Source organism: Ahaetulla prasina, chromosome 7, assembly GCF_028640845.1.
Source record: "Ahaetulla prasina isolate Xishuangbanna chromosome 7, ASM2864084v1, whole genome shotgun sequence".
NCBI classification, from domain to species: domain Eukaryota; kingdom Metazoa; phylum Chordata; class Lepidosauria; order Squamata; family Colubridae; genus Ahaetulla; species Ahaetulla prasina.
Window position 1 is genome coordinate 102,017,098 of NC_080545.1, and position 60,948 is coordinate 102,078,045.

General features: G+C 44.5%; 5 protein-coding genes across 5 annotated transcripts in view; 1 reads left to right on the top strand and 4 right to left on the bottom strand.

The window, feature by feature from the left end:
* Nucleotides 1-61, bottom strand: part of LOC131202386 (C-type lectin lectoxin-Thr1-like) — an 11,461-nt gene extending 11,400 nt beyond the window's left edge. The window contains exon 1 of the mRNA XM_058191318.1: nucleotides 1-61. This exon is cut by the window's left edge and continues 5 nt beyond it. The gene's annotated coding sequence lies outside the window, so the exon portion shown is untranslated.
* A 2,840-nt stretch (nucleotides 62-2,901) lies between these two features.
* Nucleotides 2,902-11,236, bottom strand: LOC131202383 (C-type lectin lectoxin-Thr1-like). The gene is given in 5 exon segments (XM_058191316.1): nucleotides 2,902-3,113; nucleotides 4,112-4,226; nucleotides 5,063-5,203; nucleotides 6,424-6,518; nucleotides 11,179-11,236. Coding segments are annotated over 5 exon segments (477 nt in total). The 3' UTR covers nucleotides 2,902-3,045.
* Nucleotides 11,237-26,216: 14,980 nt separating this feature from the next.
* Nucleotides 26,217-35,065, top strand: LOC131202622 (C-type lectin lectoxin-Phi1-like). Its single transcript, XM_058191727.1, has 5 exons — nucleotides 26,217-26,271; nucleotides 28,282-28,394; nucleotides 29,562-29,708; nucleotides 32,593-32,707; nucleotides 34,995-35,065. The coding sequence occupies exons 1-5, from the start codon at nucleotides 26,217-26,219 to the stop codon at nucleotides 35,063-35,065; spliced, it is 501 nt and encodes a 166-aa protein (XP_058047710.1).
* A 3,931-nt stretch (nucleotides 35,066-38,996) lies between these two features.
* LOC131202382 (C-type lectin mannose-binding isoform-like) lies at nucleotides 38,997-46,213 on the bottom strand. Its single transcript, XM_058191315.1, has 5 exons — nucleotides 46,156-46,213; nucleotides 45,056-45,150; nucleotides 43,915-44,055; nucleotides 40,562-40,676; nucleotides 38,997-39,126 (listed from the first exon to the last, which is right to left on the bottom strand). Exons 1-5 carry the CDS (start codon nucleotides 46,211-46,213, stop codon nucleotides 39,059-39,061), a joined length of 477 nt encoding a protein of 158 aa, XP_058047298.1. The 3' UTR covers nucleotides 38,997-39,058.
* Nucleotides 46,214-54,991: 8,778 nt separating this feature from the next.
* LOC131202385 (C-type lectin mannose-binding isoform-like) lies at nucleotides 54,992-59,838 on the bottom strand. The gene is made up of 5 exons (XM_058191317.1): nucleotides 59,766-59,838; nucleotides 58,846-58,940; nucleotides 57,714-57,854; nucleotides 56,751-56,865; nucleotides 54,992-55,059 (listed from the first exon to the last, which is right to left on the bottom strand). Exons 1-5 carry the CDS (start codon nucleotides 59,836-59,838, stop codon nucleotides 54,992-54,994), a joined length of 492 nt encoding a protein of 163 aa, XP_058047300.1.
* Between the last annotated feature and the right edge of the window lie 1,110 nt (nucleotides 59,839-60,948).

Genomic DNA, 60,948 nt, shown 5'->3' on the forward strand with positions numbered 1-60,948 from the left:
CCTTTGCCTCCACAGGAAACAAGTCTGCTCAGTGGCAACTCCAGGCTTTTCCTCCAGCAACAGGAAGGGAGGCATTTATATACAAGACAAGATGTGGGGTTGGTCTTTTTATGAGGTTCAAAGGGGAAAAGAAATTTCTTTGCTTCAGAAGGGACTTTTTCCCCAGGAAGTTCCTTGTTTGCACTAAAGATTTAGCAACAGGTAAAAACATTGACTTCAATGAATGAATTGGCAATGAATTGGACTTAAATATTTGTTTATTTTCTTTAAAGCTTTTATAAAGCTGCCCACCTCACATTACATCCTTTAACACAATAAACATTGAAAACAGGGCATCAAAGTGAACTTCCTCATGCAGCCCCTCCTTAAATCCTCTTGCCCACCCTATCCTAGCCCATCACTGGGGGAAGGAAATAGGTTTAAGGGCTTTTCTGATGGTTAGGAGGGCAGAGGCCTATAGCATCCCAAGGGGAAGGATGTTTGCAGAAGTTAGATTTCTATGACACAGTAAATGGACTGAGATTGGTCTACAGATTAACAGAGTTGGAAGGGATCTTGTAGGTCGTCTAGTCTAACTCCCCGCCCAAGCAGGAGACCCTACATAAGGGGTGAAATACTCTGGATTTGGACTGGATTGCCTGATCCGGTAGCGATGGCGGCAGGTGGTTTGGAGAACTGGTAGCAAAAATCCCTGGCCTCCCCCTCTGCCCCAGCTGAGCCGCGCAATCATCAGAGGTTGTTTTTTTTTTTTTTTACTTTTAAAAGCATTTTTTCGGCCAAAGAAAAAAATGCTTTTAAAAGTTAAAAAAAAGCCTTGATGATTGCACGGCTCAGCTGGGATCGTCAGAACCCTTTAAAAGCATTTTTTCTACAACCACTTTGGCTGAAGAGGTTGTAAAAAAAAAAGAAGCTTTTAAAAGGCTCCTCTGGCGATCCCAGCTGAGTTGCCTGATCACCAGTACCTTTTAAAAGCATTTTTTTAGTTGCCAGAAGACAATGTTTGCTAGGACAACCTCTCTGAACTGGCCATCTTGGGGTCCAACTAAGATCCTTGGAGTGAAGAGAGACAACCGAGATGCTATTTTTTCAGGATTCTGGGGCTCCTAACGAGGACCCCCAAAATTCCCAGAGCAGCAATTTAGTTGGCTTGTTGGCAAGCTCAGCATTAACAATTGATGGAGACAGCACCACAAAGGACTGACACAAGCCAAAAATGGCCTTCTTCCCTTGGAAGGAAAACAAGGAAGAAGAAGAAGAGAAGGAACAAGGAAGTGAATCCTTCTGTCAATAGGCCACAATGGCTCCCTCTTTCACAATCATGGAGGGGGAGGATTTATTAAAGATTCATCTGACATTAAGCAGCAACAGGGTGAAATCCGGGTCCTTCAAGTCCTGATGACTAGGCAGTAGGAATGAGTGCAGGGACTGGAAGGTGGCACCAGCCAACTCCCTGACCTGGACTTTATTACTGATTTACCTCCAGTCCAAGTCCAAATCTCCAAACTGTTAGTAGTGGACCTTTTTACCCAAAACGATAAATGTCGTCTCTTGAACAGTCTGCCCACTGCCAAAGAGGCAGCTCAATTCTTTTGTGGCCATGATTTGGCATCACAGAGGCCTGGTTGCAAGACTTTGGTCTGACAGGGGCAGTTCATCTGCTTTCAGGTTCTAGAAGGCACAGTTCCATCTGTTGTGACTCTGGCCCCCGAGCCTGTCCTCATGGAGGAGGATGACTCTGAGAGTGATGGGGAGGAGCCGACAAGGCCTTCCTCTCCAGGATCCTCCTCATCCCTGGCACCACCCCAGGTTCCAGCTGCAGGCCCGGAGGAGGAGCTGACAAGGCCCCCCTCTCCCGGACCCTCCTCCTCCCCGGCAACGCCTCAGGTGCCAGCTACAGAAGATTAATCTTGGATTGACCCGAGGCAGCGACGAAAAGATAAGCGTGCGCAGCAAAGGAAGAGGTGTGGCAGGCCGAGAGATTGCTGAGTCACTGATCCCCACCCCACAGGGGATAAAAGTGGGTGGAGTTGCCATCTGGCCCTTGTGATGGACATAAAGCTACCAAGTGCGAACTGCAGATCAGTCGTTTGGGAGTTAAAGGCCTGGACTGTGCAAAGGCTTTCTTTCTGTGAGCTCTTGGCAACGGATCTTGGACACGTGGGCTTCTGTCTCCGTAAGAGATAAAGAACTCAGAACTTGGCAGGCCTTTGCACTGTAGCTGCCAAGTCTTTCCTTCACTACCAAAAATCAGGTCTGTTGCAAATATAAAGGATTGTGGGACGCATATCTCTGCGTCTTCTCTGTGAAGTGGGGAGGGGGAGAGAACATCATCTTTTAAAGGTCCTGTTCAGTCCCACAACTCTATCAAACATGGTCAGGCTGAGAAAGACAACTAGATGCTGCAGCAGAATATGAGATGTTACTGCACCTGCTTTCTTAGGTCCTCTGAGAAGCTTCATGCAAACTTTGTGGGAGCTTCTAAGGTCAAAATGTGTTGAATACCAAATTTGACGAGTTTCTAAGCAGTCAAGTACCAAGATACCACTATATCTCGCAAGAGACCTGCAGACCTCCGTAGATAGCAAGGGCCACCAATTGCTGAAGGGGACAAAGTGTGATTGTCTACCAATTTCCTGGTTTCTACTAGACTCTCTAAGAAGCTTGATGCAAAGTTTGTGGGGCCTTTTAGGGTCCTGGAGCAGATTAATGGTGTGGCCTTTGCGTTGCAATTGCCACCATCCCTGATGGTTCTTCGTGGATCATTACTGGTCCAAGAAGCCCCTTCCAGCCCTTTATGCTCACAAAACCCACAAGACATCAAACAACCCCTTTGGCTCTGCCAAAAATGAACGGAGCTAGTCATGCCAAGACTGAATTTATTTGAACTTTATTTGACCCATCAGGATGAGCAAAATCAGATCCAAGCTACAGAAATGAACCATTAAGCGAAAGGACGCAGAGCAGAGATTCCGGGAAGGCTTCCTTGATTCTCCAGGCTTCACCAGGCGCTTCTGCCACTCCAGAGCAGGAGAAGGAGGAGCTGCACTAGAATCTGCACTTGCAGAGATATGCACGTGTGGACGCACAATTCTCGTCGTTCCAGTTCTTATAACCTGGGCAGAAAAAGGAGACATTTTACAGGGATTCCCTCAGAGTCCCAGGAGAGGCTTTCCATGGCTCCTCCCCCCTTTGCAGGGGGACCTGAAGGTACCACAGGGGAAGAACCTCCCTGGCTAAAATGGGCTTGTGGTTTGGCCGATTGTGGTAACCCAGATAGCCAAGAAATCAGGATAAAGTGCTTGAAAGAGATCTATACTAGTCTCCCTTTATCCCTCTGTCAGTAAATATAAACACAACACAATTTCTGGAGCGTGCGCACTCAGCCATCCAGTTGTTAAACTGGTAGGATCCCATCCATCCCTGGAGAGAAGAAGTGGAAGGAGTGGGCTCCGTTTCAATTTGGGAAATGGACGGGGTGGGCCTCAACATTGTGTTTCTGTGACAGAGATTCCACAAACAGGCATTACGGCCATTATGTGAGAGTAGCCACAATGGGCCACCTTAGTTTCAAAAATATCTCCTGAGTGAAAGGTTGGATCAAGTCCACTGGCATCCAGTAGAAATCGTTGTGATGAAAAAAACCCAGTGAAAGAAATTTGATGCAAAGGTCTGCCTTTCTCCTGGCCTCCTGACATCAAGAGTTGATAAATATTTCATATGATTCGAGATGTTGTTGGCTTTACACCATGTTAACAAGGGCTGGGTAAGACTCAATGTGCTAAAGGGTCCCTACTTGCATGAAGTTGTGGGGGGTGGAGTTTGAGGTCAGTGGGAGTCAGTTCTTCCTTAGGTCCCCCATGTTTTCTCCAGAGGTCAGACCAGCTTTCAGGAAAATATTTATTCTGTATTTGAATAATGATCCCTTGTGTATTAAGTTTTAGGGTTGTGATTGTGATTGATTTTTGATTAACTTAGGCAGCTGTTAATTTTTCCCTTGTATACAGTTTCCAAAGTGTGAGTGTTCCAAGAAGGCTCAAATGGACCCGACTCTTTGAAGTACATCCTCACCTCCCTTCCCTCCATTATTCCTAATTCCCTCCATGAGGTTTACCTGATGGGCTCCAAAGTTCAACACAATTTTCATTGTTCCCTAGGTTGTTGGGCTCTCCTGGTTGCCACATTAGGTAGCTGTTTCTGGATCTGTCTGTCCACTGCCAGCTGCGTTTCTGTAATGACAGGGAAGCCACATTAATCAAGTGAGGAAGGGACTCTGGCGCTGCAGGATCCAGGTAGAGAGAAGAAGGGTTGGCAAGGATCAGACTGACTCTCCCTCTCTCTCCCCTCTATCCCTCCCCTCCCTCCCTCTCTCTCTCTCCCTTTCCTTCCCCTCTCTCTCCCTCCATCTCCCTCTCTCTCTCCCTCTCTCTCTCCCTCCCTTTTCTTCCCCCTCCCCCTCTTTCTCTCTTTCTCCACTGGTGATGATCCAAGCAAAAACTTCTCAGAAGAAATTAATGAATAAAAATTAATGAGATTTTGGGTGGGATACCACCAGCAAAACTGATGATGTAAATAAATTGATGATGACGATAATGATGAGACAAAAACATTTGAAGAACGGTTGCAGGAACTGGGTCTGGCTTGCCTAGAGAAAAAAAGGACTGGGGGGGCATGATAGCAGCATTCCAGTATTTGAGGGCCTGCCACAAAGGGGAGGGGATCAATTTACTTTCCAAAGCACCAGAAGGAAAGACAAGAAGCAATGTATGGAAACTAATCAAGGAGAGAAGCAACCTGGAACTCAGGAGGAATTTCCTAACATTGAGGACAATCAACCAGCGGAACAGAAGTTGTGGGTCCTCCTTCACTGGAGGTTTTTAAGAAGAGACTGGGCAGCCGCTTATCTGAAAAAGTATACGGTATGCTTGAGAAAGGGGTTGGACTAGAAGATCTCCAAGGTCCCTTCCAGCTCTATCCTACTCGGATTCCTGTTGGAGGATCCTTCAAAAAAAAAATCAAACAGTACAAATGAATTGACGAACGTTAGCAGTAGGAAGGGACCTACTTTCTGTGGGTCATTCAGTCCAATCCAGACATTTCCACCACTTCTGAGATAGTCGGAGACGTATTCGGCCAATTCAGTTGACTCTTCACTGCCATGGATGGAGGCGAGGTGGCAGCCTGGCTTGTGTTTCCTGCAGAAGGTCTGGGAGGGAGCAACAAGGGAGAAAGGCACTTGTGAAGGAGACAAGCGTGTGTGTGTGTGTGTGTGTGTGTGTGTGTGTGTGTGTTAGTTTGTGAAAGTGAGAAAAGAGCCAGGGAATCTGATTGCATGGTCCTAGCCACTGTCTTGACTGTGTTGACTCCCCACAGATGCCTTTTCTAGATTCTGCAGCTCTTGAAGAATTCTAGATTCAGGAGATAAATTCTCTGATCCCATCATTCCAGAGGCAAGGAGGTCTGAAGATGCCACCAGGGTTGCCAGTGAAACATCAGGAAATCTGTTGTCTGGATCAGGATCACTGAACCCTGAAGTTCAGCACTGCCCAAAGGATACAGACTATGAAAGCCTACACCAGTATATAATCTAGAGAATACATTTCAGAATATCCTAAGATAATCATCCTTGCTACCCAGTTTTCCTGAAAATAAGACCTAGTGTGATTTTTATGTGTGCACCTAATATAACCCCCACCCCAAAATAAGCCCTACTTAAGAGCCTGCACAGCTGGCCGCTTGCCCCTTCTGTCTGGCTGCTCACGGTGCCTCGGTGGTGGTGGTGGAGCTGCCCCATGCGCCCCACACCAGCTTACCTCAGGACTCCTGCATCCAGGCCATCCACACCCTCATACCTACCTTGTGGTGGCAGCACCAGCAGCCATGTGCAGCAGGAGCCCATGTGTCCGCCAGTCCACTTCTTCTGCTTGCTCAAGGCTTCAATGAAGACCGAGCAGTGAGCTGGTGCCAAAGCCATAAAATGAGGCAGGTGTGGAGACATGGTTGGCCTGACTGCAGAGGCCCTGAGGTAAGCCAGAGCAGGGCATGTGGGGCAGCTCCATCCCCCTGACCTCGTGGTGATGGCACTAGCACACAATGTGGCCTCCTGCCCCACCACGAACAAACAGAAAAAGTGGGGGGGAAATAGGACACCCCCTGAAAATAAGACAAATTCCTTGTATGTCCAATCACACTTGGCCAATAAAAAATTCTATTCTGTTCTATAAGCCCTAGTGCCTATTTTGGAACCTACAAGAAAATAAGAAAATGAGATCTTATTTTCAGGGAAACAGGGTAACTTTTAATGCACACAGCCTAGTGGGCCTGCACTTAGGCCCAGCCAGAGCGTCTTGGGGACCGTTCAAGGCTCTGCCTAGACTTCTCCTCTGCCTAAAATAGGATGTTCACAAGCACACAAGCACTTCTAACCTCGGCATCATTCCAGTTCTTGTGGTCATCGAAGACCTTGTAGCAAAACCCATTCAAGGTGAGCCAATCACGGGGACAACAACAGCCTTTGGCTCCTGTGTGGGAAGAGAAGAAACTCAGTGAGAAGATGGCAAAGAGAAGAGGAGGAGGAGGAGGAGGAGGAGGAGGAGGAGACCCAGCTGAGTCTGCAGAACATTCTGAATCTGCTGAGTTGCAAACATCTTTGAGGGCAATAAATTGAAACTGACTTTCAGCTGCATTTGCAGAATGTCCAAAACTTGGTTAGCGTTAGCCTTGGTCATCTTTCTGGAAGCTGCATGCCTGGTGTGAATCAATCCACTTGAGTTGGTTTATTATTCAGCAAACCACGCAAAACCAGAAAATGGGATCCTTCAAGAACCAAATTAACCCTGTTTAACTTTTGCACACTTGGAACTCTGGTGCCAAATGTGAACCTCCCTGAGCTGGTTGGATTTAGCAACAATCATCCTTACTTTGGTTAAAATCCATCCTGACCACTGCAACGTGCTTTATTTGGGGCTACCCTTGAAAGTCTCCTGAGATTGCAATTCCTGCAGAAAGCAGCAGCCAGGCTGGTCCAAAGCCGGGGGATCATGTGGTTTTGTCCTAAAGGATCTCAACTGGCCCCTGGATGCCCCAAAAGTGCTGAACCCTAAACAGCATAATAGCTGGCTATTTTGGGGTCTGTCCCCCTTCCACCCACTGCCCAGGAGAGGCCCTTCTGAAGATGCCCTTGCTAGATGCTCAGCTCCATGGGAATGGGTCCAAGGCCTTCATTAGGTTCACAAGTCTGAATTTTGATTGTGTTAGTTTTGCTTTATTTACTATTAGTTTGTTGAGATTCTCAGTCATGGTTGTCCCAAGGGTGCTTTTTCAGGAGGCAACTGGACTTCAAAAAAAAAAAAAAAGGACGTTTGGGACCACCATGATCTGGATGACTGAGAATCTCTACTTTGGAAAAGGGAAAGTGTGAATCAGGTATTAGACATCAAGAAGAGCAAGGTATCCGAAAAGAGAAGCCACCTTCTGGTTGGTGATTCAATTGTAAGGGATGTAAATTTAGGAAAGGATATGGACGTTTTGAAAGAGGTTAGGTGTGTGCCAGGTATTACTGCCAGCAGAGACAAGAGACGTAATCTTAAGAATTTATTTATTTATTTATTTATTTATTTATTTATTTATTTATTTATTTATTTATTTATTTATTTATTTATTCGATTTGTATACCGCCCTTCTCCCGAAGGACTCAGGGCGGTTCACAGCCAATAAAATACATATAAAAGACATATCAAACAAGTTAAGAACAATATAAAAAACTGATTCAATTTATGGCCAATAAAAACTAGAATAAAAATAAAACCCCATTTAAAACTTTAAACATTTAAAAATCCCATTTAAACATTTAAAACCCCATTTAAAACCCCATTTAAAACTGCATTTAAGCTCGCCCTGCGCGATGAAACAAAAGCGTCTTCAGCTTGTGGCGAAAAGTCCAGAGGTTGGGGAGTTGATGAATCCCCAGAGGCAGCTCATTCCAGAGGGCAGGAGCCCCACAGAGAAGGCCCTCCCCCTGGGGGTCACCAGCCAACATTGTTTGACCGACGGCACCCGGAGGAGGCCCTCCCTGTGGGAGCGCACAGGTCGATGGGAGGCTACTGGTAGCAGTAGGCGGTCCTGTAAGTAACCCGGTCCTATGCCATGGAGCGCTTTAAAGGTGGTAACCAGCACCTTGAATTGCATCCGAAAGACCACCGGGAGCCAGTGTAGACCGCGCAGGAGAGGTGTCACATGGGAGCCACGAGGTGCTCCCTCTATCACCCATGCAGCCACATTCTGGACCAGTTGGAGCTTCCGGGTGCCCTTCAAGGGGAGCCCCATGTAGAGAGCATTGCAGTAGTCCAGGCGGGATGTGACGAGAGCATGAGTGACTGTGCAAAGGGAAGCCCAGTCTAGAAAGGGACGCAACTGGCATATCAGGCGAACCTGATAGAAAGCTCCTCTGGTGACGGCTGTCATATGCTCTTCTAAAGACAGCCGTGCATCCAGGAGGACGCCGAGATTGCGGACCCTCTTCGTGGGGGCCAACGACTCGCCCCCAACAGTCAGCGATGGAATCAGCTGGCTGTACCGGGCTGCCGGCATCCACAGCCACTTGGTCTTGGAGGGGATGAGTTGGAGCCTGTTTCTCCCCATCCAGACCCGTACGGCCTCCAGACACTGGGACATCACTTCGACAGCCTCGTTGGGGTGGTTAGGGGTGGAAATGTACAGTTGAGTGTCGTCAGCGTACAGATGACATCTCACCCCAGAATGCCAGTAAGGACTGTGATGTTGATGCTATTATACATCTTGGCACAAATGATCCGTCCCAAAAATATGTACTTTCTGTGCAGAATAATTTCCAGAGCTTGGGGTATGAACTTAGTAGTATAGGTTGTAGGCTTATCTTTTTAGAGGTTTTATCAGTATATAAGGAACAAAAAGGGGAAGGCCAGCAGGTAGTTGAGTTTAATGTGTGGCTAAGGGAGTGTGTAAAAGGGAAGGATCTGGTTTTATTAGTCATGATGTCTGCAGCTGGTCCAATGAAAAACTGTACAAAAGAGATGGTTTGCATCCATCAAAGAAAGTGACTGAGCTACTTGGCATTAAATTCACAGATTTTTCTGGATAAACATTTAAACTGGACAGTGGGGACAGAGAATTAATTGATACAGAACATTTCTGTCCCCAGCAATCTAAAATTAATAGGGATATCAATACAGGTAACATAGATGTTTGTGTGGGTAAGATTATCAACCTTCCTGTCAAGCTAAACCAAACATTTAATAGTGAGTGGCATACCACGTGCACTAATCAAACAGGTGGCAAGAAAGTAGGGGCAGTCAGGCACAACACAGGTTATGTAGACAGTAAACACAGGGTCAATCCAAATGGACTCAAATGGCTATACACCAATGCACAGAGTATGAGGAATAAACAGGGTGAATTAGAAATTCAAGTAAATGAGGGCAGATATGATATTGTTGCCATTACAGAAACTTGGTGGGATGAAACCCACAAATGGAACATACAACTAGAGGGATTTAAATTATTTAAAAGAAATAGACCAAATAAAAGAGGAGGTGGAGTTGCACTATATATATAAGAAATAACTACTGTACATCTCTACAGAAATAGAGCACAACAATGATGAAAATTATCTTGAATGTATTTGGGTCAATATCAAAGGGGGAAGAAATGACATTGCCATAGGTCTATACTATAGGCCACCCAACCAACCAGAGGAAATAGATGAACTTTTTGCTAGTCAGCTAACTAAGGTATGTAGGAAGCACATCACAATGTGGCTCTGTGGCTCAGACTGCTAATGCAGTCTGTTATTAACAGCAGCTGCTTGCAATTACTTCAGGTTCAAGTCCACCAGGCCCAAGGTTGACTCAGCCTTCCATCCTTTATAAGGTAGGTAAAATGAGGACCCAGATTGTTGGGGGCAATAAGTTGACTTTGTATATAAATATACAAATAGGATGAAGACTATTGCTAACATAGTGTAAGCCGCCCTGAGTCTTCGGAGAAGGGCGGGATATAAATGCAAATAAAAAAAAATACTAATGGAGGATTTTAACGACCCTGACATCAACTGGGAGACAAACTCTGCACCAATTGGAAGTTCCAGCAGGTTCCTAACGAACCTAGCAGACAACTTTGTTTCCCAAAAAGTAGAGAAGGGAACAAGGGAATCAGTCATATTGGACTTAATTCTCAGTAACAGAGATGAAATGATAGAAGCTGTTGAAGCTACAGGAACATTGGGGGCAAGTGATCATGCAATATTGGAATTCAACATTATGCAAGCATGAGTAGTAGAACAAAGTAAAAAAGATGTTGAGACCCTAGAAAGAGTTCAGAGAAGAGCAACAAAGATGATTAGGGGACTGGAGGCTAAAACATATGAAGAACGGTTGCAGGAACTGGGTATGTCTAGTTTAATGAAAAGAAGGACTAGGGGAGACATGATAGCAGTCTTCCAATATCTCAGGGGCTGCCCCAAAGAAGAGGGAATCGGGCTGTTCTCCAAAGCACCTGAGGGTAGAACAAGAAGCAATGGGTGGAAACTAATCAAGGAGAGAAGCAATCTAGAACTAAGAGAAATTTCCTGACAATTAGAACAATTAATCAGTGGAACAACTTGCCACCCAAGCTGTGGGTGTTCTATCACTGAAAGTTTTTAAGAAAAGATCAGATAACCATTTGCCTGAAGTAGTGTAGGGTTTCCTGCCTAAGCAGGGAGTTGGACTAGAAGACCTCCAAGGTCCCTTCCAACTCTGTTATTCTATATTCTACAGAATAGCTATACAATTTGGGATGGACAACCTTTGAATGGTGTGGGAGAAGGAACGGATTTCCAGAGGAAAAACTGAAGACTACGGGAACCATTAGCACTACTCAGGTGAGGACACAGAGAAACCTCCAAGGGCTTCAACGACCCTCTAAGAGGATGCAAATGACCATCTGTCTGCAAGGAATATAAATTCATTTTCTATGATTGCAAAAGTCCCGAGTCTTGGAGCAGAGAGAGAAGGGGTTGGGGGTCTTAATTGCACAATAAGCCAAAGAGGGATAAAAGCAACTTCAGGGAGAGGGAGGGAGGGTGGGGGGAGAGTGAAATCAGGAAGGGGTTCAGAGGGAAGAGGATTGGCCCCTCCGGACACGAGAGACCCTGTTCAAACTCACCATTTAGGGAGAAGGCCACCACCAGCAAGCCCAGGCTGACAAAGACGAATCACCCCATGGTCTCCCTTCCTTCCCTGCGGAGAGGATCAGGGAGGAAAGGAGGGTGAGATGGGTGGGAAGGCCAGCCTGTGACCAAGCTGGGAGGTCCCACACTTTGCACGCTTTCCCTTCTCCCTCCTTGGTCATCCAGCAGCCGTGGCCTGGAAAGGATCTCCTGTGCATCTCTTTCTCTTCCCCAGAGACCCCCTGCTCCCTGCCTCCTGCAGACCCCCTGCTGCAACCTGGACGTTGCCAGCAGCCCCTGCAAGAGGTCCCTTCAGATGGAGAGAGAGAGAGAGAGAAACACCAGAGGGATCTGATGTAGGGGCCTCACCTGTCAGGTGTCCCCAGGTGGGAGAGCCCCACTCACCTGTCCCTTTGCCTCCACAGGTAGCAAGTCTTCCCTCCAGTAAAGGGAAAGGAGGCATTTATAGGCAAAACAAGACGTGGGGTTGGTCTTTTTATGGGGTTCAAACTAAGGGGAAGGAAAATTTCTTTGCTTCAGAAGGGACTTTTTCCCCAGGAAGTACCTTGTTTGCACTAAAAATTTAGCAACAAATAAAAACACAAAAATTGACTTCCTGGCAATGAATTGGATTTAAATATTTGTTTATTTTATGTAAAACTTTTATATAGCTCCCCACCTCGTGTTGAATTCTCAGTCAAAAGTTAAAGCCTGAATGACCAAACCCAGGTATTTGAAAGTGGTTACCTGCTCTATTGTGTGGCCATTTAGATACCATGAATGAAGTTTTGGCCTTTTTGCAAAGACCATGATCTTTGTTTTCTGACCATTTATGTCCAGTTTATTGTAATTACAATACTGGGCGAGGGCTCGCAAAGCTCCTCTAAGGCCTCTGGTGTCCTGGAGTGGATGACAGCATCATCTGCATAGAGCAGAAGGGGGATGCTTCCGTCACCTATTTTGGGGTTGTGTGATTTGGTTTGTTTAGCTGTTCGACCATGTTGTTTATATAGAAGTTGAAAAGAAAGGGGGCTAAATGCACCCCTCTTTAAGCCTCTTGTGAGTTTTGACTGACTTTGGGAGGGACCCTTGCGTATTACACCTCCCCTTGAAGGATGCTTTAGTATGTAGGGCACGTAATAGATGAAGAAGCCTCTGGTCAATTGAGGCAGCTTCTAGAATCTCCCATAGCTTAGTCCTGCTAACCAGTGGTGGGTTTCACATTTTGTTGCTACCGGTTCGTGTGTGCACGCCCGCACATGTGCTTTGCTCACGTGTGTGCCTTCCGCACATGCACCTGGCCTCAAAACCATGTTTAAATAGGACGGCATAGAGCTGGGGCAGGTGGGCTGGCCCAACCACAATCTCCGCTACTGGTTCACCCGAACTGGTACGAACTGGCTGAATACCATCTGTGCTGGTAACCGTATCAAAGGCTGCCTTGAGATCTATAAAACCGGCGTATAATGATACAGCTCTATTTGATGCATATTTTTCAACCAGATGATGAAAAACTAAGCACTGATCTGTGGTGCCTCTCCCCTCTCTAAACCCGGCTTGCTCTTCAATGATCAAGTTCTCGAGATCCAGCCACTCCTTTAATTTATCTTGGCGGTGTTTGGCGTAGAGTTTGCTAGTTATATTTAGGAAATGTATTGATCTGTAATTGGCAGGGTCATCTCTCTTTCCCTTTTTAAAAATTGGGACAACAATTTCCAAGCCCCATCCTTGTGGGACATAACCTGGTGGAGTCGATTTAAGCGAATAGCACCACCAAAGCTGGAATCCACCCCTCCAAATTGTTCTTTAATAATTCAGCAGGAATGAAGTCCTGAAGCTCCTGCAGCCTTTCCATTCCTGAGTTGGCCAATGAGGGATTTGATTTCAGACTCTGAAACTGGAGGCTATTCAGGTAAATCCTGCATTGTATACCTTACTAGCAATTGCTAGGTCCTTCAATCTAACGGTCATAACATTAATATTTTTTTATAGATGTGGCAAACATAGGTTCCTCTTTTCCCATGGTCTTAGCCCACCCCATGGGTTCCAGCGAAGCAGCTGGCCTGCTTGCAAAGGCACAACTTCCACATACACAACACAATTTCCACATACTAAGGGGCACAAGCTCATCATGGGTTTTTTGTACAATTTAATCCATAGTGATCTGTGTGCTGGACCTGCAACTCCCCAAATCCTCACAAATGTTTAACTCTTGATTATAATACATGATAGATATAATATGAATCCTTTATTATTCTTTTAAGCGCCATATGCAGGTATATTCATTTCAATGCTGGATGCAGGTTCCCTGGATCCAGCATTGGATGCAGGTTCCCTCACAATACTTGACAACACAGTATCAACAGTAGAAACCTTCAAATTTCTGGGTTCTATCATATCGCAAGATCTCAAATGGACAGCTAACATCAAAAACATCATTAAAAAAGGACAACAAAGAATGTTCTTTCTGCGCCAACTCAGTAAGCTCAAACTGCCCAAGGAGCTGCTGATCCAATTCTACAGAGGAATTATTGAGTCTATCATTTGCACCTCTATAACTGTCTGGTTCGGTTCTGCAACCCAACAAGAAAAACACAGACTTCAGAGGATAATTAGAACTGCAGAAAAAATAATTGCTACCAACTTGCCTTCCATTGAGGACCTGTATACTGCACGAATCAAGAAGAGGGCCGTGAAAATATTTGCAGATCCCTCGCATCCTGGACATAAACTGTTTCAACTCCTACCCTCAAAACGACGCTATAGAGCACTGCACACCAGAACAACTAGACACAAGAACAGTTTTTTCCCGAAGGCCATCACTCTGCTAAACAAATAATTCCCTCAACACGGTCAGAATATTTACTGAATCTGCACTACTATTAATCGTTTCATAGTTCCCATCACCAATCTCTTTCCACTTATGACTGTATGACTATAACTTGTTGCTGGCAATCCTTATGATTTATATTGATATATTGATCATCAATTGTGTTGTAAATGTTGTACCTTGATGAACGTATCTTTTCTTTTATGTACACTGAGAGCATCTGAACCAAGACAAATTCCTTGTGTGTCCAATCACACTTGGCCAATAAAAATCCTATTCCTATTCCTGAGTAACCGTATCTGAAGGAACTGGGTAGGAGTGGCATCAATTGTTGTGGTCCGCCAGCAGCCTGCGGAGCTGGCAGCGGAGTGGGACAGTGATGAGGCAGGGGAAGAACATGGGCCAGTCCTGGAGTCTGGGGAAGGCCCAGATGAGGTCTCTGTGTTGGAGGCAGAGATGGGGCCGGGGCCATCTGGGAGTGATGTGCGGACTCCAGGGCCTCCAGAGGCTGACAGTAGTGAGACAGAGGAACAGGAGGAGCCTGTTCCTAATGCACGCATGAGAAGAGCTGCCAGAAGGCAAGAGCAGCTCAAGCAAAGAGGACAACTCGGGAGTAGGACCAAGAGATGATTGGCCCCTCCCATAAGGCTTAAAAGACCAGCAACCAGCGTTTGGGCTCTTTGTCGGAAAACAATGTTGATAGACTTGCTCCTTGTCTTGCTGCATTTATTTCTTGTTGGCATCTTCTGCCTTTGAACTTTTGCGAAGAAAAGCCTTTGGCAGTTTGCCTAATTAGACCAAGGTTGGTGATAAGACTGAAGAATTGTGTTATGAAGAATTTGTTTTGATTTAGTTTGGATGACGCTGAGAATGAGTTTAATTCTCAGCTGTTCTAATAAAGTCTGTCTGTTTTTGAACTGATTGTGTCTAATACTACCTACTTGGGCCTGGGTCACAACATCAATAGCATAGCAGAAAGGTAGAGACCCCTTTTTATAAGCTTCCCACAATGGTCATGATCTCATCCATTCATTTGAGTTTGATTCTTGGCGATTCTGTGGCCGAGAGAATCTTCCGATCTGGCTCTGCTTCTTCTTCTTCTTTCTTCACAGAGCTCTGTGCTCTGGCCCTCCCGAGATCTCTGGCAGAGGGTTGGAGGAAGTCCTTGCAGCCAAAAATGGAACTCGGGAGCCTGTTTTCACTGGCTGGGCGCTCAGGCCCCCACAAGCGCCCCCGACATGAGTGACGTTGAGCTGGCCACGCCTACCCTGGCGACGCCCCCTCAGTCCTCCCCATCCCCAAGGTCAAACACAATCCAGATGTGGCCTTCAATGAAATTGATTTTGACACTCCTGCCATATAGTATCCATCTTGTTAGCTCTCTAGACTCTTTCTTCCACTATGTATTCAAAATGGACTCCGATTAATATACATGTGGTGTGTGTGTTTCTGTATGAATAAATATCTGTGTGCATGCATGTGCATGCCTTTTTAAAGGTGTTCCAGTGTGATCACAGAAAGAAATGACAATAAACCTCTTCTCTTCTCTCCTCTCCTCTCCTCTCCTCCCTTCCATTCCCATCCCATCCCATCCCATCTCATCTCATCTCTGCTTTCTCCAGTAAATTCCACCACATGACATGACCAAAATAAGTGAGATGCAGCTGCACTACCTCAAACGCTGGTTCCAGAGAAGGCAGATGGAAATCCCCCACCAGACACACCAATAGTCTGGTGATCTGCACTGCCAGTCCAGAGACAGGGCCAGGATGGGGTCCTCTACCATTGTTCTGTAGGGGCAGGAGAGTTGTCTCTCTCTCTCTCATCTTATTTATTTATTTATTTATTTGTCACAACAGTATATATAAGCATAAGCATGAAAATAACTATATAATATATAAGCATATATATGAGCATGAGTATGTAATAACTATATTAATTGGATATAATGAAAGGAAACAATAGGACAGGGACGGTAGGCATGCTTGTGCTCTTATGCACGCCCCTTACAGTCCTCTTAGGAATGGGGTGAGGTCTCTAAAGCACTCAGATGTCAGCCCTATCAGCCATAAGGAGAGCTGTTCCAGGGGCACTCTAAGGACATCCATTCAGCCCCATGGTTTAGAGCCTGGGGGCTGGTGAGCACGCTGTCTTAGGACCAATGTACTAGCAATTGGTTTGGAAAAGGTGGCCGCTAAGCAAAAGACAAATAAGCATCTCATTTTTTGTATAGAAAACTGAAACTGGCCAATGGGTGCATTCACTCTCTGTGTTCATTTTGCATAAATTAACTTTGTCTTTTATGTCTATTGCTTAGATTGTGGCGCAAACAGTGTGAGTTTTCTTAGCCCATTGTTCAATTTACTACCAATTCTGAGAATCAGAAGTTTACTAACAAACATTTGTTTGCAAATAAAGATGAAATAAAGATAAATGTAAGCATTGGCACATTTCCTTGGATAAAGAAATGAAATAACGAAAGGGGAAGGAGCAGACGGCCACAAGGGCTTCCCCACAAGCAGCAAAGTTTGTCCCAAATGGGTTCTTTTCCAAACCATAGTGACGTTCAGTCCTGCAAGAGATTGATATGCAAACTAAAAAAAAAATTATTACAAACTTCCAGTAAGCTTAAAACACAATTAATAAGTAAAAAATCAACAATAGTTAAAACTATATGAAAGGAATACAATACAATTATGAAATATGAGTCAGCCATGAGCTCCTGCTGCCAAAAAAGCCAACACAGTTCTAGGCTACATAAATAGAGGGATAGAATCAAGATCACCTGAAGTATTAATACCACTTTATAATGCCTTGGTAAGGCCACACTTGGAATATTGCATTCAGTTTTGGTCGCCACGATGTAAAAAAGATGTTGAGACTCTAGAAAAGAGTGCAGAGAAGAGCAACAAAGATGATTAGGGGACTGGAGGCTAAAACCTATGAAGAACGATTGCAGGAACTGGGTATGTCTAGTTTAATGAAAAGAAGGACTAGGGGAGACATGATAGCAGTGTTCTAATATCTCAGGGGCTGCCCCGAAGAAGATTTGGGGATCAAGCACCTGCAAAGCACCTGAGGGTAGAACAAGAAGCAATGGGTGGAAACTAATCAAGGAGAGAAGCAACTTAGAACTAAGGAGAAATTTCCTGACAGTGAAAACAATTAACCAGGGGAACAGCTTGCCATCAGAAGTTGTGGGTGCTCCAACACTGGAAGTTTTTAAGGAGATCCTGGATAACCATTTGTCTGAAGTAGTGTAGGGTTTCCTGCCTAAGCAGGGGGTTGGACTAGAAGACCTCCAAGGTCCCTTCCACCTCTGTTATTCTATTTTATCCCACATCATGAGGCATTTACATAAATCCTTAGTAAGGCCACACCTGGAATACTGCATCCAGTTTTGGTCACCACAATACAAAAAAGATGTTGAGACTTTGGGGAAAAAATGCAAGGAAGAGCAACTAAGATGATTAAGGGCCTGGAGACTAAAACATATGAAGAACGGTTGCAAGAGTTGGGTATGACCAGTCTAAAAAAAGAAGGGGGGGGACATGATAGCAGTATTCCAGTATTTGAGGGCCAGCCACAAAGAAGAAGGATGTTCCAAGCCCCTGAAGGCAGGACAAGAAACAATGGATGGAAACTAATCAAGGAGAGAAGCAACCTGGAATTGAGGAGAAATGTCCTAACAATGAGGACAATGACTCAGTGGAACAGCTTGCCTACCGAAGTTGTGGGTGCTCCATTGCTGGAGGTTTTAAAGAAAAGACTGGACAACCACCTATCTCAAATGCTATAGCTTAACAAACTCCCACTCTTGTCTTTTGCTTGCAGCAGCTTAGCTGGGTTCCTACAATATGCTACCTCAGGTTAAGGAATAGAGCTGGAAGGGACCAACACCCTTCTCAAATAGGAGACCAGTGGTGGGATTCAGCCAGTTCGCACCACTTCGGGAGAACCGGTTGTTAACTTTCTGAGCAGTTTGGTGAACTGGCTGTTGGAAGAAATCATTAGGGCAGAGAACCAGTTGTTAAGTTATTTGAATCCCACCACTGTAGGAGACCCTATAAAATGTGAGACCAGTGGCTTTCCAGTCTCTCCTTAAAGACTTCCAGTGATGAAGCACCCACAACCCCTAAAGGCCAGCTGTTCCACTGATTAGTTGTTCTCACTGTTAAGAAGTTTCTCTTTAATTCCAGGTTGCTTTTGAAATGAGATTGATGCTCTTCGCTAAAGTGTGGGAGGTCTTCCCCCCACCACACACACAATCTGCTAAATTAATGACTGAGTTTTGTAGAAATGTTGAACCACAAACCAGCCAACTATGTTTTTAAGCAGAAGTTTCTTTGGCTGAGCATGTCCTGTTTCTCAGCTTGGGTACATATGCCACAGTTCTTGAATCTTTGGCCCAGTGGGATCTCTCAGACAGATCCCGAGAGATCTGTCTTTCCTTCATTCATGAGATCCTGATCTGTCAAAAGGATCCCCAAAATTCCCAGAGCAGCAACTTAGTTGGCGGTTGGCAAGCCGAGAGTTTACAATTTATTTTTATTTATTTTTATTTATTTATTTTGTCACAACATCATACAAAAAGTTTATATAGTATATACACATATAAATATATATAGGAAGAAGAAAAGAAAAACAATAGGACAGGAACGGTAGGCACGTTTAACTTGCCTTATGGTCCTCTTAGGAATGGGGTGAGGTCAATAGTAGAAAGTTTTTGGTTAAAGCTATTAGGATTATGGGAAGAGACCACAGAGTCAGGTAAAGTATTCCAAGCACTGATGATTCTGTTGCAGAAGTCATATTTTCTGCAATCTAGATTAAAGCGGTTTACATTAAGTTTAAATCTATTGGTTGCCCTTGTATTATTGCAATTAAAGCTGAAGTAGTCTTTGACAGGAAGGACATTACAATTGATCGAGAGAGCACCCCAAAGGACTGACACTCTGTGCCACAAGCCAAAAATGGCCTTCTTCCCCTTAGAAGGAAAACAAGGAAGAAGAAGAGGAAAAGGAACAAGGAAGCAAGTCCTTCTGTCAATAGGCCACGATGGCTCCCTCTTTCTCAACGATATATCATGGAGGGGGAGGAGTCTGACATTAAGCAGCAACAGAGTGAAATCCGGGGCCTCAAAGCAATGATAATCGGTCTATGGAGATTCTCAGTCATCCAGGTCATGGTTGTCCCAAAGGTGCTTTTTTCAAGAGCTGAAGAAGATTCTTGGATGAGAAGCAAAACATCTTCAAAGAAAAATTAAAAAGTCCAGTTGGCTCTTGAAAAAAGCACCTTCGGGACACTGGTGACCAGGCAGTCGGAGTGAGTGCAGGGATTGGAAGGTGGCACCAGAGTTTAACACTGGGGCCCCACTTTTTCAGATTTGGCCCCCACCACATACCTCCCACCTCACCTCCCCCTAGACCAGTCATCCCCATGATGTTATTTTCTCTTCCCACAACACCCAATGGAGTCATTGCGAAGGTTCTGCCCAGATCACTCCCTGCTGTGTCTTTATTGCTCTGGTATTGTCTTCTGTACCACAAGAAGGCTTCAGGGATATTTCCCTCCAAGTCTGCAGTGCAGTGAAATGCCTTGTTAAATTTCCCGGAATATGACATGTGTTTCCTTGATTTCTCTTCTCGCAGGTGAACTTTGAGTTTACAAGGACACTCCATAATCAAACATTTCTTTGACCTCTGTTTCAATTCTGCTTTATAATAATTTTGCTTTATTGCCAACTTGGAATAATTACTTTCCCTTTGGGTCTCCAAATTTCACCATTTGCAGCTTGTGTTTTTTTCCACTTGTCTTTTTCCTGCTGCATCTTCCTGCATCCATGTTGCAGCTACAAATATCATGCAAGACATTATAGGACATGTAATCATTTCTTTTCTGTCTGGGTTGAAGTGCAGCCCCCTAAGCCACTCCAATGCTAATCCATTTCATGAACATGCGTGAACCGTGATAATTGTCAATTTTTTTGTGGTTTCGAATGAGATCCCAACTAGCATGAATCTCTATGCAATCATCATCTATGAGATCTTCAGAAAGCAAGTGATCAAAGAATAAAAGACATTGATGACACCTGAGACTCAAAAAATAGAAAACATGGATTCTAAGTAACATTCCACAAATAACAAATTTACAGGTTTGTATCTAGCTATAGCTACTGGAAACAAAGTCATAATTCAGCAGAAATAATTTTTAGTCCCAACGATGCAAGGATAAGGCACTCTCTCTGTGCCTGGTGTCACCCAGATTGCAGTTCTGTACTTTAGGATCTGTTGGGTGTGTGGTGTAAACAATTTGATAGATTATTTCGGTGAAGATTCTCAATTGTTGATAGACCTAAGTTTGATTGGTTTAAAGAGAACAGTTACAAGAGTTCCCTGCTGAGAGTCAGGACAGTCCCAGACAGCTCTGGCACATTTCAGTCTGGGTACCACAACTGCAACCACAGCATGCTCACACCTTTCTTGCAAGGTAATCTAGGTGAATTAACTGAGGGGCCTCTTTGCAAGCCAATACACTACTTCCCACACCCATCATCCAGGGATATCCTTAGTATATGGTAAAAAAAAAAAAAGATAGCAGCCAGGATGCCCCAATCAAAGCTCCATTCAGTGTTTGCATGAAAAAAACATGGATCAAAAGCTGCTTGCCCTCCTGTGGCCAAGCCGAGCTTGACAGGCAAGGTTTGGTTGCAATGACCTGACTTGGTGGCTAGGTATTAGTAGGGAAGCTGTCTGGGAATGACCTCTGCAACCAGAACTGGGTGTTGTGGTGAGATGGATCCCATGTCCCTTCCTGCTGCACATAAGGAATGTGTGTAAGTTTGTGTTTAAAAATCTATTCTGTCTAGAGAAGTTTGCTGAATGTATTTGGCCACTTTCCATTTCAATTTTCAGCTATTATTGGACAGCAACCACCTCAGTTGGTAGAAGAGTTCAAGCACGGAATTGAAATGTATTTATTTGTATACATTTTTCTGCACCTGATCTGAGAACACGTAGGGCAGAGAAAAGGCAGCAGCAACAGCAGCAGCAGCAAAGATCGATCCAACTGCTCGTGAGGAGCTTCATCCCTCTTGGTGGGCTGCACCAGAAGCTATTTAGCACAACAGAGAGATGGAGGTAATGCTGGGAAAAATGTGTTTGTTTCCTAGCTGCATGTTTCCTGGTCGTGGTGATTCCTGCTTGGCTTTGGATTGACACTGTGGATCATGCCTTGTGAACTCTGGACTTTTCTTGCCTCGTGAAGCCTCTTGCCTTGTGGATTTAATTTTGCCTGGTGGGTTTATTTTGTTTGGGAACCTTTCAAGTGCCTCGTGGACTCACCGGCCATTGCTCTGTGTACTAGCATCGGTCTGGTTTTGGCTGGACTTAATGGGGACAGTTCTGGGTTTCTGGTGAAGGGAATTGCTGGGAAATATTAATAAACCCACTAAACCACCATTATGTGTGTGTGAGAGAGAGCGAGAGAGCAGGACAGCACAAGGGCCAGCAGAGAGTGGTCCATCCGTAATAGGGGACTCATGTTAATGTTCCCCAAATACAGATCATGATGCCACGACCTGGAGGCACCTGATCTTGACCTGTGTGTGGAGGGCAGGTCAATTGGCATTAATCACCTGGCTAATAGGTGTCTCCCTTTGCCAAATAGTTATTTTGTATTTTAATTTGATGTATTTCTCTCTCTTTTTAAATGGTAATAAGGGTTTATCTAACTAGTACAGACTGGAATGTAGGAAAACTTTTTATCCTATTGCTGTATGGATTGACTGACAGCTTCTAGCATTTCTAAACTGAAAAGTTAAGTTAGAGGAGGGGATGTTTGGACAATGTCTCCCGATAAGAGAAAGCTTGATTAGCCTTAATTGGTGTCTGGTCTGTCCCTTCGTGAACTCCAGACAACCTTTTTTCCATATTGACATCCTAAAATCTACTGTACACCCCTTCTGTTGTTAAATTATAAAAGCAATCGGAATACAGAATAACAGAGTTGGAAGGGACCTTGGAGGTCTTCTAGTCCAACCCCCTGCTCAGGCAGGAGATCCTATGCCATTTCAGACAAATGGTGGTCCAGTCTCTTCTTGAGGGAATGTATGACCACTGAGCCATCGTGCCCTTTAGATGAATGTAGACGAGCATAAATTCTAAGATGTGGCAGACTAAATCTATCACGGCAAGGAGCGTTCTAGAGTGAAAAACAGATGCTTCTTAACTGTAGTTTATGGCTCAGGTCAAGGTCTGATGGATTTTAAGCCCTGTTGTGGAGAACCTGACACAACATTGCATGTTGTAGTACAGGGCTGGCAATTGAAACACCAGCAAGGTGTAGAATTGTGCACTTTTTAAACCTTGGATTAAAAACTGAAATAAGGAAAGTAGAAGGTACAGAAAGCCATTAGGGTTTCCCCCAAAGTTTGCCCAGAGATGACAGGTGGGTTTTCTTCCACACAGAGACGTTCAGTCCTGTGCAGAAATTGATATGCAAACAAAAAACAAAAAACTTTATTGCAGCCATTGTGCAGTTCAAACACAAGCAAAAATCAACAATAGTCGAAACTGTGTAAAAGCATCAAAAAGTGCAGGAAGAGCAACTAAGATGATCAAAGGCAGGGAGACTAAAACTTATGAAGAAAGATTGCAGGAACTGGGTATGGCCAGTCTAGAGAAAAAAAGGACTGGGGGGGACATGAGAGCAGTATTCCAGTATTTAAGGGGCTGCCCCAAAGAAGATGGGGTCAAATTATTCTCCTAAGCACCAGAAGGCAAGACAAGAAACAATGGGTGGAAACGAATCAAGGAGAGAAGCAACCTGGAATTAAGGAGAAATTTCTTGACAATTTCTTGAGAACAATGATTTGCCTCCATAAGTTGTGGCTGCTCCATCATTGAAGGTTTTTAAGAAGAGATTGGATCTTCTTAAGGGTCCAATCTCTGGACCTGTCTGAAATGGTATAGGGTCTCCTGCCTGAGCAGGGGTTGGACTAGAAGACCTCCAAGGTCCCTTCCCGTTCTATTTTGATTGATTGATTGCCCACCCTGAGACCTTTACCCTCTGTTCTAGCAGCAAACCCTATACCATTTCAGTGAGATGACAACTGAAAAATGAATGGTCTTCACTTGGGACTTATTAAGTATCCCCTAATTGCCATCTATGCCATGTCTAAACAGGTAAATTCCTTCCAACTGCTTCAACCAGTCAACTCTTGGCAAGATAGGCTGTACAATTGCTTTCACACAACATAGAAGCCTAGACTGAGAGAAGTGGATTATTTGAATCTGGGATTAGCTGTGGACCACGTCTTTTCCTAAGGCATCCAGGCTGGGTGGGAACTAGCTAATCCTCTTTAGGAGGCCTTGTGGGTTGGTGGGTATATTGCGAGATGCGCTTGGTTAATTGAACTTCAGCTTTTTCAGATGTGTATCCAATCACGCTGTCTAGCTGGAGGAGATGTGATCCATTAAATTTCCGGTGAGTGGTTTTTCTTGAGCCATTTTCATTCTTTGATGTGAACCCATGTCAGGCCCAAAGAACCAAGAATCGCACATGGAGTTACTTCTGATTAGTTCCTTTATTGTTGTTCACCTACAGACAGAATCTTGCTGGACTAAAGCAAATACCTGCCATAACTATAGATTTAGTCTGGTGAAGTGTCAGGGAGGGTCTGACTTGCTCTGTTTCTGCCTACCAGACATTCCAAGTTCTGCTTTCTCTTGGAAAACACCCCCCTCCGCTATTCCTGAGCGCATTCCCCCACAACCCACCACACAATCCCTCCACTCTCCTCCTTCCTTTCCTTCCTCCTTCACTCATTTTGATTTCTTCACATTATCTCCAGCAAGATCACAACAGTCCATGTGGCAGCTGCAACCACATAACCACAGAATTATTTGTTAACTGATATTTTGAAAGCTTATCTTGTTAAGTTCTTAGGAAGTCTCTTGGCTTCTTGCCAAGCGTGAGCTGCCCAGAAAGACGGAAGGCGTTTGCGATAGTGGCAAATACCTGTAGCGCAGGTGGAGGATGAGGATGGGGGGCAGGGGCGGGGGTGCATTCTCCAAGCTTGTGGGTTGGTTTCCAAACATTTTATTTATTTATTTATTTATTTAATCGCATTTTTATACCGCCCTATCTCCCAAGGGACTCAGGGCGGTTTACAGCCTAATAAAACATACATATAAATACAAAATAAAACACCAATTTAAAAAACTTATTAAATAAGGCTGAATATTAAAACTACAATAATAAAACCCCATTAAAACCAAATTTAAATTTTAAAATTCTAGTCCAGTCCTGCGCAAATAAATAGATGTGTCTTAAGCTCGCGGTGAAAGGTTCGAAGGTTCGGCACTGCCTGGCTGACGGCACCCTGAGGAATTTCATTACCAGGCTAGGTAACATCTTCAGCGGAGTGTAGGGGAGGTCACTGTTGGGGTTCTTCTGCTTGTAAGGGCTTCGTGTGGTCAGTGGGTCTTGTGATGGGAGGTCACGTTAGGTGAGGGTCTTGTGATGGGTCTTGTGACATGATGGGTCGTGTCAGGTGAGGGTCTTGTGATGGGTCAGGTGTGGGTCCCGTCATAGAAGGAGCTTCTTCCTTGGGTGAGCATGTCCTGTTTCTCAACTGGGTCACATACGTAATGGGCCCCCTTGAGTCCCTGGCCCAGTCGGACCTCATAGCAAGATCTCGCCTTTATTGGCCATTCTTGATTTCTTATTTATTGATTGGATTTTGGGGTTGCCTGGCTCGAGAGCAGTTCTGGGTATCTTACAATGTGAAGCAGGATACAAGCACATTCAGGGGAGGAAGGGAGTTTCTACCTGCTTTCCGGATATTAACACCTGTTTTGCATCATCTTATCTTGCATTGCAGGGTGTGAACATGTGAGCTCTGCTATATAAACTGGAAAAGAGACAATGGGTGATTTCGAGGATTCTTCTCTCAGACTGGACTATCCTTTGAAGGTGAGACCCGTTATAGCAAGATGAGGAACATGATGTAACTTTAGAGAGAGAAAGTTTATGACATAGTTGTACTTAAAACTGTTGCGAAGAATATCAGAAACTGCTAACTCCTATCTTTTCTTCTTTTCTATTTTTCTTTAGCCTTTTCCCCTTTTGGGTCTTTCTTTCTTTCTTTCTTTCTTTCTTTCTTTCTTTCTTTCTTTCTTTCTTTCTTTCTTTCTTTCCTTCCTTCCTTCCTTCCTTCCTTCCTTCCTTCCTTCCTTCCTTCCTTCCTTCCTTCTTTCTTTCTTTCTTTCTTTCTTTCTTCTTCCTTACTTTATATTTGTTTATATTAGTTTTCAATGTTCCTGTTTGACAGTTTTAATAAGAACTATATGCAATAGCTCCAGGGATACTTCTCATCCCACAGCCATGTACCTATGAATCTTGTTCTGATCAAAAGGGGTTTCAACAAAATCAGGAAATATTCGATGCAATATGAAATATTCCCCCTTTTAAAAATCCCCACAGCTTGAAATCTTTCAAACTCCTGGAGGAAAAAACCGTATAAGAGATAATTTATTTGACTGATGAAACATCATAGCATCTGTGTTAGAAAGCAACTGAAAGTCCTGTATCTCTCATAAGAGATCGAATCGATGGTTTGCATTTTGTGTGGTTATGACTTTTTAATGTTGTTTGTTTTTGACAGCCAAGGTGGTTCACAGGATTAAGGGTGGGTAGCGGTAATTGCTTTTCTTGTCCACAGAAGAGATGAAGAGAAATGGAAGAGGAAAATCAAGATGGGGGCCTTAAAACATGAATCCTTTCCATTTAGGTGTTGAGTTCATTGGGGTTGGGGATTAGCTAAGGGTCCCTTCTCCATATTCTTCTACCAGGTAGCCTGCTCTGACTTTACACCATCCATACATCCTGGATCAGACCTGCTTTTACCCACATCTTAATGGTGACAATGGGAGGAACCAACTACAAGAGCCAGAAGCTCAGAACCAACATTTTGAGAATTACAGGCTGTGGTTCCTGGCAGACGGGGGTCTCTACCAATTGCTCAGGGTAGCACTGGGGAGGGGAGGGGCTGCAATCCAGAGACGAACAGGCGGGTTTCACGGCTGAGACGAGTGCTCGTTCTTCCTTCTGGGGAGGGGCACATGAAAAGGGGGTGTCCTGGCATTGTTGGAGGACATTCAAGGTTCTTCTCAACTTCTGTTTCCCTCCTCAGGTCTGGAGATGCTTCTCATCACTTGCTTCGTCTTTGGCCTTTTGGGCAGCCTTACCTGGGCAGGTAAGTTGTTGCCAGCATTGATGATATATCCCACTTTTTGTTATGAAAGAAGTCCAAAAGCCAAATTGTTCTTAATAACTAATAAATACATTTTAAGAGAGAGGCTAATGATACGCAAAGCAATCAAAGGATTACTAGGTATAATTTATTTATTTATTCACTTTCTGTAGCCACCCAACTCAAACAGTTGACTCTGGGCAATTCTAAGGTTATAAAATAATTAAAACAGTAAAAACATCCACAGAATAAATAAGTACAAGCAGCAGCTGTGATGATTAATCATTAATTTCTAGAGGGGCTTGAAGATTTTAAGCAGTGAACAGCCTGGGGACTGTCAGCGGCCAGTTCAATGGGAGAGAGGTTAATAATGTCTTAGCCTGAGGATTTTCACTTAGTGAAGAAGGCAAGAAGTCTAGAGAGGCTCAGAGTCTTCAGGGTAGCCCAGAGATCTAGAGCTACAACCTTCAATGCCCTAGACAGACTGTAGGACAAGCAAGAAGAGCAATGGATCAAGTGAAATTAAGAGAAGGAAGGAAGACATCAGTGCAAGATGAATTTGTGGAGCAAACATAAGTAAACATTCTGCGGAGAAGTCTTACTTGGATTCTGGATCATTAGCAGAATAACAGAATAGCGGAATAACAGCGTTGAAAGAGACCTTGGACTTGGAGATCTTCTACTCCAACCCGCTGCTCAAGCAGGAGACCCTCTACCATTTCATACAAGTGGCTGCCCGATCTTTTCTTAAAAATCTCCAGTGTTGGAGCCCCCACAACTTCTGGAGGCAAATCATTCCACTGACTAACTGTTCTCACTGTCAGGAAATTCCTCCTTAGTTCCAGGTTGCTTCTCTCCTTGGTTAGTTTCCATCTGTTGCTTCTTGTCCTGCCTTCAGGTGCTTTGGAGAATAGCTTGACTCCCTCTTCTTTGTGGCAGCCCCTCAAATATTGGAAGACTGCTATCATGTCACCTCTAGCGAAAGAAATAAGAAAATAACTGCACTGCCTTTATCTTGAAGGCAACTTTTTATTTTCCATTTATGTATGTGTGTGCCTGCGTACCTCCAGACCTTCATAGCCCTGTTGGTTTGGCCCTCCACAACAGTCTCAGTTTCTTAATGTGGCCCCTTTGGGAAAATTGATTGTCCACTGAACTTTGGAATGTCAGGGTTCCAAGTAATACATCCCATTCAATAAGAATTTCCGAGGCAGGCAATTTCCTCAAAGAACATTTTATGAAAAGATAAAGGTAAAGGTTCCCCTCGCACATACGTGCTAGTTGTTGCCGACTCTAGGGGGTGGTGCTCATCTCCGTTTCAAAGCCGAAGAGCCAGCGCTGTCCGAAGATGTCTCCGTGGTCATGTGGCCGGCATGACTCAACGCCAAAAGCGCACAGAACACTGTTACCTTCCCACCAAAGGTGGTCCCTATTTTTTCTACTTGCATTTTTACGTGCTTTCGACACTGCTAGGTTGGCAGAAGATGGGACAAGTAACGGGAGCTCACCCTGTTACACGGCAGCACTAGGGATTCGAACCGCTGAACTGCCGACCTTTCGATCAACAAGCTCAACGTCCTAGCCCCTGAGCCACCATGTCCCTTTTATTATTTTATTATTTTATTTTATTGGGACATATCAAATTGGCATGTTCCTTGTGAAAAACCGGCTCTACATTCCCGCCAGTTTTACACCCAATTAAAAGTAAAATTTTATTACTTCTGCCCAGAGTCTCCAGTCACATCGTCCAATCAGCATACAGTCCAGTTGCTAGGTGACCTCGGTCTCCACCTTCCGAACACCTGCAGAAATGTCCTTGATTCCCAGGGGAAAGAATTTTAATTTGGCTACAGCACCCCAGCTATCTCTATATCCCCCTTCCCTGCCTCTCAGCTCCAGGCTGTATCAGCCCTGAAGCAATGTGAAGACTAAACCAGGGTTGACACCAAGAGCCATGGCTGTGTCCCTCACTTGTGCTCTCGTTCCCTTTGCTTTCTCATTCTGTTTCTCCAGATGATCCAAAGGCTCGGACTGCCTGTCCTTCTGGAAGCTTTGCCAATAAAGAGCAGAGCCAGTGGTATTGCTACAAGTTCTATGAAGACCTGTTCACCTTTCAAGAAGCTGAGGTAACTACACCTGAGGTACCTCACCTGAGGTAACTCACCTGAGCAGGAAGAATCCCCTTCATCTGGCCCAGAGTTTTTCCAAAGTGCACAATGCCAAAAAGTTTATGTCATTTTTTTTTTAAATGAAGAGCGCCTGCTGTATGACTCTCCCTTAAAAGAATGATAGAAGTCGAAAAGAAATATAATATTTTATTAAGTAGGTTGAATTCCCTTCAATTTAGTACTTTGAAAATAAATCTGAATGGGTTTAATAGGCAGGCTTCACTTCAATATCTGAGTGAAATTTGTCAAGGAAAGTAAAACTGGAATGAGACATCTAACTGCTACATTTAAATGGTATTGGATATTGTGTGGTTTAACACGTTGTGCAACTTGGCTATTGTCTTATCCATGTTGTGGGACCAAGGATAACAATTATAGGATTAACAGGTATCCTCACTTAGCAACCATTTGCAGTAATGACAGTGATGGAAAGGTATCTTTATGGCCAATCCTCACACTTATGGCAGTTGCAATTTACTTAGCAATTGCTTCATTAAATGACTGAATTGCCAGTCTCGATTGTGGTTCTTAAATGAGAACCTTCCAAAATTCAAGCCATTTTGTTTCAAAGTGGTCCCTTGTCTCTAAGAGTGTCTCTTTATTTCCACACACAAACACCCTCCTCCTTCCCTCTTCTCTCTCTGTCTCCCACACTTTGTTTGTATGTCCCACTTTTTTATGGATATCCCACTTTTGACACCACTCTCATACCTCGCTCATAAGCGTGAGGGTCATCCTGAGAGTCATTAGAAATGTCAGGAGCTGTCAATCAATCCATACAGCCATAGGATAAAAAGTTGTCCTACATCTCAGGCTGTACTGGTTTGATCAACCCGTGTCTCACCATTTTAAAAGAGAGAGAAATAAATTAAAATACAAAATGCTATGTTGATTAACAGGTATAACAATATTACAAAGTCCATATCGTGTGGTCCCCCTTTGAGAGGGCCTTCCTTCTCTACCCAATCTGCAAGACCCTCCAGATTGGTAGGCCTGGATTGTAGCAGTCCTGCAACGGAAAACCTGGTTTGTTGGTGATAAACAAGCAGCCACCGTCAAGGAGCAAGTCTGAAGGAGCAAGTCTTTTCTCTTCAGAGGGTATTTTTGGTTCTTCTCTCTTTGCAGGAAGAGTGTCAGTTCAAATGCAAAGGTCATTTAGCATCTTTCACAAGTGACACCCAAGCAAAATACGTCAACGCCTACATCGTTAAAGAAAACATAGGGAAGAATTGGATCTGGATTGGGCTCCAACGACTTTCGACATCCAATATCGTGAGTATTCGATCCTCCTGTCTCTGAGCAATTAGTAGCTGTTTCCATACATTTCATTTCATTTATTGAATTTCTCTACCGCCCTTCTCCCAAAGGACTCAGGGCGGTTTACAGCCAATAACATAATACAGATGTTTCTTGAGTCATCCTTGAAAAGACCAGCAACTTGTTCCATCTCCATTCTCTGATGCTCGTTTTGTCCCAATGTTGGTTTAAACACAACACCATCCCATCGCTGCTCCTGACACAAGGAGACACAAGGACAAAAGATCCCAATGCTAGCAGTTCATTCTCCCCAGAGTCCGATTCCCCTTCAGATCACAAAGAAGCAGATCTATAGTCAGCAAGGGATTTCTCTCTCATAGGATTTATTCCAAATTAAGCTAAATTGGCTCAGTGTTTTTCAATAAGAAAACCGTTTTTTTTCTACCAGGGAAGTATGAAGAGCAGGAGGAAGGGGCAGGGTTGAAAACTGAAATGGAAGGAAACATGGTCAGGAAACACCTTCATCCGATGAAGGACTTTGAGTCCTCAGGTTTTGAAGGAATTAGTTGATGGTTGGGATGAACTTTTGGGAATTTGAGAAATCCTGGAGACTGGTGGAACTGGGCCTCTGGTGGCTCAACAGACTAATGCAGTCTATTATTAACACAGCTCCTTGCAATTACTGCAAGTTCAAGCCCCACCAGGTTGACTCAGCCTTCCATCCTTTATAAGGTAGGTAAAATGAGGACCCAGATTGTTGGGGGCAATTAAGTTGACTTTGTATATAATATACAAATGGATGAAGATTATTGCTTAACACAATGTAAGCCGCCCTGAGTCTTCGGAGAAGGGCGGGATATAAATTCAAATAAATAAATAAAACTGCCAGCAGACCTGGAGGTGGAAAAAAGACATCCTTGCCTTTAAAAGGGGGGAAGGCACAATGCAAAAATGCAGCTGTAGACAGTCTGGTATTGATACCTGGGAAGATTCTTGAGGAGCTGGTGATAAAGAGATTGATCACAATAAGCATTTATTGTGAGCACAATAAGCATTTTGAAGACAATGGCATAACTCCCAGATATCTGTATGCATTTGTCCGGAATAAATCCTGCCCAATTATCTTCATCTCACTGTTTCCTCAGGTAGTTTAGTAGATTATGGTCATGCTGCGGACATAATATATCTTGATTTCAGCACAGCATTTGAAAGCATACAGTACTCCAGTAGATTGCCGACCAGCCAGCCAATTTTGTCTCACAGCATCTTGAGAATTAAGGGAAACTCATCGCTATCTTGATAATTATATTCCCATAATGTAAAATTGAAAGAGATTTGGAGATCAATTTTTTGCTCTTTGAAGATACCTTTCATATCTCACTACAACTTTCTCTCCCCCAAGATAAACATGTGTCTTGTTTCCAAACTTAAGTTCTCCTAAAGATTTCTTTCTAAGCCCCTTATCATCTTGATTGTTCTCCTCTGGACACTCTTCAATTTATTTATTTATTTATTTATTTATTTTATTCAATTTTTATACCGCCCTTCTCCCGAAGGACTCAGGGCAGTATACAGCCAAATAAAAATCCACAATATACACTTTAAAACAAAACTAAAACAAAACATATTGCAAAATGGCCAAAATTTAAAACAGTTTAAAACCCTAAATTATAAATAGCCCCAATTAAAATTTAATAAAAACTTCTAAGCCAGTCCCGCTTGAATAAATAGGTGCGTTTTCAGCTCACGGCGAAAAGTCCGAAGATCAGGCACTTGACGTAAACCAGGGGGAAGTTCGTTCCAAAGCGTAGGAGCTCCAACAGAGAAGGCCCTTCCCCTGGGGGCCGCCAGCCGACATTGTCTGGTGGACAGCACCCTGAGAAGGCCCTCTCTGTGTGAGCGTACGGGTCGGTGGGAGGCATAAGGTAATAGCAGGCGGTCCCGTAAGTACCCAGGCCCTAAGCCATGGAGCACTTTAAAGGTGGTAACCAGAATCTTAAAGCGCACCTGAAAGACCACAGGAAGCCAGTGCAAACTGCGCAGGATTGGTGTTACATGGGAGCAACAAGTTGCTCCCACTATTACCCGCGCAGCTGCATTCTGGACTAGCTGCAGCCTCCGGGTGCACTTCAAGGGCAGCCCCATGTAGAGACCATTGCAATAATCCAAACGGGAAGTGACAAGAGCATGAGTGACCATGCATAAGGCATTCCGGTCAAGGAAGGGGCGCAACTGGTGAACCAAGCGTACTTGGTGAAAAGCCCTCTTGGAGACGGCCGCCAAATGATCGTCAAACGACAGCCGCCCATCCAAGAGGACACCCAAGTTGTGCACCCTTTCCATTGGGGCCAATAACTCACCCCCCACAGTCAGCTGCGGCTGCAGCTGGCTGTACCGGGGTGCCGGCATCCACAGCCACTCCGTCTTGGAGGGATTGAGCTTGAGTCTGTTTCTCCCCATCCAGACCCGTACAATTTGTCAAGGCCCTTCCTGAAACACAATAGCCAGAACTGGACACTTGTCAATATTTTCATTGTTGCTTTGAATGAAGGAGTGTTAAACTGGGATAGATAATACCCTAGAGTAGTGACACAAACCCCATTCCCTTCTAGCACTGATGATGTTAGCTATTTGGGTCATGAAACTTTCTGCAAGAAAACATTCAAGCTCAGAGAGCACAAAGGTCTCCAATCTGAGCTACAAATATCCTTCTATTAATGTGAAGACGTTTTGCTTCTCATCCAAGAAGCTTCTTCACTTCAACACCATTGGGACAACCATGACCTGGGTGCCTGAGAATCTCCATAGATAGAAAGAGTTTAATTTTCAGGAAAAAATGGGATCAATAACCCAAACTCCCAATCACCAACCACAATGTACTTTATTCTGTATTGCACAGCTTACTGGATGGCGCTGGAATGATGGGACACGATCCAGGTATACCAGATGGCGCGCTGGAGACCCCAACAATATGTTTACAGATGAGTTTTGCGTTGCTCTCTCTCCTCAGACTGGTCAGTATGAAAAACCTTCGTTCCTTAGTGTGGTTGGAGTTTGCATCTGTAATTCCAGGAAAGGAGGGGAGGGGAGGGAAGATGGGAAGGGAAGACAAGGAAGGGAAGGGAAGGGAAGGGAAGGGAAGGGAAGGGAAGGGAAGGGAGATGTCCATACAAATCCTGGAAATAATGCTTCTTTTTTGAGGTGGCTGATTTAAAGTATTTATTGGAGAACCTTAACAGGCAAATGTTAGCTATTTTTAGAGTCTCATAAAATGATAGTTCCTCCTCTCAGCATTTGTCGCAGGGGCAACCTAGTCTAACTGCTTCTATCTGCTATTTCTCATTCAGTGTCAAAGCTGGAGAGGTTTGTGAATGCCTGGTTTTGTTTCAGACATTTATATTTCCATGGCCACCCAGTTCAATCAAGGGGACTCTGAGTGGCACACAGCAACAAAAAATAAACATACAACCTCAAACATCAATTGTATTTCATTTTAAAAAGTAAGCCAGATGTGCAAAACTGCAATCTAAATAGAGTAGATTAATACGGTGTTTTTCAAGATGAGCCACTTTAAGAAGTGTGGCCTTCAACTCCCAGAATCCCCCAAGCAGAGACCCAAAGGCTTGAGGAAAGACCCGGCTCTTAACTGCCTTTATGAAAGAGTCGAGTCTGTAGTTGTAGCTCAGCAGGAAGATTGTTCTAGAGCAGGGGGGCAGCCACCGAAAATGGGCCCATCAGAGGGGAGCTGCAGCATGCAACTGAGCTGAACTGGAAGGCAGAGTTAAGCTTGTCATCTGTCTGAAGTCTTTCTGTCGCCACAAGAGACCTTAATCCATCCCCCCCTTGAATTCTGTTGAGCCTTATCTAATGCCAATTTAGCTTTGACCTTTGGTTAGAACATAGAACATAGAATGATAGAGTTGGAAGGGACCAACTTACTGCAGGTTCAAGTCCCACCAGGCCCAAGGTTGACTCAGCCTTCCATCCTTTATAAGGTAGGTAAAATGAGGACCCAGATTGTTGGGGGCAATAAAAGTTGACTTTGTATATAATATACAAATGGATGAAGACTATTGCTTAACACAATGTAAGCCGCCCTGAGTCTTCGGAGAAGGGCGGGATATAATTTCAAATTAAAAAAAAAAACTTTACTCAAACCGTATAACATTTCAGACAAATGGTTGTCCAATCTCTTTTTGAAACCCTCCAGTGAAGGAGCATCCACAACTCCTGAGTGCAAGCTATTCCGTTGGTTGATTGCTTTCACCATTAGGACCTTTCTCCTTAGTTCTAGGTTGCTTCTCTTTTTGGTTAGTTTCCATCCATTGTTTCTTCTCTTGCCTTTTGGTGCTTTGGAGAATAGTTTGACACCACCACCCCTCATCTTGATAGGAGCCACTCAGATATTGGAAGACTGCTATCATATCACCCCTGATCCTTCTTTTCATTCAAGTAGAATGAATGATTGCAGTTCCTGCAACCGTTCTTCAGATGTTTTAGCCTCTGGCCCCTTAATCCTCTTTGTTGCTCTGCTCTGCACTCTTTCTAGAGTCTCAGCATCTTTTTATATTTGGGTGATCAGAACTGGATACAAGCAGTGGTGGGATTCAAGTAATTTAACAACCGGTTCTCTGCTCTAATGATTTCTTCCAACAACCAGTTTGCCAAACTGTTCAGACAGTTAACAACCGGTTCTCCCGAAGTGGTGCGAACTGGCTGAATCCCAACACTGGATACAAGACTCATGACTAGATTCTTGTGTATAAAGGTAAAGGTTCCCCTCACACATATGTGCTAGTCGTTCCCGACTCTAGGGGGCGGTGCTCATCTCCATTTCAAAGATGAAGAGCCACTGCCGTCCAAAGATATCTCCTTGGTCATGTGGCTGGCATGACTCAATGCCAAAGGTGCACGGAACACTGTTACCTTCCCACCAAAGGTGGTCCCTATTTTTCTACCTGCATTTTTTACATGCTTTCAAACTGCTAGGTTGGCAGAAGCTGGGACAAGTAATGGGAGCTCACCCCGTTACACGGCAGCACTAGGGATTCGAACTGCTGAACTGCCGATCTTTCGATCAATAAGCACAGCGTCTTAGCCATCGAGCCACCGCATCCATAGTATTCTTGTGTCTAGGTGGTGATAATAAACTCTTCTGTGCTTCAGACTCAATGAATCTTCCTGGTTATTTGCACCTGACACTGCCCATGGGAGAGCACATGGGCTAGGCAGTTGTTCTTGGGAAAATGATGCAAGTAGCCCAATTTAATGGTAATAACCTCCCATGTTCCTTTCTTTCAGAGCGCTTGGAATGGGTTGATATAGACTGTAATAAGAAACTTTCATTTATCTGCAAATGGACTCCCGCTTAAGCCAAGTCTGCAGATGGAGTTAGAGGGGCTCCCCATTGATTGGAAACCTGAGCTGAGACCTTCTTCATGTGCAAAACTTCTTTGCCCGAAAGACCAGCTGAATGTCAAGCAGTTGGTTCCTCTAATCTTGCTTCTCTTCCCCTCTTTCTGAAGACCTTGCCGTCCCCTTGATAATAAAGTCTATTGCTCAGCTCTTGTCTTGCATTTGGCTTTTCTTTCCCAGGGGATCCAGGGCCCCTCCCTGAATGAGTCCCAGAGGGAAGAGGGTGTTGTGTCTGCAGGGGAATTTCTGGTCACAACACACACAATGCAACCTTATTGGCTCACTATGGTGCTGGTGTGTTTTTCCACAATTATGTCATTCTTCATGCAATCAGAAGCAACCTATTTGGGCAGACCAGGTTGCCCTGATAGACCAGTCTCACCAGAAAAGGCGCTTAATCTCTCCCCTGGTGTAGCTGACAAAGCAAGGAGAGCCCGTGGCTTAGAGGTCAATACATCTACCTAATATATAAGCAGCCCAAGTTTGAATCCCAGAAAGGTATGGCTACCTGAAGAGAGCTAAATAGCTTGGAATAGATCTCTACTAGTCTCCCTTTCCTTCTTTGTGGGAGAATATAAATTCTTCATGCAATCGCTCCCAGTAGTTCCAAGGCAGGGTCTGCCCCCCCCCCACAGTTTTCCTGTTTCCCTTTTTAAAAACAACCCTTCCAAGACGGTAATCTTTGGTTCCCTTCATTCTATTAAAAATTTAAAAAATATATTTAAAATAAATAAATAAAAACAACACCTCAATCTGGGGAAAAAGAGGATTTACGGTCCTATGTTTGGAGTTAATGTAGAAAGGAATGAGGAAAAAAAGGAAGTCGGGGTTTCACTCTTTTTTCTTTGCTAGAATTCTAAAAAATGATTTGAGATACCAAAAGGGGGAAAGTAGACACCAAGCCACCTGCCCCCCCCAAAGTCCTTTTTGCATTGCCTGCCATTTGGGTTGGGGCTGGGCTGATGACCACCGAGTCTCCCGAGCAGAGATCAGAAAAACAGAGCACAGAAAGGAGCAGAAAAATAGAGATACGTTTTTCCTTTCTCCTGTTTCCCCATTTTTTGTGCGTTCTGGGTAGGGAAAGTAGAACCACGACCTCCTCCTCCTCCTTTCAAACTCCCCTTCCTTCTAGCACTGATGCTGTTTCCTAGTTGGGTCATGAAATGTCTTCATGAAAACAACCAAACTCAGAGAGCACCAAAGACCCCACGGTCCTCCTTCTCCTCTTCTTCCTCCTCATCCCTGCAAACTCCCCTTCCTTCTAGCACTGATGTTGTTTCCTAGTTGGGTCATGAAATGTCTGCATGAAACACAGTCGTCCTCTTCCTCCTCAACAGATTCTCAACCCTCCAATGAAAAGGAGGTGAAAGTGCAAAAAAGCATCAAAGCATCAATGGATGGTCCTTCTTAAAAGATATTGAGAATCTCTACAGACTTTTAGCCATACAATTTGGGATGAAGACCCTTTGAATGGTGTGGGAGGAGGAATGGGCTTCCAGAGGAAAAACTGCAGACTACAGGAACCATTTGCACCACTCAGGTGATCCTGAGGACACAGATAAACCTCCAAGCGGCCTCAGTGACCCTCTAAAAGGATGCAAATGACCAGCTGTCTGCAAAGAATAGAAATCCTTCCATTCCCCACTGTCAAGTCAGAGCTGAAGAAGTGAAGATTAGAATAGAATAGAATAGAATAGAATAGAATAGAATAGAATAGAATAGAATAGAATAGAATAGAATTTTATTGGCCAAGTGTGATTGGACACACAAGGAATTTGTCTTGGTGCATATGCTCTCAGTGTACATAAAAGAAAAGATACGTTCATCAAGGTACAACATTTACAACACAATTGATGAGAATTGGATGAGATTGGATGAGAATTGGATGAGATTGGATGAGAAGCGAAACCTCTTCAAAAGAAAAAAACAAAAAAGTCCAGTTGCCTCCTGAAAAAGCACCGTTGGGACAGCCCTGACCTGGATGACTGAGAATCTCTACGGATTCTTTAGAGATGCCCTCCCCCCCTCCCCCTTAAAGCTGAGCCTCGCCCTGAAGAAAATTCAAAGGTCTTAAAGCTTTGGACCTCAACCGTCTCCTGGGTCTCCAAAATAAACAAGGCCAGTCATGCTAAAGCAGAATTTATTCGACTTTCTGGCCCATCAGGATGATCATCCCCTTGATGAGTTTCCACCCATTGTTTCTTGTCCTGCCCTCAGGTGCTTTGGAGAATAGTTTGACTCCCTCTTCTTTGTGGCAACCCCTGAGATATTGGAACACTGCTATCATGTCTCCCCTAGTCCTTCTTTTTATTAAACCAGACATACCCAATTCCAGCACCATTCTTTATATGCTTTAGCCTCCAGGTTCTTGTGCACCACTTTCATTTTTCTTGGGGAACACACAAATGCGAGGTTCAAAGAGAAAATGGGGTTTTAATGGGGTTTTATCATTTTAATTGTAATTTTAAATTTTGGCCTATTTAAATAAGTTTTTTAATTAGTGTTTTATCTTGTATTATATTTGTATTTTTATCGGGCTGTAAACCGCCCTGAGTCCTTCGGGAGATAGGGCGGTATAAAAATTTGATTAAATAAATAAAATAAATAAATAAAAGCATCTCCAAATGAAGAGAACCGCTCCAATCTTGATTGCAGAAAATATGACTTCAGTAACAGAGTTGTTAATGCTTGGAACACACCACCTGACCCTGTGGTCTCTTCCCAAAATCCCCAAAGCTTCAACCAAAAACTATCTACCATTGACCTCACCCCATTCCTAAGAGGTCTGTAAGGGGCGTGCATAAGAGCACTAACTCTTATGTTAACTCTTATGTGTCTACCATTCCTGTCCTATTGTTTCCTTTCGTTATATCCAATTAATATAGTTATTACATACTTATACTCATATATATGCTATATTGTATAGTTATTTCATGCTTATGCTTATATATACTGTGTGACAAATAAAATAAATAAATAGAACGCTGCTCTCCAGCCATTGAAAACCTTCCTCCTGGCTTCCTTCACCTCCTTGTTGTGGAGGCTGTAGATTAAGGGGTTCAGGATGGGGGTGACAATGCAAAACATTATGGAAATCAGGGCGTCGCTTTCTAGGGAGTAGCCAGAACTTGGCTGGTTGTAGTTCAGAAACCCGTTTCCGATATAAAGAGTTACCACAGCAATGTGTGATGCACAAGTGAAGAAGGCTTTGCGTCTGCCGGTATTGGAAGGAATCCGGACAATGGAGGCCAAAATACAGAAATAGGACAGGATGATGAAGAGGAAGGGACCGAGGCCAACCAAGAAGCTGGTGATGGGATTGGCCAATTTGTTGGCCTGGGTATTACTGCAGGCAATTTTCAGTAGTGGAAGAACATCACACCACATATCTCTTTCTGGACCTTCCCTTGGCTGTTTAGAGAATTGGGCTGTGAGAGCTTAGAATCTAAGGAGGTCAACAAAGGTCATCAGTTGCCCACTGGTGGGTGTCCCAAGATGGATGAAATAAGTCCTTCGGGGGTTTTGAGTTTGGGACTTCAACCATCTCCTGGGTTCTGCAGAATAATGGAGGGCAGTCATGCTGGATAGATTTTATTTGACTTTCTGGCCCATGAGGAGGAGCAAGGTCAGATCCAAGCTACAGAAAGCATCCATTAAAGCAGCAGTTACCAACAAGGCGTACAAGAAGATATTCCAGGGGGTGCAAAAACTTGGGCTTAGAAGTTTCATATGTATAATATATATGTATAATTCTATGCATATATTTATTTATTTATTTTAAAGGGATGGGAGAATATAGCAGAAGAGTTCTAGGAGTGCGAGGTATAAGTTTGGGACCCCCTGCATTAAGGGAAGGGGTGCAGAGCAGAGATTTTGGCAGGACTTCATCGCTTCCCCAGACTTCGCCAGGCGCTTCGCTCACTGCAGAGCAAGGAAAGGAGCCATTTGCACTAGAATCTGCACTGGCAGATGAAAGGATAGGCGGTGTCACAGGGCGTATCGTTCCAGTTCTTGTAACCTGGACAGCAAAAGAAAAAGTTTTGCAGTGACTCCCTCAGACTCCCAGAATATTCCAGTGGCTCTGACCTCATCTGCAGGGCAACATGAAGAAACCGCAGGTGGAGAACGTCATGTGCAAATATGGGCTTTTGGTCCAGCTGGTTGCCTAGCCAACAAATCAGGATAGGGCAACCAGGCTTTGCCTGCCAAGCTCTGCTCAGCCACAAGATGGCAGCAAAAAGTTTGAGTTTTGCTGTTGTTAGTTGCGAAGTTTTGTCCGACCCATCGCAACCCCATGGACAACATTCCTCCAGGCCTTCCTGTCCTCTACCATCCTCTGGAGTCCATTTAAGCTCACGCCTCACCTCTTTTACAGGTGAAAATTGGATGGAGCTTTGATTTCACTGTCAAGACTGTTACATTGACCCTCCCCCCCTCTTTTTTTTTTACCATCTGCTAAGGACATCCCTGGATGATGGGTACGGGAACCAGTATTGTGGCTTGCAAAGAGGCCCCTCAATTAGACTTTGTAGCTTGCACAGAAGAGCAGGGGCATGCTGTGGTTGCAGCTGTGATACCCTGGCCAGATTGTATCATCGCTGGCTGGGACTGTCCTAACTCTCAGCAGGGAACTCTACTTGTAGCATGGATACACCTCACCTGCACCATCTCTCCTTCACTGCAAAGCACACCAGGAAAGCTTGCATACTGAGCCCTCCCTCTGGATGCTAAACACTAAAATCATCTGAGATTCTTCTGGCTGCAATGGGAGTAGATATTTGATATATATTTAAGCAAGACAAGAAACAACAAAAAGCTAAATGTCCTGTGACAACAAAGGCCTTTGGGAAGAAGGTTAAGATGGAGCTTATGTGATGATGGTCCTGTAATGTGTCCAATCACGCTTGGCCAATAAAGAATCCCTATTCCAGTTCTAGTTCTAATGCTATGCTATGCTATTTTCCCCTATCCTTTTCTCTATTATTCTCTGTATCCTATCCTATCCTATCCTATCCTATCCTATCCTATCCTGTCCTGTCCTGTTCTGTCCTGTCCTGTCCTGTCCTGTCCTATCCTATCCTATCCTATCCTATTTCCATTCCATTTATTCTATTCCACATTTTCTATTCTATTCCATTCCATTTATTCTATTCCACATTTTCTATTCTATTCCATTCCATTCCATTCCATTCCATTCCATTCCATTCTATTCTATTCTTAATAATAGGTATATACAGTTTGAGTGTTTGAAGGAGTTATGGCCTTCATTTCTATTTATCCCACAGAGGTTTGTGTTCCCTTTGCTCTAATAGGGTGTTCGACTGTGAAAGCTTAGAAACCAAGGTATCAATAAAGACCATCAGTTGTCAAGGGGTGAGTGTCCCAAGATGGATCACATTTGTCCTCATTGTTGGAAGCACACCCTGAGTTGTGTCCCCACCATCTTGCCATACCTGTCGGGGTCCAGAGGTGGACACAGTACTCTTTGTTATCTTTGTTGTTGGGCTCTCCTTGATTCCAGGACAAGTAGTCAACGCAGGATCGGTCTGACCACTCCCAGATGCGTTGCTGGAATGACAGGGAAGCCATGTTAGCTAACAAAGGCAGGGGGTTGGATTCTGTAGGGCCCCGATCAGAGACGAACATTTTCAAGACAGATCAAATATATCATCTCTTTCTTTTTCAATCTATCGATCAGAATAGACCTGGAAGGGACCTTGGAGCAGGGGTGAAATACTACCGGTCCAGACCGGTTCGGGTGAACCAGTAGCAGAGATTGGGGCTGGTTCACCAAACCGGTAGCAATTGCTGGCTGGCCATGCCCCCGAACTGGCCCATGACCCACAGCCCTGCATGCTTTCCTGCCTTCCACTTGGCCTTCCCGGCATTCCCATGACCAGCTTGTGAAGACAGGCAAGCGAAAGACCATGTGGAAGGCAGACAAGCATAGCAGGGCTGCGGGGAAGGGAGCTAGCAGCCGACTCCCTTCTCACAGCCCTGTCATGCTTGCCTGTCTTCCACGCTGCGTTTCCAGTCATCCCCAATGTCCGCTTGCCATCCGAGGTCGGCGTCCAGCCCAGCCCGGGCAATGGGTGGGTGGGCGGCCCTTGGTGGAGACACAGCCACTGCTCTGGGGCTGAGAGGGGCAGCGGAGGTGTTCCGGGAGGGCAGGTGCCAGGCGGATGTCCCGCGGCTGCTGCTGTCAGCCTTACCAACACACTGGGCCCATTGGGATGATGGGCATGCGGAATATGCTGGCGGAGGATCTAGAAGGTAAGCCGATGCTGGCGGTGGGGAGGGGAGGGAGACCTGCTGTGCTTGGCCTCGGGGGGGACATGGCAAGGCTCACTTACCTTTTGGGCCTGGTGCACCCGGCTTTCTTGGCCGGCTTCCACAGGGCCTTTGGCTGACTGCCACCCATTTGCCTTTCCCCCTGCATCCAGCTCATGATAGGGGATGCAACACTTTTGGGCCGGGCCACCCACCCTCGGGTCCCTGAAGGACAGGGTGTGCTGCCACCTTCACTGGTGCTGGCACCGCAGCCGCACAGGAAAACCCCCCAGCGTGGCACAGTTCTAGGACGGTGGGAGAGCCCAGGCAAGCTCTGTCCCCCCCACCGCCACTGCTGCCGGGTGCATCCGTGCAGGAAAACTCCCCAGGAAGGGCTCTATCTATATGCCCAGACCAGGTGTGTGTGTGTGAGAGAGAGAGAGAGAGAGAGAGAGAAAGAGAAAGAGAGATAAGAAAGAAAGAAAGAAAGAAAGAAAGAAAGAAAGAAAGAAAGAAAGAAAGAAAGAAAGAAAGAACTTATGCACAATTGTGCCCAAAATTTTGGTGCTAAGCAATAGCATTAAGTAACTTTCACCACATTTTACAAGTTGGCCACACCCACCCAGTCAAATTACCACCAAGCCATGCCCACCAAGCCACGCCCACAGAACCCGTAGGGAAAATTTTTGAATTTCACCACTGCTTTGGAGGTCTTTTATTCCAACCTCCTGCTCGAGCAGGAGACCCTGTACCATTCCAGACAAATGGCTGTCCAGTCTCTTCTCAAAAACCTCCAGTGATGAAGCAGCCACAACTTCTGGAGGCAGGCAGTTTCACTGGTTAATTGTCCCCATTGTTAGGATCTTTCTCCTTAATTCCAGGTTGCTTCTCTCCTTGAAGAGTTTCCGTCCATTGTTTCTTGTCCTGCCTTCAGGGGCTTTGGAGAATAAGTTGACCCCCCATCTCTGTGACAGTCTGTCAAAACTGGAATACTGCTATCATGTCACCACTAGTCCTTTTTTCCTCTAGACTAGCCATACCCAGGTCCTGCAACCATTCTTCATAGGTTTTAGGTTCCAGGCCTTCAATTATCACAGCTGCTCTTCTGTCTGTCTGTCTGTCTGTCTGTCTGTCTGTCTGTCTGTCTGTCTCTCTCTCTCTCTCTCTCTCTCTAACACACACGCACACCCCTCAGCTAAGAATGGTGGTGGTGAAACTTGAACATTTGGATAAGTGACAATGCTGAGATCCGGAAACAGAAAACCCCAAAGAAAACCACCTTTAAATGTCCATGGAGTCACCAACTCAGCTTCAAAGCCTCTGTGCCTGATGCCCAGCTTGGTGGCAGCACTGAACAATATTGACCAGAGAGATAAATAGGATCAACCCCATGAATGTGGTGGGAGAGTATCTGCAGAATCCCAGGACTATCGGTTATTTTATTTTTTTTATTTACATTTATATCCCGCCCTTCTCCGAAGACTCAGGGCGGCTTACATTGTGTAAGGCAATAGTCTCATTCTATTTGTATTTTTACAAAGTCAACTTATGCTTGGAAGCTGAATAACATCCTGGGAATTTGGGGGGGAGGTGGATGTGTGATTGCCAGTAAAGAGTCCTTGTGTTCGGAAAGTCACTGGGAAATGAAATGACGTCCAAGAAAATTTTCCTTCCTTTAACATGGTCAATATAAGAGCCATGGTGGCGCAGAGGCTAGAATGCAGAATTGCAGGCTAATTCTGCTCACTGCCAGCAGTTCAATTCTGACCAGCTCAAGGTTGAGTCAGCTTTCCATCCTTCTGAGATTGTTTGGTTGGCGGCACTATGCTGACCCTTGGAGAGGGCTGTAAAAGCACTATGGGGCAATATAGAAATCTAAGTGCTAGTGTTATATCAAGCATTTTTCAGGAATTGAAAATGCAATTTATCTCCCTCTCTACCTCCCTCCCCCCTCCCCCCTCTCCCTTCTGTATTGTTGCCAGAAAATGACATTTCTACTCAGGAATTTACCAGGAACTAAACTCAATTTCAGAGAAAGTTCTCTACTTTATATATGATTATGTATTTTCCAGAATTGCAAATGCAACAAAACACAAGCTGAAAGCCTGCTGGGAGCAGAAATGAGTAAAATCTGCACACACAAAAAGAGGGGAGGCAAGAACAGCCCTCCCAGGCCAGTCCCTGCAAGTCCCTGAGTTAATGGCCTACCAGAGTTTCAAGAAGGTTTAGAAGCCACCCAATGGGCCAAAAAGAAGAGGTCCGATTGAAGGAGGAGCTGAGTGTGAGAAGGCCTTGATCCTGGGATGTGGGTCAGAGCAGTGTCCGGTCCTTTGGCGCTTTAAAGACAGTGGTCAGTTCTTTAAGTGGGCAGGAAAGGTTGGCGAGAGGAAGGAGAGACAGCACTGCGATAAATAACAATTTTCAGAGGTTTTGTCCAAGGCAAGAGATCCCTACCTCCCATTGGACGAACCATCCCAAAGCCCCTTAGAAATGGTAAATATGGATCTGGGAACATTATCAGCAGAAAGAGACCTACTTTCCGTGGGTCATTCAGTCCAATCCAGACATGGGTTTTCCTTGTGAGATAGTCAGAGATATACTCAGCCAAGTCAGCTGATTGTGCCATGCTATGGATGGAGGCGAGGTGGCAGCCTGGCTTGTGTTTCCTGCAGAACATCTGGAAAAAGAACAGTAAAAGACCCTCCTTCAGCAGAGAAGCTGAAGTTTTGGGCATGTAGGAAAGAGCAGAGAGCTGACTGAAGGGTCCTAGCCACCCATCTTGATTCTGTTGACCCCTGAGGATGTCTTTGCTAGAGTCTGCAGCTCCTGAGCAGCTCCTTACATGATCACCTGTGAATAAATTGTGAATGTATTCATTGGTTAAAATCTCAGATCCCCATCACTTCAAACTCAAGGTGGTCCCAGGATGTGTTGTGTCTCGCTCGCTCCCCCTGCCGCAGCCGGGCCCCTCTTATCTCCTGCCAGACGCTGATAGTTCAGAAGAATGTCCTGGCGTGCCTCCAGCTCCCAGCCCTGGCACCATGCCCGGACAGGCCGAACAAACAAACCTCCCTCCGATAGCATGTGCGCCTGAAGCCAGCCACGAGCTGAGATTACCAACAGCTGGAGATGAAACGATGCAATGGATAGACCCATGCTTCCAGAGAATGGAGAGGCGACGTCAGCAAAAGGAAGGGAGGGGCAGGCCTGGATAAGTGCTGAGTTGTGGAGCCACACCTCATGGCCTATATAAAGGATCTGCTTTCTGGCATTCTCTGAGTCAGGCAAAGGCTAACTTGGATTGCTGAAGTCACTTCCTGGTCTCCTGCCTGCCTTGAGAACTCTGATAGGACTTTGGCAGAGCTGCAGAGGCACGCTTGATACGGACTTCCACGACCCGGCCGTCAGCGGAGGAGTGGGACACGACAGGATGTCTGAAGAGGCCAGCCAGAGTTGGTGGCAAAACCTCAGGAAGTCTATTGTCTGGAAGGCATTCACTCAACATTGCACATTGGCCATGAAAGACTATATCTATATGAAAGCCCATATTTTGCACAGATACTTGCATTTCAGGCTATCCTAAAATCATGATCTTTACTGATTTTTCACACACCCATCCAGGTCCTCCTTGGCTCTGCCTGAACTAGGAAATTCACAAGCGCACAAACACTTCTAACCTCTGCACTGGTCCAGTTCTTTTGTTCCTCAAAAACCTTGTAGCACAACCCATTCATGGGGAGCCAGTCACGTGGACAACAGCCGCCTTTGGCTCCTGTGTGGGAAGAGAGGAAGCTGAAGGGGAAGGTGGCCAGGAGAAAATGAGGAGGGGGAGGAGGAGGAAGAGGAGGGGGAGGAAGAGGAGGGGGAGGAGGAAGAGGAGGAGACAGCTAGGTCTACAAATGAGAAGATAACCAGGAGAAAAGGAGGAGGAGGAGGAAGACTGGTTTCTTCAAGACCCAAGCTCTTGACAGGGCAAAGTGTGTGGATCACATCTGTCAGTCCAGAAGGATTTGCACTTGTCTCCTGGATGTCCTATAACTGCTCAAGGGTCTCAGAGGATTAAGATTTGTGAGATTGTCCCTCCCACTACCCACCGCCCAGGAAAAGATCTTCTGAAGATGTTCCTGCCAGATGCTCAGCTCTTAGATCTGTGGGGAAAGGCCTTCTCTTGTGTGGCTCCCATGGAAACTAATCCCTAGCAAGAGCTGGAAGGTCCTCTACTTACGCAGAACCCAAATTATGCAAGCATGTATGTTTTGCTAAGTGTTTAACCTGTAATTGTATTCACGATTCTGAATTTCAGTTGCATGAATTTTGCTTTGTTGCAAACAGTCCTGCTGGCTCTTGGCACAGATAGATAAGGCGGGATCTAAATTGCACAATAAGTCAAACAGGAATAAAAGTAACTTCAGGGAGAGGAGGCACTTCTCCAAAACATCTCAAGGTATAGGACAAGAAACTTTCTAACAGGGAGGACAACAAACCAGTGGAACAGCATGCCACCAGAAGTTGTGGGTGCTCCATCACTGGAGATTTCGAAGAGTCTAAAAAGTCATTTATCTGAAATGGTAGAAGTTCTCCTGCTTGAGCAGGGGGTTGGACTAGAAGACCTCCAAGGTCCCTTCCAGCTCTGTTATTCTATTCTATTCTATTCTATTCTATTCTATTCTATTCTATTCTATTCTATTCTATTCTAATGCTGGGGGTCTAATTAGGAGGAGATTCAGATGCAAAAGACTTGGCCTCTCTGGACACGAGAGACCCTTCTCGAACTCACCACTTAGACAGAGGGCCACAACCTGCAAACCGAGGATCACAAAGATGAATCGCCCCATGGTCTTCTTTTCTTTCCTGCAGAGGGGAGCAAAGGGGGGAAAATGAGAAGGGGAAACGAGAGCTGTTCAAGGTCCCAATCAGAAAGGGGAACCCCCTGTTCAATCTGGTCCCAAGCTTAGAACCCCAATTTTTGTCTTGCAGATTTGCAGTCATTCAGATGGACCCTGTTTCTCTCTTCGTGGCCATGCAACAGCTTTGATGGGAGCCCAGTGGCTGTCATTAAATTGCTGCACAATGGCCAGGATGGGGATAGGTTTCCTGAGAAAGTCTCTCACAGGAGGACCTGTCTCTCAGAAGAAGGGGGTCCACCTATTCTCCAAATCACCCGAGGGCAGGACAAGAAGCAACGGATGGAAACCAATCAAGGAGAGAAGCAACCTAGAACTAAGGAGGAATTTCCTGACAGTGAGGACAACCAACCAGTGGAAGAGCTTGCCTCCAGAAGTTGTGGGTTCTCCATCACTGCAGGTTTTAAGGAAGAGTCTGGACAGGCATTTGTCTGAAATGGTATAGGGTTTCCTATCTAAGCAGAGGGTTGGACTAGAAGACCTCAAAAGTCCCTTCCAACTCCCTTATTCTGTTATTCTCTCCCAGAGATTCCCAAGAGATCCCTTGCTCTCTGCCATAGAAACCCTCCTCCAGATTTCCTGCTGGAGAGAGACACGCAGGAATGGTCTGATGCCAGGATCTCATCTGCCATGTTCCCACAGGTAGACCAGCACTCACCTGTCCCTCGGATACTTCAGTCCAACTCTGGGTCCTTGTCTGGAGTGTTGAAGTCCAAATAAACAAATGAAAGGGGAGATTGAAGTAGGATGATGTTACTCTGTGCAGAAGGAGGACAGGGGTAGGTTATCCCCGGTCAAGTCTTTTATATCCCCAGGCCACATAACCCACAAACTGAATATCAGGGTGTCAACAGTTGCCCTCTTTTCCCAAATATGGCTTAAACTTCTATAGCAGTTAAAATATAGAGAGACGTGTACATAGGCTGGCCAAAAGCTTTCATAATATAACTGCTATTTCAGCCAGTTGCTATCTCTACATGCTTAATTTAGTAATATTTTAGCAATATTTGCAAGGCTGTGGTTTGGCTTTTCCCTGCCCACTTTTTCTCAATTCAACTGGTGACCTTCATTGTGTCATTTAGGATTGTTCAATGTGGGGTTGAGGTTCACCTGGAATCAACAGAAATCCCATCACTGGGATGGAGAAATGGCTGCAGAATTCTGGGATAATTAGGAATGGACACTTCAGTGACCATCTCAGAATTTACCCATGGAATAAGATCATGGGTAAGATCTTTTGGGATCAGGGACAATTAGAGAGAAGCCAAGTGTTGGGTCATGTGGTCCTCACATGTTGAACCTCTTAAGTCTGACTCCAGTGAGTGGGCATAGAGGGTCATCTTGGAGTGGACAGTGCTACCAGGCAGCCCCCCCGGCCAGAAGAAAATAGAATTTCTTGTGCAAAAACATATTTCTTTGACTTCTTAGAGAGGCCAAAATATTCATACTTTTCGTATGGAGTCAGAAGGGTCAGAATGTACATGCTATCAATCAATCAATCAATCTGATTAATTTCCAGGGAGTCAGGTTGTGTGACCTTATCATGTTCCAAATCTAAAATAAAATCTGGGAATCTCTGCTTAGTCCTGGGACAGATGTGGTGTCTCCTTCCTAAGGTGGATTTCCCATGGGTCTCATTCTCCCTTCTCCCCTCTTTACTCTTCTCTGCAACGAAGGAAGGATCCTCACTTCCACCCCATTCCAAAGCAACCACCATTCCTCACTAACCTGTTTTCCAGCTCCCTTCTCCTGCGTGCAGGGCAACAAAAGAAGACCATGTGACTACCAGTTTTAAAAAGTTCATTCAGACCTTCCAACTTCTCAGGGGAAAAAAGATGTCACAAAGCAAACTCCCAGTTGATTGATGCGGCTCCCAGTCACGTCCCTGCAGCCTCCCCACCCTGAATGGCAACCCCGGTGGGCAGGGTGGGGCCAGCCAGTGGTGGTTCGCTGAACTATGCAAAAACTTAACAACCGGTTTGTCTGAACCGGTGCGAACCAGCTGAATCCCACTTCTGTCTGAACCCCTTCCTGATTTGACCCCCCCAAATCCTCTCCCTGAAGTTGCTTTGATTCCTGTTTGGCTTATTGTGCGATTTATATCCCGTCTTTATCTCTCTGCTCCAAGACCGAGGGCTGTTCGCAACAATGCAAAAACAAAGCTAAATTAATACAATTAAATTTCAGAATAATGAATATAATTGACGGTGAAATGCTTTGGAAAAGATACCTGTATTTATCATTAAAAGTGGAGTGTTTCCACCCCTTCCTATGGATTGCTCTCCATGGGACCCTCACAAAAGAAGGTCCCTTAATTCTGAGCACCTGGCAGGGGCATCTTCAGAAGGACCTCTCCTGGGCAGGGGGGGGGGCAGGGGGTTTTCAACAAATACTCTTAGTCCTTGAGCCACTTGGGGAGATCCAGGAAGCCAGTGCAGATCCTTTAGGATTGACCCACACGATCCCTGTACTTTCCATTGGTCAGTATCTTGGATGCTGTCTCCTGCAGCAATTGCAATTTCATCTTTCCCAGGTAAACCCACCTGAAACCCATTGCAGTAGCCGAGAGATGTTGTCACCAAAATTAACAGTTGCTAAGTCCAGCTGCTTCAGGAATGTTCACCATTGGCACACCAGGTCCAAGTGTGCAAAGCTTAGACAGGGTTAATCTGGTTCTGGCTTTGTGTGGTTCACTGAATACGAAACTAACCAATATGGACAGATTCACGCCAAGCATGAAACTGCAAGGAAATTAATCCAGATTAAACCTCCCCAATTGTTAAACATCTTGCAAATGTAGAATTTGGGTCTATAACACAAATCAGTTTCAATTTATTGTCACCAACAATGTTTGCAATGCAACAAGGTAAGCATATTCTGCAGACCCTGATATCTCCTCCTCCTCCTCCTCCTCCTCCTCCTCCTCACAATCCCCACTTCTTTTAGTCCTGATAATATTCCCTAATTGGTTCATGAAACATCTGCAAGAAAACCACCCAGCTCACAGAGCACCAAGGACCCAATGGACCTTTTCCTCCTCCTCTTCCTCCTCCTCCTGGTCTCCTGGTTGTCTTCTCATTGAGCTTTCTTCCCATATAGGAGCCAAAGGCATTTATCCCCATGACTGGCTGACAGGCAGTGTGTTATGTTACAAAGTCTTCACAGGAAAAAAGATCTGGATGAAAGCAGAGTTAGAAGTATTGTGATCCTGAGATTATCATAGCTGAAGCAGAAGGGAACTCTAGGCAAATCCCCTCTGGCTGGCCTGCAGCAGATGGTCACTAGCCTGGGTACACGAAAAGAAAGAAAGGATCATCGTTTCAGGATAGTCTGAAATGCAAATAATCTCCGGTCCTTATACTGGTGTAGGCGTTCATGGCCCATATCTGTTGGGCAGTGTTGAGTTTCAGGGTTAAGGGAACACCTTGTAGACAACTGATTTCCTGATGTCTCACTGGCATCTTCATTTCTCCTTGACTTTGAAGTGATGGAGGCCTCGGATTTTAAACAATGGATCATGAATTTAACTCAGGAGCTGTTCCAGAGCTGCAGATACCAGCAAGGATATCAGGAGAGGTCAAGAAGGTGGGTAGGAACCATGCAGTCAGATCCCTGCTCATTTCTTAAATGGACACGCATACACATATGAGACTCTGGAAAGAGTGCAGAAAAGGGCAACAAGAACTAGCAGTGTTCCAGTATTCGAGTGGCAGCCACAAAGCAGAGCTGAAAGCAGGAGAAGAAGAAATGGATGGAATCTAATCAAGGAGAGAAACAACCTAGAACTAAGGAGAAACATCCTAACAGTGAGAACAATTAATCAGTGGAACGACTTGCCTCCAGAAGTTGTGGGTGCTCCATCACTGGAGGCTTTGAAGAAGAGATTGGACAGCCATTTGTCCGAATGGCATCGGATCTCCTATCAAGTAGAACAGGTGTTGTGCAATCCCTTGACAGTCTACCCACCCACTGGAATGAGATCTGAGATATTAGATTTAAGAGGATCACGTGACCCAACACACAGCTTCCCTCTACCGGTCTCTCTTCTCAAAACAGAATGACCTTGTTTTTACATGGGTGAATTCTGAGATGGTCATTGAAGGGTCCACTCCTAACAATCCCTAAAGGACATGATCAGCTTGACTCCAACTTCAACCCTGCCAAGTCCTGCTGTGCTGACTCATTGTGGTGCTGGTGGTGATGGGGTGGTCCTGGCAAGAATGATGTCAACCCTGAAGCTGACTTGACTGTGGACGTTTTCTTTTCTGTGGTTTTTTTTCCTGTCGGGATTTCTGTTCACATGGCTTCAGGATTGACACTTTTTGGAGCCGAACGGGGGCGGGGGGATAGAGATAAATGGGATTTTGTAGCCGAAACAAAATAGCTGTCAGCCTCCGCTTTAATTAAGTGTATTTCTCCTACTAGACTGTTTTACTGTTTTATTACCTTGTTAAAAGTTTGCTCTACTGAGTGTCTTATATGATTAATGGAGGAGGGGGAGGTTTTTACTATTCCCAGCGTTCGGCTGACATTGCATGTGTGGGAGAGGGAGTTAGCCTTTTGAACAGACGTTTGAACTGTTTTGGCGCGTGAATGTAACGGCAGCTGCTGGCCTCAATTTCCACCCTGAAGATTGACAGAGGGAAAATATCGGAAGTGAAACTACACGTGGCCAAGGAGGAAGATGACATTGGATAATTACTGTATGACCTCTAGTAGGGGGAGGGTTCAGGAAAGGATATTACTCTGTGGTTTTGATTTACTTCCATTTCTGGCTTAGCTTGAATCGTTATCAGACTTGCTTAGTAAAAATTACCAATTTCTTCAAAATGATGGAGTTGGGTTTTTATTTTCTTAAGTACTGATCTGAGGCAAGTTGACAATAGCTCTCTCATGCGTCAAGGACATTTCAACTGCCGGCTGGCTACAGGAAAAGGAAAGGAGTAACCAGGCAACCAGCCCATACCTAGATTGGACAATGTGATTTATTGTTGGATTCGACCGGAAGCGTCACGGTGAGACAGTCGGGGAATAGCGAGCTCCTATGAGCTTTGCGAAATCCCGGGCTGACAAACCGATGCCGAGGGATCTTCGGACCAGCTCCATCCTGTAGGGATGAGGAAGAAAGAGAGGCATCTTGGAAGACCAAGAGGAACCATTAGGTTCCTCAGAGGTCAGAGAAAACTCTTTGACTCAGCAATGGGGGAGGTGGCCATAGCAGCCATGATTAAGTTGGAGCAACTGGACCAAGATTTTGAGCAGGAGCAGTGATTTGGATGGAATATTGAAGCCGGGCGAGTGAATAGAACTAAGGAGAAATTTCCTGACAGTTAGAACAATTAATAAGTGGAACGACTTGCCTTCAGAAGTTGTGAATGCTCCAACACTGGAAATTTTTAAGAAAATGTTGGATAACCATCTGACTGAGATGGTGTAGGGTTTCCTGCCTGGGCAGGGGGTTGGACTAGAAGGCCTCCAAGGTCCCTTCCAACTCTGATGTTATGTTATGTTAATACCAACTCACAAGAAAAATAAATTAGCTTTAATTTGGTAAAAGGTGTCCCGGCAGTGAAATAGCGGCTAAATTGAGTGGGGAATGTGAATACAGCAGGGAAAAAATAAAATGGAAATACTAAATCCTAAAAACCAAAAGAGAATTTGGTCTTTTGGAATATAATTTGTGATACCCAAAACAGAAGAAAGTGGGGGGGGGGAATCCATAAACAGATTTGGAGTGGCTTAAGAACTTTCAGAATGTCATTTTGTTTATAAAAGGAAGAATCAGGGGAACTATAATTAAAGTCTGGTGACACTTCTTCATACTTTCCCTTTTCCCCATTAAATTGGATTTGGACTGGATTTTAAAATGAATAGATTTGGATACGGACTTTAAATTGAATTCTTGGAGGAAAAAAGAAGAAGTAAAATGTGGTTTTAAAAATAAAATGGATACTTTTGTAGCTTGTTAATTGGAATGGTGGATTGGTGAGAGACACCCTCAGGTGGAGGAAAAAATTACAACAACCAACATGTGTTTTGGAAAAAGTTTTTCTTTAAAGCTATAAGACCGGTGCGAAGTTTGGGGGAGGATCTGTGTGCCTGCAAGGTGTTTCACTTTGATAATTAAGGAAGGTGAAATACAACCCAGAAAATACAGAATGGCGCAGGAAATAATTGAAATGATGAAAAAGATGCAAATGACTTTAAAACGGGAAATAAAAGAAATAATTACAAGGGCTTATGGACAACTGAAATCAGATGAACTAGGAACTGTGTTGGAATCTACCCAAGAAAACATGGAAACTATGAAGAAGAAGCAAGAGAGTGTTATGGAAGATAAAGAAAAAAAACACTAATTGTGAAAAATTAAATAATTGTGTGGGGAGTAATGATGGAAAAAATAATCATGATAAAAATAGAAAGGGTGAAAAGAGACAAAGGGAGAAAGAAAGGGGGAAGAGAAAAAACACAAAAAACAAAAGATTACACTGGGACTGACAGTGGCAAAAGAAGAAGAATTAAAAGGGGAATAAGGAGAGCAGCTGGAAAAACACTGCAAACTAGAAGGGCAGATAAAAATAGTGAGGGCAGAAAGAGACAAGGAGGAAAAAAGAGGGGAGGAAAAAATACAAAGTTAAAGGACCACATTGGGACTAATAATGAGAATATAAGAACGAGGGAAAGGGGGAAGAGGAGAGTGGATGGAAATACAGGACAAGCAACGAGAGTAAAGGATTTTAAGAGAAAGAAGAAAAAAAGGAGAAAGAGAGAAAAGAAGAAAATAAAAAAATAGCTGACACTATATTAAAGGTTTAAATATTAATAATGGAATTTGAAAGCATGAAAAATAGCTGACAATATATTAAATGGTTTAAATATTAATAATGGAATTTGAAACTATAAAAAGTCTTTAAATGTAATTACGGAATTTACTTAAAGCATAATAATAATAATAATATAAGAAGAAGAAGAAGAAATGATATTATGAAGATTAACTGATTTTTTTTTCTTTTTGACTATGGTTAACATTACATGAATTGTTTTTGAATTGCAAATATATGATGTTTGATAAGTAGTATATATAAAATTTTATAAATATTAATTGGGAAATAAAGGGTTTAATTTAGAGGGAGTAAGGAGAGGGGGGGAAAGAGGGAAGTTGATAAATGATTAGAATTCAGGGCAAAGGGTAAGATTAAATATACAACATAAATAAAAGAAAGAAAATAAAAATGAGAGAGAAAAAAGGAAAAATATATTAATATAAGCACACAAAATGTGTTGGAAGAGAACTAAAAGTTGTATATATTTGAAACTTGGCCAATATTCTGTTCAGAAAAAGGGGTATTGCATGTTGGGGTGTGTGTTAAAAAATAAAAAAAAACTTTTTACAAAAAAAAATGTGATTTATTGTTTGAGGAAAAGGGAAACTTTCACTTTTAATTAGGTGGACGGCATGGGAATCTTCAGGGTTGGCTTTCCACCAGTTCATGCTAAGATGATATCTCTTAATAAAACTCTTCTTTGAGGAGCCCACTGACCTCGGAGTTCTGCTTGCAATCGGTGTATCACTTGGAACCCTGACAGATGAGCAAAGGATGTTGGGATGTTGGGATGTAGGCATTCCCAGCAGGATCAGTCACCCAAGAGAGAAAGTCAACCCAGCTTCCCATCTAAACCAGCTTGGGGGGGGGACAGAAAATGGTGCTGAGGCCCCTCAGATTCTCAACCCTGCAATTAAAATGAGGAGGACATGCAAGAAAGCATCAAAGCCTCGATTTATTTATTGATTTATTTTATTTATTTATTTTGTCACACAGTATATATAAGCATAAGCATGAAATAACTATACAATATATAAGCATATATATGAGTATGAGTATGTAATAACTATATTAATTGGATATAATGAAAGGAAACAATAGAAACAATAGGACAGGAACAGTAGGCACATTAGTGCTCTTATGCACGCCCCTTACAGACCTCTTAGGAATAGGGTGAGGTCAATGGTAGAGAGTTTTTGGTTGAAGCTTTGGGGATTTTTGGAAGAGACTACAGAGTCAGGTAGTGTATTCCAAGCATTAACAACTCTGTTACTGAAGTCATATTTTCTGCAATCAAGATTGGAGCGGTTCACATTAAGCTTAAATCTATTGTGTGCTCGTGTATTGTTGCGATTGAAGCTGAAGTAGTCTTTGACAGGAAGGAGATTGTAATAGATGATTCTATGAGTTAAACTCAGGTCATGTCGAAGGCGGCGTAGTTCTAAATTTTCTAAACCCAGGATTTCAAGTCTGGTGGAATACGGTATTTTGTTGTATTCAGAGGAGTGGAGAACTCTTCTTGTAAAATATTTCTGGACACGTTCAATTGTATTGATGTCAGAAACGTGGTGAGGGTTCCAGACAATCGAGCTGTATTCAAGAATATGGATGGATGGATGGATGGTCTTTCTGAGGAAAAACACCCTCTGCCCTCCTTTAATGCCAAGCCTTGTCATGAAAAAGCCTTGAGTTCTCAGGAATGCAAAATAATCACCTAAAGACAGAATTTATTTGACCTTCTGGCCCACCAGAAAGAGCAAACTCAGATCCGAGCTACAGAAAGCAAGCAAAGGGGTGGAGAAGAGAGATTTTGGCCGGCCTTCGTTGCTTTTCCAGGTGTCACCGGGTGTTTCCCTCACCCTGGAGCAGGGAAGGAGCAACTGCACTAGTACTTACACTGGCAGATGAAAGCACGCAAGACATCGCAAGGCTGATCGTTCCAGTACATGTAACCTGGGCGGAAAAAGAGAAAGTTTTGTAGTGACTCCCTCAGAGTCCCTGGAGAGTATTTCAGTGGCTCCTCCCTCATTTGCGGGGTGGGGGGGGAGGCATGAAGATACCACAGGTGGAAAACTTCATGTGCTAAGATGGACTTTACTAGCTGTCAAGTCAGGCCGAGACAACCAGAAGTTTCCTGTCAAGCTCTGCTCCACTACAAGAGGGCATCAAAGAGCTTTTCCGGCCCATCTCTTTGGCATACAGTATAAAAACTAGGTGGAGTTTTGATTTCACTCTTAAGGCTGTTACTTCGCCTTTTTCTTTTCTTTTCTTCCTTCCTTCCTTCCTTCCTTCCTTCCTTCCTTCCTTCCTTCCTTCCTTCCTTCTTTCTTTCTTTCTTTCTTTCTTTCTTTCTTTCTTTCTTTCTTTCTTTCTTTCTGTAATATCCAAAGGGCATCTCTGGATGATGAATGTGGACAGCAGTATATTGGCTTGCAAAGATGTCCCTCAGTTAGACATCACAGCTTGCCCAGAAGAGCAATAGCAATAGCACTTAAGACTTATATACTGCTTCACAGCGCTTCGCAGCCCTCTCTAAGCGGTTTACAGAGTCAGCATGTTGCCCCCAACAATAAAATCCTCATAAGGATGGAAAGCTGAGTCAACCTTGAGCTGGTCAATTACTGGCAGGGAGCAGGGAATTAGCCTGCAATACTGCACTCTAACTGCTGTGCCATCGTGACTCCTGAGCATGAGTGTGCTGCTGATGAGTTGCACTTCTAGCACGCTGGCCGAAATGTGCCAAAGCTGGCTGGGGCTGTCCTCACCCTCAGCATGGGAGTCTTCTTGTAGCATGGATCCAACAGAGGCTGGTAGCCTCACCTGCACCTTCTCTACTTCACTGGAAAGCACAGCAAGAAAGAGTTATTTAAATCAGGGGTCTCTAACCTTGGTCCCTTTAAGACTTGTGGACTTCAGCTCCCAGAGTTCCTCAGCCAGCTTTGCTGGCTGAGGGACTCTGGGAGCTGAACTCCACAAGTCTTAAAGGGACCAAGGTTGGAGACCCCTGATTTAAATGTTTCTGTGGCGTGTAAGACCAATATAAATTTAGCTAGCTGAACAACCACAGGACTTGCTCAAAAAATGTCTGGATATATGGAGGGTGACGTTCCCCTGAATGAAATGGATCTAGCCTTGTTGGGCCTCCTGGTCTCCACCCCTAACCTGGACTTCACTCTTCAACTATGTTGAACACATTTGGACAGATAACCACTGTGATTAGTCTAGCCATATGACAAGCCCACTCCTCCTCCTCCCACCAACCCCAGCCTGGTCCCCCCTTCCGGAGAGCAGCTGATGGTGATGTTTGGGGGAGAGCAAAGAAAGCCAGTGCATTAATTGTTCTCTTCTCTAAACGCTCTAAGTGGGTGAAGATTTCTCCTACTGCAATGGAGATGGTTGGTTTAATGGTGGTGTTGTAATAATTACGTTTGGGTTTTTGAAGAAAAGGTGAGTTCCATTTTTGTTTATTCCATGCGTGTTTTGTGTTCCCTTGGCTGCATGGAAGGTTGGGCTGTGAGAGCTTAGAATCTAAGGAAGTCAACAAAAGTAATCATTGGCCAACTGGTGGGTGTCCCAAGATGGATGAACTAAGTCCTCATTGTTGAAAGTGCATCTTCAACACCTTCCCCTCCACCTTGACTTACCTGTCTTGGCTATGAGCTCAACGCAATACTCATTCTTCTGCTGGTTGTTGGGCTCTCCTTGATTCCAGGATAGGTAGTTGGTGCAGGATCTGTCTGTCCACTCCCAGACACCTTTCTGTAATGAAAGGGAAGCCATGTTAACGTAGGAAGAGTCTCTGGCTGTAGAAGGCCCTGGGCAGAGAAAGAAAAAATGGTAGGTTTCAAGGGACAGGTCATATAGAACCTCCTCCCTTCTCTTTCTCCATCTAGCTAATCAATCTTAGTTGATCTGGAACAACTAACCAGGATTAAACTAGGCCAGGGGTTGACAACCTTAAACACTCAAAGAGCCACAAAGATCCTAACTGGAAGCCCCTGTTCAATTCTGGAGCCAGCCAGAAGTCCGGTTCCTCCCCCACCATAGAGTCTCAGCGCAGCATCCTTTTTCTTCTACCTAACCGAAAGCCCTATCAATTGTGGAGCCGACCGGTGACAGGGAGCCGCAGGAGAGGAATGAAAGAGCCACATGCGGCTCCAGAGCCACGGGTTTATTTATTTTATTTATTTATTTTGTCAAAACAATATATGTAGGAATCATACAAAAGATTATATAGTATATAAACATATATGGGTAAATATAAGGAGGTATAAGCATATATATAGAAAGAAGAAAAGAAAAACAATAGGACAGGAACGGTAGGCACGTTTGTGCGCTTATGCACACCCCTTATGGTCCTCTTAGGAATGGGGTGAGGTCAATAGTAGAAAGTTTTTGGTTAAAGCTTTTGGGATTATGGGAAGAGACCACAGAGTCAGGTAAAGTGTTCCAAGCACTGATGATTCTGTTACAGAAGTCATATTTTCTGCAATCTAGATTAAAGCGGTTGACATTAAGCGGTTGCCGACCCCTGGACTAGGCAAATGCCTCTCCTACTTCAGCTGGACAGTAGCTATGCAATTCCTTGACAAATACAAAGGACCTACCTCCTGTGCATCATTCAGTCCAATCCAGACATTTCCATCACCGTTCAGGTAATCTGTAATGTATTCAGCCAAGTCAGCTGACTCTGCCATGCTATGGATGGAGGTGAGGTGGCAGCCTGGCTTAAATTTCCTGCACAACATCTGGGAAGAGCAGCAACAGAGAAAGGCACTTATTCATCAGAGAAGGAACGTAACAGAATAATAGAGTTGAAAGGGACCTTGGAGGTCTTTTAATCCAACCCTTTGCTCAGAGCAGGAGACCATTCTGGACAAATGTCCAGTCTCTTCGTCAAAGCCTCCACACCCACCCAACTTCTGGAGGCAAGCGTTCCACTGATCCATTGTTCTCATTTTCAGGAAATTTCTGCTTAGTTCTAAGTTGCTTCTCTCCATGCTTAGTTTCCACCCATTGCTTCTTGTTCTACCCTCAGGTGCTTTGGAGAACAGCTTGACTTTCTCTTGTTTGTGGCAGCCCTTCAAATATTGGAACACTAGTACTTTTAATCAAACTAGACATACCCAATTCCTGCAACTGTTCTTTATATGTTTTAGCTGCCAGGCCTCTAATCATCTTTGTTACTCTTTTCTGTAGTCTTTCCAGAGGTGTGTGTGTGTGTGTGTGTGTGTGTGTGTGTGTGTGTGTGTGTGTGTGTGTATGAGAGCAAACAGCAGGCATCTGATTGCATCATCCTAGCCACACTATTCAGTCCGTTGACCATCAAGGATGTTTTCCCTGGAGTCTGCAGCTCTGGAACAGTTCCTTATTTAAAATTCATGATACGTTGTTTAAAATCTGAGATCCTCATCAGAATAAAGGAGGCCTGAAGATGCCAGTCAGAGTTGCCAATGAGACATCAGGAAATCTTTTGTCTACAAGATGGTCACTCAACCCTGAAATTTGACATTGTCCAATAGACACTGGTCCTGAAAGCCTAAATCAGTATATCATTCATAGAGTACTTGCATTTCAGATTATTCTAAAATCATGACCTTTGCTACCTTTTCATGCACCGACCCTAGCGGCCTTCCACTTCTGCCCAGCCAGAGTGTATATTTGGGAGCTACACAAGGCTCTGGCTGGGCTTTTCCCATGCCTGGGTGAGGAAATTTACAGACACACAACATTTCTAACCTCTGCATCATTCCAGGTCTTGAGTTGATCATTGAGCTTGTAGCAAAACCCATTCATGGGCAGCCAATCATCGGGACAACAACAGCCTTTCACTCCTATGAGGCAAGAGAGAAAGCCCAGTCAGAAGATGGCCAGGAGAAACGGAGAAGGGAGAGGAGACAGCTGGGTCTGCAGAACATTCTTGACCTGTTGGGTTGCAAACATCTTTGGTGGCAATAAACTGAAACTGATTTGGGTTACAGATATAGTGGCTGCATTTGCAAATTTCCAAACCTGGTGGTTGTTGATCAGTGGCTAAGTCATATCTGACCCTTCACAACCTGATGGACAATAGCATATCATCCCCCCATCATCCATTACCCCAGACTTTGGCCAGTCTCCTGTTCATTGCATTGATGGCATTATCTAGCCATCTCCTCCTTCTCTTTTTGCCTTTCATCTTTCTCAGCATCAGATCTTTTCTCCAAGGAGACCTCTCTTCTCATTGGATGGCCAAAGTATTTGAGCTTCAGATTCAGTCTCTGTCCTTCCAACAAAATTTAGGGTTAGCTTAAGTTAATTTTCTTAAACCTGAAAGTCTTATGCGAATCTTTCTGCTTTGGGTGGTGTATCATTCAGTGAACTGCGTAAATGTGCTAAGCCAGAAATTGGATTCCTTCAAGAACCAGGCTGTTGACTGGGGCAAAATATGGGAATCATGTGGTTCAGTTCTGGAGGATCTGTAACTGCTCAAGAGGCTTCAGGAGAGATCATTGATGGAACCACCCCAAGGCAAGGAGTGGGAAGCACTAAACTTGCAACGATAAATGCATGTGTATTTTGCCAAGTTTTTCACTGTTAATTGTGTTCATGATTGTGAATTGTAATTGTACTAAAGGGATTCAAAGGCAAGAACTTCAGCTTCTATGAACATGAGAGACCTTGCTTGGACTCATCACTTAGAGAGATGGCCACAATCAGCAAACCGAGACTCACGAAGGAAATTTGCCCCATGGTTTTCCTCCCTTTCCTGCAGAAAGGAAAAATAGCAATAGCTTCACAGTGCTTTACAGAGTCAGCTTTATGACTTTATGGAGTCAGCATATTGCCCCAAAACAAACTGGCTCCTCATTTTACCCACCTTGGAAGGATGGAAGGCTGAGTCAACTTTGAGCCGGTGAGATCTGATGTGCCAAATTGCAGTCAGTCAGCAGTCAGCAGAAGTATCCTGCAGTACTGCACTCTCACCACTGCGAAGGATGGGGAGCTAAGCTCATTGAAAACCTCACTCAGGAAGGGAGACCATCCAACCCAGGATTAAGCTGAGAGTTCAATAGTTTGTCCACAGTTTTGCACTAGCCAAGCTGGGGCCCCTTTCTCTCACCATGGTCAGTGGGTTCACACTGGATTCGGCATTGCTACGTAATCAGCAGAAGGCTCCCTTAGAAAGAATCTTCTGTGGGTCTCTCTCGCTCTCTCCCCCAGAGATCACCCAATGGATCTCTTGCTCCCTGCCTGAGGGACCATCCCATAGAGCCCCTTCTGGAACCTGCAGCAACGTTAAAGAGTTCCCTTCAGATGGAGAGAGACTCCCAGGAGTGTTCTGATGCAAGGACCTCACCTGCCATGTCCCCACAGGTGGGAGAGCAGCACTCACCTTTCCCTTAGGAAGTTTCAGTCTAACTCTGGGTCCTTGTCTGGGGTGTTGAAGCCCAGCTAAACACCCCGAGGTGGAGACTGAAGCAGGATGATGTTACTCTGCAGAAGGAGGACATGGGGAGGTTCCCCTCAGCCAGGTCTTTTATACCCACAGACCACAAAACCCACAAATGTGAACATCAGGGTATCATGTGTGGCCCCCTTTTCCCGTTACTGGCTTAAACCCCCACAGCACTTGGAATACATGCAGACAGACGTGTACGTAGGTTGTTCAGAAGCTTTCATAATGTAGCTGTCATTTTAGCAAGTTGGCAGATCCTCCATGCTTCGTTTAGTAATATTTGAGCAATATTTGTGAGCCTGTGGTTTTGCTCCCTCCCGCATGCCTTGTGCCTAGAGCACAGTGGGAGTTACACAAAGCAAGCAATGCCTCTGGCCTTGTGTTTTTATGAGGCTACTCCTCTG

Coding starts and splice junctions, on each gene's coding strand:
- LOC131202622 (XM_058191727.1), top strand. CDS start 26,217: ATGCTTCTCATCACTTGCTTCGTCTTTGGCCTTTTGGGCAGCCTTACC. Junction 26,272..28,281: donor GGGCAGCCTTACCTGGGCAG/GTAAGTTGTTGC, acceptor CTGTTTCTCCAG/ATGATCCAAAGGCTCGGACT. Junction 32,708..34,994: donor TGCTCTCTCTCCTCAGACTG/GTCAGTATGAAA, acceptor CCTTTCTTTCAG/AGCGCTTGGAATGGGTTGAT.
- LOC131202382 (XM_058191315.1), bottom strand. CDS start 46,213: ATGGGGCGATTCATCTTTGTGATCCTCGGTTTGCAGGTTGTGGCCCTC. Junction 44,056..45,055: donor AGAACTGGACCAGTGCAGAG/GTTAGAAGTGTT, acceptor TTCTTTTTCCAG/ATGTTCTGCAGGAAACACAA. Junction 40,677..43,914: donor GACTGAATGACCCACGGAAA/GTAGGTCTCTTT, acceptor CTGTCATTCCAG/CAACGCATCTGGGAGTGGTC.
- LOC131202385 (XM_058191317.1), bottom strand. CDS start 59,838: ATGGGGCAAATTTCCTTCGTGAGTCTCGGTTTGCTGATTGTGGCCATC. Junction 57,855..58,845: donor AGACCTGGAATGATGCAGAG/GTTAGAAATGTT, acceptor TGCTCTTCCCAG/ATGTTGTGCAGGAAATTTAA. Junction 55,060..56,750: donor TGAGCTCATAGCCAAGACAG/GTAAGTCAAGGT, acceptor TTTTCCGCCCAG/GTTACATGTACTGGAACGAT.